Source organism: Oncorhynchus mykiss, chromosome 28 (assembly GCF_013265735.2).
Source record: "Oncorhynchus mykiss isolate Arlee chromosome 28, USDA_OmykA_1.1, whole genome shotgun sequence".
In the NCBI taxonomy this organism is placed as follows: Eukaryota; Metazoa; Chordata; class Actinopteri; order Salmoniformes; family Salmonidae; genus Oncorhynchus; species Oncorhynchus mykiss.
Window position 1 is genome coordinate 20,779,834 of NC_048592.1, and position 71,001 is coordinate 20,850,834.

The 71,001-nt window shown below is 42.4% G+C and overlaps 4 protein-coding genes and 1 pseudogene across 10 annotated transcripts; 2 read left to right on the top strand and 3 right to left on the bottom strand.

The window, feature by feature from the left end:
* Positions 1–12,306: 12,306 nt before the first annotated feature.
* Positions 12,307–19,854, bottom strand: LOC118936610 (elongation of very long chain fatty acids protein 5-like). Of its 2 annotated transcripts, XR_005040123.1 has the most exons (4): positions 18,469–19,854; positions 17,723–17,789; positions 17,501–17,604; positions 12,307–13,542 (listed from the first exon to the last, which is right to left on the bottom strand). XR_005040123.1 is itself a non-coding variant. In XM_036965896.1 (3 exons), the coding sequence occupies exons 1-3, from the start codon at positions 17,669–17,671 to the stop codon at positions 13,111–13,113; spliced, it is 360 nt and encodes a 119-aa protein (XP_036821791.1). In that variant the 5' UTR covers positions 17,672–17,713; the 3' UTR covers positions 12,307–13,110. The 2 variants fall into 2 exon arrangements, 1 of the variants encoding a protein (XP_036821791.1); XM_036965896.1 differs by lacking the exons at positions 17,723–17,789; positions 18,469–19,854 and having other exon boundaries at positions 12,307–13,242; positions 13,486–13,542; positions 17,501–17,713.
* Positions 19,855–23,377: 3,523 nt separating this feature from the next.
* Positions 23,378–28,740, bottom strand: LOC110508719 (selenoprotein Pb). Of its 3 annotated transcripts, none has more exons than XM_021589466.2 (5): positions 28,247–28,731; positions 27,873–28,026; positions 27,488–27,666; positions 27,114–27,261; positions 23,378–25,330 (listed from the first exon to the last, which is right to left on the bottom strand). In XM_021589466.2, the coding sequence occupies exons 1-5, from the start codon at positions 28,394–28,396 to the stop codon at positions 25,311–25,313; spliced, it is 651 nt and encodes a 216-aa protein (XP_021445141.1). In that variant the 5' UTR covers positions 28,397–28,731; the 3' UTR covers positions 23,378–25,310. The 3 variants fall into 3 exon arrangements, with proteins under 3 accessions (XP_021445141.1, XP_036821790.1, XP_021445139.1); XM_036965895.1 differs by lacking the exons at positions 27,873–28,026; positions 28,247–28,731 and having other exon boundaries at positions 23,378–23,778; positions 24,595–24,807; positions 25,088–25,330; XM_021589464.2 differs by lacking the exon at positions 23,378–25,330 and having other exon boundaries at positions 25,919–27,261; positions 28,247–28,740.
* Positions 28,741–28,816: 76 nt separating this feature from the next.
* LOC110508718 (target of EGR1 protein 1) lies at positions 28,817–33,222 on the top strand. The gene is made up of 7 exons (XM_021589463.2): positions 28,817–29,321; positions 29,463–29,503; positions 29,626–29,722; positions 29,803–29,961; positions 30,116–30,375; positions 32,046–32,208; positions 32,377–33,222. Exons 1-7 carry the CDS (start codon positions 29,208–29,210, stop codon positions 33,091–33,093), a joined length of 1,551 nt encoding a protein of 516 aa, XP_021445138.1. The 5' UTR covers positions 28,817–29,207; the 3' UTR covers positions 33,094–33,222.
* Positions 33,223–35,859: 2,637 nt separating this feature from the next.
* On the bottom strand, positions 35,860–60,361 carry LOC110508720 (dual specificity testis-specific protein kinase 2). 4 transcript variants are annotated; one of them, XM_036966509.1, is made up of 12 exons: positions 59,747–60,361; positions 59,477–59,554; positions 57,451–57,697; positions 50,742–50,863; positions 48,615–48,663; positions 45,660–45,806; positions 45,235–45,317; positions 39,321–39,405; positions 39,100–39,183; positions 38,761–38,847; positions 38,469–38,607; positions 35,860–37,231 (listed from the first exon to the last, which is right to left on the bottom strand). In XM_036966509.1, the coding sequence occupies exons 3-12, from the start codon at positions 57,676–57,678 to the stop codon at positions 36,276–36,278; spliced, it is 1,980 nt and encodes a 659-aa protein (XP_036822404.1). In that variant the 5' UTR covers positions 57,679–57,697; positions 59,477–59,554; positions 59,747–60,361; the 3' UTR covers positions 35,860–36,275. The 4 variants fall into 4 exon arrangements, with proteins under 4 accessions (XP_036822404.1, XP_021445142.1, XP_021445144.1 ...); XM_021589467.2 differs by having other exon boundaries at positions 57,451–57,758; positions 59,747–60,360; XM_021589469.2 differs by lacking the exon at positions 59,477–59,554.
* A 313-nt stretch (positions 60,362–60,674) lies between these two features.
* LOC110508722 lies at positions 60,675–62,186 on the top strand (annotated as a pseudogene).
* The last annotated feature ends 8,815 nt before the right edge of the window (positions 62,187–71,001 follow it).

Here is a 71,001-nt window from a genome sequence, read left to right on the forward strand (position 1 = left end):
AGTCCAAATTTGAGATTTTTGGTTCCAACCGCTGTGTCTTTGTGAGACGCAGAGTAGGTGAACGGATGACCTCCGCATGTGTGGTTCCCACCGTGAAGCATGGGAGAGGAGGTGTGGTGCTTTGCTGGTGACACGGTCTGTGATTTATTTAGAATTCATGGCACACTTAAGCAGCATGGCTACCACAGTATTCAGCAGCGATACTACATCCCATCTGGTTTACACTTAGTGGGACTATCATTTGTTTTTCAACAGGACAATGACCCAACATACCTCCAGGCTGTGTAAGGGCTATTTGACCAAGAATGAGAGGGATGGAGTGCTGCATTAGATGACCTGGCCTCCACAATCACCTGACCTCAACCCAATTGAGGTGGTTTGGGATGAGTTGGATCGCAGAGTGAAGGAAAAGCAGCCAACAAGTGCTCAGCATATGTGGGAACTCCTTCAAGACTGTTGGAAAAGCATTCCAGGTTTAGCTGGTTGAGAGAATGCCAAGAGTGTGCCAAGCTGTCATCAGGGCAAAGGGAGGCTATTTTGAATAATCTAAAATATATTTTGATTTGTTCAAACACTTTTTTGATTACTATATGATTCCAAATGTGTTATTTCATAGTTTTGATTTATTCACTATTATTCTACAATGTAGAAAATAGTAAAAAGAACTTGAATGAGGAGGTATGTCCAAACTATAACTGGTACCGTGGTCAAAAGTAGTACACCATATAGGGAACAGGGTGCCATTTGGGACATAGACATGGTTGTATGGGCAGCAATGAGACACAGAGGGAGGCTTGTGCTGCGGCAATGCATTACAGTCTTTTTCCTCTGACTGGAGACTGTTATTAATGGCTCAGGACAGATCGTTTTCCATCGCTCCTCCTCCCCATGAAGAAACCCTGTGCTTCCTGTATCCTGCATCTCTCTGCTGGTGTCTAGTGGGGAAAGGTCAGGCTGTGATGCAGTATTTACGTCCCAAATGGCACCTTATTCTCTATATACTGAACTGCTGTTGACCAATGCCCATAGGGCTACGGTCAAAAGTATGCACTATATAGGGAATAGGGAGCCATTTGGGAAGTAGACAGTAATGGTCAGTTGATAGTGTGTCTGTGATGGTCATGCAGCAGAGCAGTACGTACCCCACAGTGTATGTGAGGACAAATGAGGAGACTGGTCTTGGTTGACCAAAACACCCAGCAGGTTCTGTCTTTCTTCTCCTGTCTTGTCTTGAGTGGGTGGAGGGGATGGAGGTTGGAGCCCTCATCCAATCAGCCTGCTACCCGGCCCGCTTCCCTTTCCCCCTTAAACCGCTACCTGTCCTAAGAAGAATATTTTCTTGTGAAAAAGTAGCTGGAGATGGAAGAAAGATTCTCAAGACAGATTTTATTTTCTTGCGAGCGCATCATAAAAAAGGATTTGCTGGAGAAATTAAAAAGAGCCCTTGATATGCAGATCAGCACCCATTAATCAAAGAAACAAGATTAGGATTCCAAATTGAGATGAAAAAAGGCTCATTATCTTGGTTGAGTGTCATGTTTAATAACGTGGAACGGCTGTGTAATTCACTGGCATGGCAGGCTGAGGAGCGGGCTGAGGAGAACACATTGCGCATAACGGGTCCTTGGCGGAGTTATTTTAAGTGTTAGGTGACCCAGGGAGCAGTGGAACAGGGGGCTAGAGCAAGCAGGGGGCTGGGGGAGAACCACTCAGCAGAGAGTAGAGGGAGAGGGGGAAGAGAATCAAAAGAACGTGCTCCTACGGGAGCCAGGCGACCACGTGTGCTGGCTTTGATGATAAAGTGTCTTGCCGTGTTGTGGGGAGTGGGGTCTCCACAACGCATGAATAATGGTCTGTATAAATGTTGCCACTGCAGTACACTCTGACTGCACTCACGCACCAGCAGACTCTGCTGCCATCTTTCTGTTCTGTTTTGGCCTGGGGATGGAACTGGTAACACAACAGAAACACACACGTAAACAAAGACAAACTTCAACAAAAACACAACAGACTGGAGCATCATATTTTAATAATCCCCCACATATGAGCAAAAGTGCATTTGTGAAATGTAATTCAAAAAATTCTGCTGTTTCTGGGGCGTCTCAGAATTGATTTTGACAATCTCCTTGCCTTTGGGAAAAATACTGAAGTCACTGATGACTACACGGTTGTACTCTCGTGCTCCTTGGGACTCGAGAGCCTGCGAAATTATGCTGGCATTAATATTTAATATTACGAGGGGCTGGGGAGAAACACGTGCCAGATCCTTTGTCTTTGTGTCAATGAAATGTGCTTGGATGCAGGCCGAAAATCATTTGAAATGGAAGACATGGGAAATGAGCTGCACCTTGGTGTTGTGTCTCTGAATAATGCAGAGAGAAGGCCAGCCGGAGCTGGGCGGTGGGGTGAGGAGGTAGACAAAGAGGGCTAGTTTAACAATCTGCCCTACAACCACAAAGGCCAACTGAACACTCACTGTTTATGTATGATGAAATATGCAATAACCTTTGGCATGGATTGACGTGACTACATCAAGGGGTGAATTTGCAAAAGCAAAGTAGGCTATGTTCATGTGTAAGCACAAATAGGAAGTTACAACCCGTTTCTCTGTCCATGAATGAAATCCTTATATCTATTCTTAGTATCACTTGAAACATATTAGCAGGTAATCAACAGATCATTTGATGGTTAAATGGTTACTAGATAGTGGAAATATAAGTGCCTATTTCAGACGTCCAATCACAACGAATGTCAAGTGGTAAGCCTTCTCAGATCTATCACACATAAGAGGGTCAGGGACCTCCACTAACTGACTGTGTGATCCCACTGAAAAGGGACCAGGCACAGAACTTAGTCCTCTGGGTATGTCATGTTAGGCTATCAAGCCTTCAGACTGACCTTAGAATTACCTTGTGATGAAGGACACAGAGATAGTATTCCCCTCAGAGTATGTTGTAAAATAATGATATGATGTACAATCACAATGTTATGGGTGAGTTTATAGGACTAGTTTATAAGCAGGTATAGACCACTAGTGCCATTCAAATGAGCTTGGTATGGGCTGATCTCACTAGAGGGCAGTGACGAGATGCATTTGACGAACATATCTGAACCACATCAAGTGTTTATATCAGATAGGGTCCACTGTGTCTGTGGCGTGAGGCTCTGCATCACGGTGGGTGTGACAATAACACCACAAAGGAGCTGTGCCTATTTGGTGGTGATTTGGTAAGGCTACAGGGTACATAAAGGACCACTTTAAGAACTACGTGTGTGTGTGTGTATGTATGTGGTGTGTGTTATACAGTACATGTGTGCCTGTGTATGTGTGTTCCTGTTTGCTATGTTTGTGTGTGGGTGAGTATGTGAGTGTGTGTGTATGTGGCAGGCAAGCTGTCTGCACATTGGAATTGAACCTGACAGCACAGCTGCTGATGAAAATTTGAACACAGAGGGATGCCAGGCTGTGGACAGCATTAGAGCACAACTGATAAAGGTCAACTCATCTCTAATTGTCCATCAGACCCCCCCCCCCATAAAAGGTACAACCTGACACCTAAATAGTGTACTAACACAAATGTTGATAAGGAAAAAACAAAACCCATAAATCAAGCTTGTTGGTACTTCCTAGGTTTATAATGGGGTGGGGTGGGCGGGGGGTGCTTGAAACAGATGATGCTTCTCTTTTTACAAAGGGTCAACCCCAAACACAATTCAAGTGCATGTCCAGTGAGATATAATGCAAGCAATGAATGAGTGATAAGCTTCCAAATGTCACACCATATCAGCTTGAGCCTGACTTAGCAGAACATTCAATTACCAACCCTTCAATAGCAGGGGGAAAGTTTGTGAGTAAAATGTTCTATCACAGTCACATCAACCCAAGCCAGAGTAGTGAGAATGATCCACACCTGTTTTAAATTCAGTGTTGTGATTACAAACAGGAAAGAGTTAAGATGGAGCGAATGTGCCTCTCCGGTCTGCCAAGTCTGTCTGTGTGTGTGGGACGTTGTGGTGCTCTCCTCTCCCAGACACATGAAACATGCCTTAAACGATGACTGCAGCAGCCCCAGTGTGTGCCTTTCAGCTTTCACATACAGAGAGAATGACTCATCCGCACACACATTAATGAGATGTTAACCAGGCCTAGTGTGTGTGGGCGTGTGTGTGTGTGTGTGTGTGCACGGCCGTATTTGTGTGTGTGTGTGTGCACGGCCGTATTTGTGTGTGTAGGGATATCCATCTTAAGCCACTTCCATTAGGAACCTAAAGCTCTTGTTTCAACAAAACAATTTCCATCCTTTTCTTCCATGGATATATGGATCTCTTCAGCACGCTCATACATACCTTATGCCCTGTACTGACCCCTTTTACGAGTGCTAGCTGGTTGGCTGGCTGAAACAAGAAGCTGAAATGAATGCACTAGCTAAGATTTCTCACCCTCTTGTTAACCCTCTTTGTCTGAAACCAGTCGCTCACCTCAAGCACCATCATCAGCCGCTCGTTCTCCAGCCCCTCTCACTGACTTTGTGATTACTGGCTGGCCCGGCTAAGGAGGGCTCACCCCTACTTTAAGTGATTACTAATTACAGTGTACAGACAAGATGCTACTTGGTGTTACTGGGGAGACTACCAAACTAACTTACAAGTGCCTCTACATCATCACTTTTCCTTGCTGTCAGTGGTTGTTTTTTCCCCCTCTCATCGCCGTAAGTGGTGTACGTTTGTTGATCTGTGAGTAATTTTATTCAAAAGATAATGTCGCTATGTCTAGATGCGAGAGAGACTTGTGAATATGAGTTCTTATCTTGTTTGAGATTTAGGCTTTTAGCTTGCACAACAAATACGACTTTTTCGGTGCATGGTGGAATGCATTTTTAGTAAACAAACTTATTTGAGCAAATATAATCAATGTTGTTTTTGAAATGTGAAGCGTAGTTATGTGTGTTTTACAGTATACCTACAGTGCCTTCAGAAAGTATTCATACCCCTAGACTTATTTCACATTTCACTGTGTTACAGTCTGAATTCAAAATGTATTAAATCAATATTTTGGAGTGTCATAGCAAAGGGGTGTGAATACTTATGTAAATGAGATATTTCTGTATTTCATTTTCAATAAATATGCAAAACAAAATTCTAGAAACATGTTCACTTTGTCATTACGGGGGCATTGTGTGTAGATGGATGAGATTTTTTTTTATTTTTTATTTAATGCATTTTGAACTCAGACTGTAACACAACAAAATGTGGAATATGTCAAGGGGTATGAATACTTTCTGAAGGCACTGTACACGTAGACCAGCATAGTGTAGCTGAGGACAGCACACACATTTTTCAAATGACCCCCTTCTCAATCACAAATCATTTGGCACCAGCCACTGAAGGGAAGATGTCTCCCTTAATATGTCACAACCGTCACATGCTAAACTAAAGAAAGGGACAAACAAAGAGAGGGAGAAACAGAGGAGAGAGTTAGGGGAGAGATTCTCATTCCGTCCAACCTCTCTCCATCACAAAGTAATGTGCTTTCATCCGCTTTCAATTCCCCTTATCAATCGGCGGCAGGAGAGGAAGCCGTCGATACTTAAAGTGACAGTGGCATTAAAGGATGGCCTTCATCTCCCGTCTCACGGGGAAAGTGACATTTAACTGCACACCCAGGAACCTGTCACTTGTTTATTGCACAAGACAGTCAGTGGATGAACGTTAAGGAGGGGTGGCCTCTGCTGTAAATCACTGTGGCTGTAGACCACTGCATTCTCCCAGACGAGTCACATTAAAAGACAAGTTCCAAGAGGACATCTTGTCAGATAATATGTAACGGGCTTAGGGAGCCAAGTAGGAGTGTCGGCTGTGTCAAACTGATTAAAATGAGAGTGGTGGAAAGCACTAGCTATCATGTATCTACCATTTGCGTCAACACAATGCACAGACAGACAATGTGTTGTAAGGAGACTCAAGGGTTTGTTTTCAGACTGTAAACTCAGTGGCACCAGCACAGCCATGGGCATGTGGTGTTGGATGGCTGGGATTGAAGACCGACAGCAGTATATTGCTCCTCTCAAATATCTCTGGGAGAGGACACATGCCCCCAGAGCAATACTACAGAGCTGCTTCCAGTGACAAAACATGTCCTAATGTGCTTCTGGCAATCAGCTGTGGGGTACGAGATGTGACACTCATACTTGCGGGGAAAACAATGGTCATCTCACCAGCAGCATATGGTCTGTAAATCTACACAGCTGTATCTATGAGAGACATTTACAACTGGCTGCTTTACATGGGGCCACAAAGCCCCTCTGTCCTTGGTCGTGACACGTGTCACAAAGACGTCACAGTGCCTGTGCGATTGTCCTCGCAGTGAATGCTGTTCGAGCTGCTTTTTAAGACATCTGGCATGCAATTCAACACAACAGACTGAGCACTGAGCTACGTCGTTTTCCAGCACCCATGAATGGTGATAGAATGAGAGTTACACACCCAGGTTCAGGGACGGCCTGGGAGTTTTTTGGTGGGTGGGGGTTCAGTCTCAGCTTACTGTTGAGAGTTAGAATAGTAGAACACAAGGTGCAGTTTTGATATGTGGTTGTGCATTAGCAGTTTTCCTCTTGTTGTGTCAGTCACTGACAGTCAATTAGCCCACTTCAGCTAACATTTTTTTGATTATAGTCTAGTGTTTCCCAACTCCGGTCCTCCAGTACCCATAACAGCACTCATTTTTGTTGTAGCCCTGGACAAAAACACCTGATTTGACTTGTCTAGGGCTTGATTTTAATTATATATTTTTTATTTATTTAATTAGGCAAGTCAGTTAAGAACAAATTCTAACAAAAGGCCACCTGCGGGGACAGGGGATGGGATTAAAAATATAGGACAAAACACACTTCACAACAAGAGAGACACCACAACACTACGTAAAGAGAGAACTAAGACAACAAGATGGTGAAGCCAATTGATGAGGATGTCACGCCCTGATCTGTTTCACCTGTCCTTGTGATTGTCTCCACCCCCTCCAAGTGTCGCTTATTTCCCCCAGTGTATTTATTCCTGGGTTTCCTGTCTCACTGTGACAGTTCGTCTTGTATGTTTGTCAAGTCAACCAGCGTGTTTTTCTCATTCTCCTTTGCTATTCTCTTTTTGATAGTCTTCCTGGTTTTGAACCCTGCCTGACTCTGGAATACTTTCCCGCCTGCCTGATCATCCTGCCTGCCCTGACCTTGATTCTGCCTGCCCTTTGGTACCTGTTGAACTCTGAACTTTTGCCTGTCCAAGACCATTCTCTTGCCTTATCCTATTGGATTATAAAATATTGTAAGACTATCTGCCTCTTGTATCTGCATCTGGGTCTCGCCTTGTGTCATGATAGAGCATCTAATATTGTGTCCCTGGTGTACTGACGTGAATGTTGGGGGAACAGGAGGACTGATGGGACAGGGGGTGACGGGTGAGGAGGGGGGGTTACTGGGAATCTTAACAGAACAGAGACCGGGAGGGAGTGGCTCAGGGTGGCAGTTTCAAGCTGCCTGCTGACTGGCGATTGGCTAACCTCCCAGCCAATGACTCCTAAAACAAATTAAGTGGCACAGGAGGCCTGCTCGGGTTTATTTCAATTTGGCAGAGTCACCAGTGAGATTTCATCCCTAATGACCAAAAGGGGGCTGGGAGGGAACGGGAGAGGGCTTGCTCTGGGTGTCTGTGTGTGTTTGTTATCCCACAGGTGGGAGGGAAGGTTGGAACAGAAACATAGGCCAGCAGATAGAGACCTGCTTTACTTGAACATGATTGGTCAATAAATACATCAATATTTTTACAAAATACAATATTAATGACATAAAATGTGTAACATTTGCCTCTGCATTCCTCCCATGTCTGTTTGCTGTTCTTGGTGAGCTAGCTCTGGTAGAGGTTTCGCAGTCAGTGAACAGGTTGGTGCTGGTGTAGATGGTCACTATGAGGAAGTGGAGCTGGGGTCATAGAGGGTCAACATAACTAGTGTCAATAAGAAGAAAGCTTAGTTGTGGGCTTCAGTGTGACAACATTGAAACTGTACAGTTGTAGAGCCCATAGAAAGAGTACAATAAACCACATGGGGACCAAATCAGGAAACTAACAAGCAAAGTATGAGTTGGCACTAACGCTCAATACATATTATCCTATTGTCTTGGCACACCAATAATACACACTGGCCTTGAGATTTCAGCCTGTTTTGGTGGGAAGGAGTTTTGGCCTTCCATTGTGACATCAACATGCTGTAAAATTAGTTAACAGACCAATAAGAAAGAGTTTAAAACCTTATGTTCAGTGTTCCCCACCCAACTCAAACCACTGACAGTCCAAGCAAAACTCTTGCTTGAGAAATTGCTCTTTGCTAAGAAGCAATTTTTTTCTTTTTTACCATTTAATTGAAATCACAGGTAGATACTTAATTGTTGCCCACAAATGATTTGATATTGAGATAAAAATTGGACCTTTAACAAGGCTTCTTCCAATGACCAGATCATCCACAGGCTAATTATCCTAGCATCCTGGCAACACTGAAGGATAATGCACTTAAAGGCGCGGGGAGAGGGTTGGGAAACCCTGCTTTTACATGATATACAATAAATGTAAATTAGTATTATCTAGACCACATATGTCAGAGTCAAGGCCCGCGGGCCACATCCGGCCCGCAAGAAGGTTTTTTATGGCCCCTGGGATGATCTTGATTTATTATTAGAACCGGCCCGCAGCAAGCCGGCAGCCCGCAGATCTTTTACACGCACCAATACTACATTTCCCACAATGCAAAGGTGACGCACCGAGCAGTAGGCTGCTTCATTTCAATATTTATTGGCACAGCAGTCGTCAGCATCACAGTAAAATTAACTTTCAGATACCCATCAAAAATGGCAAAACGGAAGGTGGATACTGAGAACCGGGGGTTTCAAACAAGGTGGGAGTCGGAGTATATGTTCACGAAGGTAGCTGGAAAACCTGTGTGTCTTCTGTGTGGAGAAAGTGTGGCGGTACTGAAAGAGTATAATCTGAGACGACATTATGAAACGAAACACGCGGACAAAAACAAGAATATGGACATGGAACAAAGGCTACAAAAGGCAGAGGAATTAAAACGAGGCCTCAAATCTCGACAGGCTCTGTTCAAAAAAGCCAAATCACAAGGCCAGGCTGCTGTCAAGGCCAGTTTTATTTTGGCAGAAGAGATCGCTAAATCAGCCCGGCCATTTACGGAGGGGGATTTCATCAAAAACTGCATGATTAAAGTTTGTGACGAAGTTTGCCCAGAAAAAAGGCAACTCTTTTTAAATGTGAGTCTGAGCAGAAACACCATTGCCGAGAGAGTAGACCAGTTGTCCATCAATCTAAAAGAGCAGCTTGTGAAAAAGGGAAAAGATTTTATTGCATATTCCTTGGCTGTGGATGAGAGCACCGACATTTCTGACATTGCCCAGTTGTCAATTTTCATCCGCGGAGTGGACTCCAGCCTAAGCGTGACAGAGGAGTTTTTGGCTTTACGTCCTATGCATGGCACAACTACGGGGCATGATTTGTATGAAGAGGTGTCAAGATGTGTAAATGAGATGGAGCTGCCTTGGGAAAAACTCGTGGGTTTGACAACCGACGGAGCACCTGCGATGTGTGGACACAGGAGCGGACTGGTGGCGAAGATACGGGAAAAGATGCAAGAGGAAAACGCGACAGGTGAGCTGACAGCTTATCATTGTATCATACACCAGGAAGCGTTGTGCGGTAAAGCCTTGAAAATGGAGCATGTAATGAGCATCATCACGCGCACAGTTAACTTTATCAGAGCCAAAGGTTTGAATCACCGCCAGTTCAAGGCATTTCTGACGGAGTTAGAAACGGAGCATGGTGATTTGCCTTATCACACAGAGGTGCGATGGCTAAGCCAGGGAAAGGTGCTTCAAAGATGTTTCGAGCTTCGTGAGGAGATTTGTCTATTCTTGGACAGCAAAGGGAAAGACACAACACAACTCCGAGACGAAATGTTTCTGTGTGAAATGGCTTTTCTGTGTGACATTACGAGTCATCTGAATGCAATAAACTTGCAGCTGCAGGGTCGGGATCGTGTCATCTCTGATATGTACAGTACAGTGAAGGCATTTAAAACCAAACTGACTCTGTGGGAGACGCAGATGCGGAAAGAAAATTTGAGCCACTTTCCCAGCTGCCAGACCATGAAAGAGAAGCTCTCTACCAGTGCGTTCCCGAGCACACAGTTGGCTGATAAAATAGGTATGCTTACCACTGACTTTCGACGCCGATTTGCTGACTTTGAAGCACAAAAAAGCAGGTTGGAACTGCTCGGTAACCCATTTGCTGTTGACGTGGAAAGCTCACCACCAAACCTCCAAATGGAGTTGATTGACCTCCAATGCAATGATGCACTGAGGGAAAAATATGCGGCAGTGGGTGCTGCGGAGTTTGCCCGTTTCCTCCCCGGCACAATGCCCCAGCTGCGCATCCAGGCTGCTCAAACGTTGTCTATGTTTGGCAGCACATACCTGTGTGAACAACTGTTTTCTTTGATGAACCTGAACAAAACATCACACAGAAGTCGACTTACTGCTGAACACCTCCACTCAATTCTGAGGATTTCTTCAGCTCAGAGCCTTACCCCGAACATTGATGAACTTGTGGAAAAGATGGGACACCACCAAGTATCACCCTCAACCTCAAACAAGTGAACATTACTGTGCAATCACATATTTAGAGTTTTTACTCAGTTCAAGTTTAAAAGTTAAAATTTAATATTTGTTTTCACTGCATGTTACTTCTCCTTAAACAAAGTGTTGTTTTTGATTAATAGATTTTTGCACTTTATTTTTTTGTATTTCAATCCAATTATATTTTAAAAATATTTCAGTTGAGTGGATGATAGAAAATTGCTATTATTGTTTTTTCTTTGAAGTAAATTTAGCCCACTTTTGCTAAAATAGAAAATATAGTCTACTGATGGTGCCTTGAATACCGGTTTCTTTCATTTAATGTTCATGTTATGGGGATATTTATATAAAGGAAATTTGTCTTTTGTGTCTGTTGAAAATTAAAGATTACTGACAGAGCCATAAGAAAATATTGCTTTATTTATCTGATCATATTGTAATATATTTGTTAGGTTTTCAGTAGGTTCAATTAGGTTCACTAGACTATATGCGTCATTTAAAAAATTTTCAATGAACATTCGAACAGTCCGGCCCTCGTCTTGTAGCTGATTTTTTTATTTGGCCCTCCGTCCATTTGACTTTGACACCCCTGATCTAGACTGTAGGATGTACTGTATGGGTGCTTCCCAAATAGTACATTATTCCACTAGGGCAAAATGTGTGCTCTTAAATAGGTTACAGGGTGCCATTTGGGAGGCAGACATACTGTAGCAGAGGCTCTGCATCAAGGCCACTCTACTCACCAGCTGCAGGAAGGTGAGGTAGCGCTTCCACCAAAGATATCTCTGCATATGAGGCCCTAGAGCTGCTAGCCAGTAGTACAGATACTTTTGGCCATGTAGTGTATGTGGACATCCCTTCAAATTAGTGGATTCAGCTATTTCAGCCACACCCGTTGCTAACAGGTGTATAAAATTGAGCACACCGCCATGCAATCTCCATAGACAAACATTGGCAGTAGAATGGCATGTACTGAAGAGCTCAGTGACTTTTAATGTGGCACCTTCATAGGATTTCAACTTTCCAACAAGTCAGTTCGTCACATTTCTGCCCTGCTAGAGCTGCCATGGAAACTGTAAGTGCTGTTATTGTGAAGTGGAAACGTCTACGAGCAACAACGGCTCAGCTGCGAAGTGGTAGGCCACACAAGCTCACAAAACAGGACCGCCCGAGTGCTGAAGCGCGTAGCGAGTAAAAATCGCCTGTCCTCGGTTGCAACACTCACTACCGAGCAGCCGCACACAAGCCTAAGATCACCATGCGCAATGCCAAACGTTGGCTGGAGTGGTGTAAAGCTCACTGTCATTGGACTCTTGAACAGTAGATACGCGTTCTGGAGCGATGAATCATGCTTCACTATCTGGCAGTCCGACAGACAAATCTGGGTTTGGCGGATTCCAGGAGAACTCTACCTGTCAACAGTAAAGTTTGGTGGAGTAGGAATAATGGTCTGAGGCCCCTTAGTTCCATTGAAGGGAAATCTTAATGCTACAGCATACAATGACATTCTAGACGATTATGTGTGCCAGGCCCAACATCAGTGCCCAATCTCACTAATGCTCTTGTGGCTGAATGGAAGCAAGTCCCCGCAGCAGCCTTCCCAGAAGAGTGGAGGCTGTTATAGCAGCAAATGGCGGACCAACTCCATATTAATGCCCATGATTTTGGAATGAGATGTTCGACGAACAGGTGTCCAAATACTTTTGGCCATGTAGTCTATATCACCACATGCACCAATGAGTTGATAAGGCCTATAAGGAAGCCTGGAGGGAGGAAGACACAAAATACCCAGAGAATTTGCTATTCCTTCCGTGGTATGTTTATAGTTATTCACTGGTCAGTTGTGTTTAACTTGTTTCTAAAGCTGGGATTTAATATTGAATAGCAACGTCTTGATTTAATCTCAAAGTGTGACTAACCGCCCATCTGTCTGTCTTAGGACACGCGATGTGAAATAAAATAGCCAGGCTGTGTTTACTATCTTTAAACCAAAAAGAGGGCAAATGCTGCACCAAGAATGCACTGCCAGCTGTTTTCTGCAAACTCACCGCCATTTTAAACAAATTATAGAGCATCTCAGTGCCAAAAGCTTGTCTTAATCTTTGCCATTCTGTTCCAATCCTTGCTAGTCTAGTTTGATCACCGCTGCTTTCACCGTGGCAAATGTCTTTTTCAAATAGCAGGGACAGGAAACAGTTCCAAGGACAATGTGGGTATGGTTGCATGTGTTCCAGACTCATTGAAATGTCAGGTGCATTTCAGTGCGTGGGTGTGTGCACTGTATATCTCCAGAAGAACAAGTATGAAAAGCTTAATCATTCTTCCAACCAAAACCGAGCAAGAAGCAGATACAAGAAATAGATTGTGCAGTGTCATACTGTTACAGACAGGAGATTATTGTCTGTGTCTATCACCGGTTAAATTAAACACTGCCCCTGCTGTAGTGATGTGAATGGGACGTACTCCTGCCACGTACTTGACCCCAGCCCACCAGTTGAAGATCATGGTGCCGTGGCGGTAGACATGTAGGAAGGTCAAGTGACTGTTCTTCTTCCTCTGGATGAAGAACACCAGGAAGAGACATGTCATATTTGAGTAAATAACATGACAGTTACACAAGAGTATGACAAGAAATACCGAAAACAAATCCTCAGGAGTTAGCTACATTTACAGACATTAGTCACATAGACAGCACATAAAATGTCTTGATAGAAGAGATGTAAATATAGTCCAAGTGGTGCGGCTTACACCGTTTTTGCTTCAACCCGGGATAGTAGCATCCCCAACGTGTACTTACAATATCACTGTGCTCGATGACTTTGGAGGAGTAAAACCACCAGCAGACCTTGGCCATCTGTTCAGAACACAGAGAGAAGGCATTTCAGCAGTAGTTTTAGGTTCGAAATCATTTAGATATGTCTATCAAGGCAATTGCAATGCATTGCAGTGGATGATATGAGACAGACTTTGTTGCCCGCATGACATTTTTTATTATTTTATTTCACCTTTATTTAACCAGGTAGGCTAGTCGAGAACACCTTTATTTAACCAGGTAGGCTAGTCGAGAACACCTTTATTTAACCAGGTAGGCTAGTCGAGAACACCTTTATTTAACCAGGTAGGCTAGTCGAGAACACCTTTATTTAACCAGGTAGGCTAGTCGAGAACACCTTTATTTAACCAGGTAGGCTAGTCGAGAACACCTTTATTTAACCAGGTAGGCTAGTCGAGAACACCTTTATTTAACCAGGTAGGCTAGTCGAGAACACCTTTATTTAACCAGGTAGGCTAGTCGAGAACACCTTTATTTAACCAGGTAGGCTAGTCGAGAACACCTTTATTTAACCAGGTAGGCTAGTCGAGAACACCTTTATTTAACCAGGTAGGCTAGTCGAGAACACCTTTATTTAACCAGGTAGGCTAGTCGAGAACACCTTTATTTAACCAGGTAGGCTAGTCGAGAACACCTTTATTTAACCAGGTAGGCTAGTCGAGAACACCTTTATTTAACCAGGTAGGCTAGTCGAGAACACCTTTATTTAACCAGGTAGGCTAGTCGAGAACACCTTTATTTAACCAGGTAGGCTAGTCGAGAACACCTTTATTTAACCAGGTAGGCTAGTCGAGAACACCTTTATTTAACCAGGTAGGCTAGTCGAGAACACCTTTATTTAACCAGGTAGGCTAGTCGAGAACACCTTTATTTAACCAGGTAGGCTAGTCGAGAACACCTTTATTTAACCAGGTAGGCTAGTCGAGAACACCTTTATTTAACCAGGTAGGCTAGTCGAGAACACCTTTATTTAACCAGGTAGGCTAGTCGAGAACACCTTTATTTAACCAGGTAGGCTAGTCGAGAACACCTTTATTTAACCAGGTAGGCTAGTCGAGAACACCTTTATTTAACCAGGTAGGCTAGTCGAGAACACCTTTATTTAACCAGGTAGGCTAGTCGAGAACACCTTTATTTAACCAGGTAGGCTAGTCGAGAACACCTTTATTTAACCAGGTAGGCTAGTCGAGAACACCTTTATTTAACCAGGTAGGCTAGTCGAGAACACCTTTATTTAACCAGGTAGGCTAGTCGAGAACTGAGCTGGTGCTGTAGTCCACAGGCTGACATGATAAACTATAGTTTGCCAACCAGGATGACGCTGTGAACTGAGGAAGAAAGAAAATATGTTTTCCTTTTGAGTTAAAGCCTACGGGTACATGTTTTATAAACATATCATTTTAATTGGATAATGTACCTGTACCCCCCCCCCCCCCCCCCAAACCAAATAATTACTGAACAAATACATATTTTCTCAACAACAACACAAATAAAGAAGACTTTTATGTCCTGAGCATCCAGATAAGACTGTTCCCTGGGAAGAGGGTGAGAAATGAACGATCCATAGCACAGGTATGATTTCAATTACGCGATTCACTGGCGAAGGGCACAGTACAAAGCTAATTATAGGCTACTTTTCTGAGCAGTTTCGTGGAAAACATTGCCAAAACATTTAAACACCATGCCGTAGGCAGCAATATTAAGTAACCTTGTTGCAACTGTTGAACAAGAACCTATAATATGACTGTTAAACAGCCATCACTAACACAGAGAGGCTGCTGCCTACATAGACTTGAAATCATTGGCCACTTTAATAAATGGATCACTAGTCACTTTAATAATGTTTACATACAGTGCCTTGCGAAAGTATTCGGCCCCCTTGAACTTTGCGACCTTATGCCACATTTCAGGCTTCAAACATAAAGATAGAAAACTGTATTTTTTTGTGAAGAATCAACAACAAGTGGGACACAATCATGAAGTGGAACGACATTTATTGGATATTTCAAACTTTTTTAACAAATCAAAAACTGAAAAATTGGGCGTGCAAAATTATTCAGCCCCCTTAAGTTAATACTTTGTAGCGCCACCTTTTGCTGCGATTACAGCTGTAAGTCGCTTGGGGTATGTCTCTATCAGTTTTGCACATCGAGAGACTGACATTTTTTCCCATTCCTCATTGCAAAACAGCTCGAGCTCAGTGAGGTTGGATGGAGAGCATTTGTGAACAGCAGTTTTCAGTTCTTTCCACAGATTCTCGATTGGATTCAGGTCTGGACTTTGACTTGGCCATTCTAACACCTGGATATGTTTATTTTTGAACCATTCCATTGTAGATTTTGCTTTAAGTTTTGCATCATTGTCTTGTTGGAAGACAAATCTCCGTCCCAGTCTCAGGTCTTTTGCAGACTCCATCAGGTTTTCTTCCAGAATGGTCCTGTATTTGGCTCCATCCATCTTCCCATCAATTTTAACCATCTTCCCTGTCCCTGCTGAAGAAAAGCAGGCCCAAACCATGATGCTGCCACCACCATGTTTGACAGTGGGGATGGTGTGTTCAGCTGTGTTGCTTTTACGCCAAACATAACATTTTGCATTGTTGCCAAAAAGTTCAATTTTGGTTTCATCTGACCAGAGCACCTTCTTCCACATGTTTGGTGTGTCTCCCAGGTGGCTTGTGGCAAACTTTAAACAACACTTTTTATGGATATCTTTAAGAAATGGCTTTCTTCTTGCCACTCTTCCATAAAGGCCAGATTTGTGCAATATACGACTGATTGTTGTCCTATGGACAGAGTCTCCCACCTCAGCTGTAGATCTCTGCAGTTCATCCAGAGTGATCATGGGCCTCTTGGCTGCATCTCTGATCAGTCTTCTCCTTGTATGAGCTGAAAGTTTAGAGGGACGGCCAGGTCTTGGTAGATTTGCAGTGGTCTGATACTCCTTCCATTTCAATATTATCGCTTGCACAGTGCTCCTTGGGATGTTTAAAGCTTGGGAAATCTTTTTGTATCCAAATCCGGCTTTAAACTTCTTCACAACAGTATCTCGGACCTGCCTGGTGTGTTCCTTGTTCTTCATGATGCTCTCTGCGCTTTTAACGGACCTCTGAGACTATCACAGTGCAGGTGCATTTATACAGAGACTTGATTACACACAGGTGGATTGTATTTATCATCATTAGTCATTTAGGTCAACATTGGATCATTCAGAGATCCTCACTGAACTTCTGGAGAGAGTTTGCTGCACTGAAAGTAAAGGGGCTGAATAATTTTGCACGCCCAATTTTTCAGTTTTTGATTTGTTAAAAAAGTTTGAAATATCCAATAAATGTCGTTCCACTTCATGATTGTGTCCCACTTGTTGTTGATTCTTCACAAAAAAATACAGTTTTATATCTTTATGTTTGAAGCCTGAAATGTGGCAAAAGGTCGCAAAGTTCAAGGGGGCCGAATACTTTCGCAAGGCACTGTATCTTGCATTACTCATCTCATATGTATATACTGTATTTTATACCATCTACTGCATCTTGCCTATGCCGCTCGGCCATCGCTCATCCATATGTTTATATGTCTATATTCTTATTCCATCCCTTTCCTTAGATGTGTGTGTATTAGGTCGTTGTTGTGGAATTGTTAGATTACTTGTTAGATATTACTGCACCGTCGGAACTAGAAGCACAAGCATTTCACTACACTCGCAAAAACATCTGCTAACCATGTGTATGTGACCATTAAAATGAGATTTGATTTATAATATTATTTGTGAACCTGTGAATAAATAAACTATCCAATTATAAAATAAAAAAAGGAAGAAAAATTGTTAAAATACTATACGTTTACAGGTAGAGAAATAGCTAATCATCGTCACATATTTACACATAACAAGGATATAGATAGGTACTGTGTACAATAGATCTAAAGCATCCAAGATGGGTAAAATAGCTACAAGCTGTCCATGCGTTCCCCTGTTTTCATACCTCATAGAACATGCAGGCAGACATGCAGACCATGGCAAAGTTGTAAACGATGAGCACAGGCTGAGGTTGACTGGCTGTCTGAGCCATCAGCTTGGGGCCCACCCCTATGAGGAGCAGGTAGCACATGAAGATGCAGGTGATTGGCACAGGTGAAGGACATAGAGACAGCATTACTATGGTCTAAGAAATTGGTTTTAGAAGCACAGAAGAAGACTTAGTTACTTCTATTGTCTAGCACTCATTGGTAGAACAGTTGGATTTTCTGCCATGTTGTGGCCATAACTAAACGCTGCAAAAATGCATTATGTGATTAGTTATATTCAGTTACCAATTTACATTATATAAAGTCAACCCTGATTAATGAAACTACAATAAATAACTCCTAGAAGTTTAACCCATTTCACCACTCATATACCATTCCTCATATGGAAATGTCTATGTACAGGACAGTACTGCCATCTAACGTCAGATTGGTAAATTATGGAATGGGACACAATTGTAAAACCTGCACAGAAATACCCGACAGCTACTTATACCAGATCCACTGAAGCATGGCAGCCGTTTTGTTGATAGTCAACTCAAGTCAGTTGGCCGGCTGGATAAGCTAAAGTAGGTTTAGCTTCTTGCTTCAGGAGGATTTAGAAAATCCCTTACACAACCACACTTATTCAACCTCCAGCCATTTGTTTTCATTCCCTGTCTCCTACAAAAGATTTAACATACTCTTCTGTGAAAGAAATCTTCAAAGAAAGTGTAACACAGCCCTATATCAAATAACAAGGTGTTGTTGGCATAAATAGTGGTGATGATGAAGGCATTTCCCTTGGCTATACCACTAGTCTAGACTAGAGGGGCATTCATGCTAAAATGAACACAACTTTAGAAATGACAAACGATTTTGTCATACGACAGTTATTTATAATAGGCTCTAATAGTCTATATTCCGGTGCAAACTGAATAGAACGTACTTCGTAGCCTGCACTCATCGACCGGTTTGCACAAATTGCTGATCTGAAGGTCGCAGACCACCGAACCATGGCATGGAGTTTGTTGAATTTGTCTGCCGTCCAGCGCGCCATTCTCCCAGTGTTGACGATGATATCTGACCTGAGTTATCGCGTACCATCACCCCGCACCGCAATAAAGTAATCCATCTGCTGCGCAGTGTTTTAGCCTATCTATTTAATGCCATGCCCACTTGTGAGCGGTTATTTAAAGTGAAAAAAAAAATACGGGTTTTAAAGAATGGTGAATAGATTAGATATAGCCCCAGGCAGTAATATTGTCCTATTATTTGGGAAATTCATTAGTTGACATAAAGGTGAAACACTACTGACAGTGAGATGTAGCCCTGCTGCTAATTTATAATCTATGGCTCACAGATCAGTAGGAGCAAGGTAAGACTCATTCAACCGGGAATGCAGGTCACCAACCTCTCTTCTCTGGCACATCAGTAATCGAGCAGCTGAGTTGTTCCTCAGACTAAACCCATTTTCTCAAACAGCATTTGGAATTCCCTACTTCTGGCTGCCCCCTCCCCACTGTCTGTACTTGGTGCCTGTTTTATGTCACTTTATGCTGGTGATGTGGTCATATTCGGTTTCCTCACTGTATCCACTAACAGTAACTGAAGACAAGCAAAATAAGTTCACCCTTTATGAACATGGGAACATAACACATATTGAACTTATTTTGATTACATTCATACATCATCATAATCATACTTTTAATTGTGAATTTAGATGAGTTATATAGAACATAGTAGGTTTAGGCTACGTGCTTGTGAATAACCAGTATCTGACCATGGAACAACCAGGAACCTACATGTTGGATGCCTAAATCTAACCTGAAGTCCAGCACCCTGCCCTGCATTACAGGCCTCTCTCATATTTTTAAGTGGGAGAACTTGCACAATTGGTGGCTGACTAAATACTTTTTTTGCCCCACTGTAGATGCAGCTGTCAGAGCCACTTACCACAAGGGTATCTATGGCAACTGCACCATGAGTGAAAGCACACTTCTAAAGGGAATCACAGACATTTCATTTCTGTTTGGTTCGTCATTAGAAAACGCTACTGTCTGCTGTAGTGCCCCCATTGGAATAGAATGTCTAGAACAGGAACACCCCTTCCTATAATGGGAACCGATTCTGATTGTGAATAATAATTGTGCATTTAGATGAGTTATACAGAACATAGTAGGTTTAGGCTACGTGCTTGTGAATAACCAGAATAACCACTCCACACTCCAAGACTGCTTCCATCACGTGGACTGGGACATGTTTCGTATTGCGTCAGACAACAACATTGACGAATACGCTGATTCGGTGTGCGAGTTCATTAGAACGTGCGTTGAAGATGTCGTTCCCATAGCAACAATTAAAACATTCCCTAACCAGAAACCGTGGATTGATGGCAGCATTCGCGTGAAACTGAAAGCGCGAACCACTGCTTTTAATCAGGGCAAGGTGTCTGGTAACATGACCGAATACAAACAGTGCAGCTATTCCCTCCGCAAGGCTATCAAACAAGCTAAGCGTCAGTACAGCGACAAAGTAGAATCTCAATTCAACGGCTCAGACACAAGAGGCATGTGACAGGGTCTACAGTCAATCACGGATTACAGGAAGAAATCCAGCCCAGTCACGGACCAGGATGTCTTGCTCCCAGGCAGACTAAATAACTTTTTTGCCCGCTTTGAGGACAATACAGTGCCACTGACACGGCCTGCAACGAAAACATGCGGTCTCTCCTTCACTGCAGCCGAGGTAAGTAAGACATTTAAACGTGTTAACCCTCGCAAGGCTGCAGGCCCAGATGGCATCCCCAGCCGCGCTCTCAGAGCATGCGCAGACCAGCTGGCCGGTGTGTTTACGGACATATTCAATCAATCCCTATACCAGTCTGCTGTTCCCACATGCTTCAAGAGGGCCACCATTGTTCCTGTTCCCAAGAAAGCTAAGGTAATTGAGCTAAACGACTACCGCCACGTAGCACTCACTTCCGTCATCATGAAGTGCTTTGAGAGACTAGTCAAGGACCACATCACCTCCACCCTGTGTCAGGGGAGAAGCTCCAGGTGGTATCTGATTTTAAGTACCTTGGCATCATACTTGATTCCAACCTCTCTTTTAAAAAGCATGTGAAAAAGGTCATTCAAATAACCAAATTCAACCTAGCTAATTTCCGATTTATACGAAATTGTTTGACTACAGAGGTAGCAAAACTGTACTTCAAATCTATGATACTCCCCCACTTAACATACTGCTTGACTAGTTAGGCCCAAGCTTGCTGTACAACATTAAAACCTATTCAGTCTGTCTACAAACAGGCTCTCAAAGTGCTTGATAGGAAGCCCAATAGCCATCATCATTGTCACATTCTTAGAAAGCATGAGCTCTTGAGTTGGGAAAATCTTGTGCAATACACCGACGCATGTCTTGTATTCAAGATCCTTAATGGCCTGGCTCCCCCTCCACTCAATATTTTTGTTAAACAGAAAACCCAGACATATGGCAGCAGATCCACAAGGTCTGCCATGAGAGGTGACTGTATAGTTCCCCTAAGGAAAAGCACCTTTAGTAAATCTGCATTCTCTGTGAGAGCTTCCCATGTCTGGAATACACTGCCATCAGACACACATAACTGCACCACATATCACACTTTCACAAAATGCTTGAAGACATGGCTAAAGGTCAATCAGATTTGTGAACATGGTCCCTAGCTGTGTGTTGCCGCTTTCCATGTTGTCTGTTGTCTGTAGCTTGTGAGGTGTGGAAACACTTTGTTGCTTTTATGAATTTTGTCTTGCTGCTTTTTGTTTTATGTTACTCTGTCTGTATGCTATGTCTTGCTTGTCCTATGTTGCTATGTCTTGCTTGTTCTATGCTGCTATTGTCTATATTGTAATTGTTTTTAATAACCTGCCCAGGGACTGCGGTTGAAAATTAGCCGGCTGGCTAAAACCGGCACTTTTACTGAAACGTTGATTAATGTGCACTGTCCCTGTAAAAATAAAAAATAAACTCAAACTCAAACCCTACCTGACACCCTAGACCCACTCCAATTTGCTTACCGCCCAAATAGGTCCACAGACGATGCAATCTCAACCACACTGCACACTGCCCTAACCCATCTGGACAAGAGGAATACCTATGTGAGAATGCTGTTCATTGACTACAGCTCGGCATTCAACACCATAGTACCCTCCAAGCTCGTCATCAAGCTCGAGACCCTGGGTCTCGACCCCGCCCTGTACAACTGGGTACTGGACTTCCTGACAGGCCGCCCCCAGGTGGTGAGGGTAGGCAACAACATCTCCTCCCCGCTGATCCTCAACACTGAGGCCCCACAAGGGTGCGTTCTGAGCCCTCTCCTGTACTCCCTGTTCACCCACGACTGCGTGGCCACGCACGCCTCCAACTCAATCATCAAGTTTGCGGACGACACAACAGTGGCAGGCTTGATTACCAACAACGACGAGACGGCCTACAGGGAGGAGGTGAGGGCCCTCGGAGTGTGGTGTCAGGAAAATAACCTCACACTCAACGTCAACAAAACTAAGGAGATGATTGTGGACTTCAGGAAACAGCAGAGGGAACACCCCCCTATCCACATCGATGGAACAGTAGTGGAGAGGGTAGCAAGTTTTAAGTTCCTCGGCATACACATCACAGACAAACTGAATTGGTCCACTCACACAGACAGCATTGTGAAGAAGGCGCAGCAGCGCCTCTTCAACCTCAGGAGGCTGAAGAAATTCGGCTTGTCACCAAAAGCACTCACAAACTTCTACAGATGCACAATCGAGAGCATCCTGGCGGGCTGTATCACCGCCTGGTACGGCAACTGCTCCGCCCTCAACCGTAAGGCTCTCCAGAGGGTAGTGAGGTCTGCACAACGCATCACCGGGGGCAAACTACCTGCCCTCCAGGACACCTACACCACCCGATGTCACAGGAAGGCCATAAAGATCATCAAGGACATCAACCACCCGAGCCACTGCCTGTTCACCCCGCTATCATCCAGAAGGCGAGGTCAGTACAGGTGCATCAAAGCTGGGACCGAGAGACTGAAAAACAGCTTCTATCTCAAGGCCATCAGACTGTTAAACAGCCACCACTAACATTGAGTGGCTGCTGCCAACACACTGACACTGACTCAACTCCAGCCACTTTAATAATGGGAATTGATGGGAAATTATGTAAATATATCACTAGCCACTTTAAACAATGCTACCTTATATAATGTTACTTACCCTACATTATTCATCTCATATGCATACGTATATACTGTACTCTATATCATCGACTGTATCCTTATGTAATACATGTATCACTAGCCACTTTAACTATGCCACTTTGTTTACATACTCATCTCATATGTATATACTGTACTCGATACCATCTACTGTATCTTGCCTATGCTGCTCTGTACCATCACTCATTCATATATCCTTATGTACATATTCTTTATCCCCTTACACTGTGTACAAGACAGTAGTTTTGGAATTGTTAGTTAGATCACTTGTTGGTTATTACTGCATTGTCGGAACTAGAAGCACAAGCATTTCGCTACACTCGCATTAACATCTGCTAACCATGTGTATGTGACAAATAAAATTTGATTTGATTTATCTGACCATGGAACAACCAGGAACCTGGAACCTACATTTTGGATGCCTAAGTCTACCCTGACATCCAGCACCCTGCCCTGCATGGGTTCAGTGACTGTCAGTCCCGTTTTCCTCAGCACAGCATATGTCTACAGACACCTCAGTAAGGTTTGCCCTGCAGACTTCATAGCAGAGAGTAGAACATGTCACCCGACATGTCACATGTAGGGAAGACATACTGTATTCCAAGGGCCAAATTACTCCAGTTTACTGTACAAGTTTACTTTATCAGATACAATTGACAGGCACAGACAAAATCAAACTGAATTCATACAAAACTATTTATCAGACAGTCAAGTCACTGACACAAGCCCCCACCACCATGCTAACTAACTGTTACTCGTCTCCGCAACGACACAGATTATGTTAATCGGAGTCCTGTTTATCTGTGTCTGACCCAGGGTTGTGGTGCTGATGATGCTGCTGGTGATGTATGTTTGGCATGTTACCGCCCCCCTCAGACAACATCTGGAACTGGGTTGCTGACAGTAGCGACTTCAATCTGACACTGTAGTGTCTGTCTTGTTAACAGCCATTCCTGCGCTGCTCAGAGACTCGTTTCGCTGTCTGCTGTTCCACCCAGCTGAGTAACTCCATTTGGATTCCTGCATAACAATAGAACACACTAAAGTTAACAAAATAGGTACGAGCTAAAAAGACATCACCTGGGAGAGCCACAGAGCGATCTCATTATTATTCAGAATCAGTTCCCATTATAGGAAGGGGTGTTCCAGACATTCTATTCCAATGGGGGCACTACAGCAGACAGTAGCGTTCTCTAATGACGAACCAAACAGAAATGAAATGTCTGCGATTCCCTTTAATAGTGTGCTTTCACTCATGGTGCAGTTGCCATAGATGCGCTTGTGGTAAGTGGCTCTGACAGCTGCATCTATATAGGGGTAGTGGAGGAAGCTGTAGGGCAAGACTATGTGGCATGTCAGTCTCCCACATCTGTCAGCGAGAGGAGAGAGATCCATGGCTACATGAATGAGGTGTCACATCAATTACAAAGATCTCTGTAGATAGAAAATATCTAATTTAAACCTGACAGATACTTCATGCCATTGAAGTCAAAGAGCAGTGGTAAGCTTTAGATTAGTGCTGACATGTTGCCTTCAATCAATACAAGCCCATTCCTTATTCATGGAACATTTATAATTCTGAGAAATAACATGACAGTACTTGGACTTGGGCTGTCCCACAGAAGGACCCCTCTGTGATGGCTCTTACCTGTCGTATTGAAGTGAAGAGGTTATTCAGCAACTCTTGGAGGACAGTGGAAGTTGATAAATGTGCTTCTTTATTGTTTGAAGTAAAAACCAAGGCATTTCGGCCCTAAGCCATCAGGATTTTTGCTCCTCAATCCCGGCACCTTGGTTGGAGAGCGATATAGTGGCCGTGTTTCATTCCCTTCTTACCTGTCATATACCAGGAAGTCGTCCTTGTTTCCATATAGGGCCTCCCAGACATCATCCTGTAGCTGGGCCTGTTGGTAGACAGGGATGTCCGGGGTGGCCCTCCTCTTCAGTTCCCAGTACATGGCTCAGGACTGGACCTCCCGTTCATTCACAATGAGGAAAGACATGTCTGTCAGGTTGCTGCGCAGCAGCTTGTCATGCAGGCCTTCTAGTCTACTCAGCGGGACAAAGATAGGGCAAACGTGATACAGATGCCGATATTTACTCCTCCCCATTCTATCATCATTTGGATATTGGATATTTGGGTAGGCAGCTCTTAACAACTTTCTGAAATGGATCACCAGCAGCATTTCATAAACATCAATTTGTTTGAAAATACATTACCGCATCCTTATGATTTCCCCCCAAATCTTTCCACAGTGGTATAATAACAGTATGTTACATTAGGTCCACAGTAATTATGCCAGGCAGATTCTGAAGACTTCTCTCTTACTTGGAGGCCTGTGTGAGGCAGAAGTGTCAGCAGGCTTTCAGTAGAGCCAGAACAACTAAATTTCCAAGCAGCCCCTTCATGGGGGCCCCATGGCCCTTGATCTCACAGCGCGGTGCCGGCTTACAGATCTTGGAGGCATCATTGTCCCCTTCTACTAACAGAGGCGATGCCCATAGGAGCCCTGGCAGAGCAGCACACAGCCTCAGAGTAAAGAGACCCTGCATCATCTTCTCCCAACCTCACCTAAAAAGAGTTCCAGGAGAGAGAGGGCAATGTCAGAAGCTCATTTTCAGATTTGATTCTCATTGCAAATCTTCAAATGCATCTCTAGCAAGGAAAATAGCTATAGTCTCTGCTAAGTACAGTATGCAATTAAAATAAACGACTGAATGACATAACTGGACTGACCTAGTTGAGGCTCTCTTCTGCTCGACACAACTAACCGATAGTGTTACACTGCTGTTTTTAAGCTTTCAAGTCTCATAGCAAAGGGTCTGAATACTTGTAAATAAGGTATTTTGATTCTTTTTTTATAGATTAGCAAACATTTCTAAAAACCTGTTTTTACTTTGTCATTATGGGGTATTGATGAGGAAAATGTTATATTTTATCCATTTTAGAACAAGGCTGTAACGTAACAAAATGTGTAAAGTTAAGGAGTCTGAATACTTTCCAAATGCACTGTAGTTCCTGTAACATGAATCAGTTTCATAGAATCTAGTCACCACAGTACTAAGAGTAAGGTATTGTCTCCTGTCCAAAATGATGTTTCACCCTTTATTGGAGTGATAAATGTGAATACACCCCAAAAAATTAAAGCCACAAGCAGCCTACTTAAAATATTTATTTATTCTTCTTCTACAGTACCGTTGTTTTGATCAATCAGAGTGTGCTCAGGTGCCCCTTTAGTATGTTGTCTACAAACCTCCTCCCACCAAGAGGTTCTGCTTTCTAGCAAATATCCCATTAGTGATTGTAACAAAATAAGCCTCAGGTTATTCAGCCTGAGTTCAGGGGACGCAGCCAGTATACAATGCAGGCACCACAGTTCTCCAAAGGCTGTACACTGCACTGCAGTTTCCAAATGCAGCTAAACTGATTCCCATGACAAAATACAACCTACTCCTCCAATTTGTCCACTTAACATAAGTGACAATGGGGGGGGCAAATAAAAACTCTGCAAACAGTGGTTAGAATTCTGCTCTTCCTTAGTATTTGTCAAAACATTCTCAGCAATAAAATTAAAGGCCATCTGCAGTACAGCAAATTATTAGCTTCTGAATTATGCCCTTTATCTACTTCCCCAGAGTCAGATATACAAATGGTATCCATAAGTTCGTCTGTGTCCTGAAGTATCCCTTCAAAATGTGTTCTTGGTTTTGGACTTGGTTTCTCATTTTGTCCTGGGAGCCACATCCGGTCTTCATCATGGCCTGGTGGGCCGCACAGAAAATTTGATATAGCGTCAAAATTTGCTAAAATTGTCCTCAATCCATCATTTTTGGAATTTTCAATGCTCCCTAACTATCTAGCTTTAATTTGTTTGTTTTTTATTAGCGAGCTAGACAGTCATAAAACTGTATGAATGTAAAGGTCCTTTATAATAATTAAAAATTGGTTTTAGTCATTTTAAAGTATATGGAGTTTGTTCCCCCCAACTATTTAAAAAATATATACTTATTTTTCCTCAAAGAGTCAGTCTTTGCTCTATTGTCCTGTAATTTTGCATTGCATTGCATTCTTCCAAAATGAAACACATTGAAATAAATAAATAAATAAATAAATGTAAAATCTCTCTTTCATGAGATCACTCCAATGAAAGCCTCATCGTCCCCATCTCCCTCTGGACTATCACATGTGGATATGATTCCTAGACCTAGCTCTGCCAGCTCATCACACCCCATGGCTGTCGTCACCATGATTTTGTTATCCAGGCGGTTGCATAAAGTTCTATAAGATGGCAGGGGGTAGCCTAACTCCCGGAGGAATTCATAACCCTTGCCACCAACCGCACATCGGATCTTACGGGCCTTCAGCACTGTCTCGTGGGACCACACAGCTCTCCGGGAACGCTTGGTCAGTGTCAGGGCACGGATCTGGTCTTCATACAGAAATGTCTGGAGGCCCCTCTCTATTCTATCCAGTCTGAACATCCGCTTTTTCATTTCCTCTACCTACACAAAAGAAGAGAACATACATGTTGAAGTGTTGTCTTTTCAAAGATTTTCACAAAACGGTGTTGTTCTTACCTGTAAAATCATTCTAATAACTAAAAGACTAAAGGGTCCATTGCATAATTGCGCATAACAATAACTTCCAATGAAAAAGTTTGAATGGAAAGTTGTTTTATATATGAGGCAATAGTTTTAAATTGTTGAGAAAAAGGAGCTACCACCACACCTCTTTCTGTAATCTGGCTGTGTGTTGCATTTCTTGTTCCAGCAGTGTTCTGTAATGTTGACAATGGATGCAGGGACGTTCCTCTGCCTTGTGTAGTTCATCAGCATCATCTTCCTCCATGCCCAGAGTTGTTTGCCGTCGTGCGTAGCCATGATCCCCCACATTGAGATCCCTCTCCACTAGATAGACAGAGCATTAGCAACACATTTGACTCAGTCATTTGATCCACTGTTACGATCAGGAATGAACAGTTGTGTGTTAGATCAACAGGACCAACATTTGCATTAGGCTTCTATCTGACAAATTGTGTGCTATCTGGTAATCTATCAATATTTAATTTCACATATGTTAATGTGATTTAGAAATAAATAAAAAGTTCAGTTACCTGGCTCTGGCTTGAGTGGTAGCACTATCTGTGGGGTTACGGGATAAGGTGGATCTCGCACATTGAAAAGAGTGGGGACGGCATTTGGTTTCAGCTTCTTTCCCCCTGCTGGCGACCTGGCGATTTCTTCAAACTGATTCAGCTCAAAATGGTCCTGCGAGAAGACATAGCTGTATGATTAACGTTAGCTGGCTACATACATATCGATGTATTTTCTCTTGGTGCATTATATTGCACTAAAATAAACTAATAACGTTATGATATTAAATGTGTTGGCAAACTTGTCAACATGTTTTGTCCTAATTTGGAGTTAGGGAACTGTTCACTGATGGACCTAGCTAGCCAGTAATGTTAGCCACCCATAAAAAACTTGCCTGACACAGTCTGGAATGTGGAGTTGGTAAAAAATTACGCCGGCAGTTTACAAGCCATTTCTTCTTACGTATAGGCTCTTTTGGAAAACGAAACAGTTGCTTCCCAATTGTTGTTGAGTTTGAGCAATTTGGAGCGGAGCACCCACCCATATCTAGCGAGCTAACAAGTCAAAACAGCTAAATATAGCTAGCAAGCTAACCATCAGCCAGTGTTGTTGGCAATGCAATCGAACGACACAGCTAACTAGCATGTAGCTTGGTGAGGCTAATGCTACCAGAACGTTACACTTGTCTCATTGGAAACAAAACACCAAATACAGAATGTGGTGAAACATGATCTCATCCCAACCATTAACAAAAAGATTAAGCGATGTTCGCAGCATGCCCAAAAAATATTACATTGCAAAGAAAGTAAATTCCGACTGTTAGAGCCAAAATGGCGCATTTGCCCCAACGGTTGTTTGCTGGCGTCACCGGTATCCAAGTAACTGCCTGCTTCAAATATTTTTTCAAAAGAAGTAAATACAACATCTCACGCATTAAAATTCGAATTATGGTGACTAAGAAAAAACACCATATATGTTTAGTCGAAATTGTCCCCATGTTGAAAATTAAGTGATTACAGAAAGCGTACTGGGGTCCTTTGTGTGTTGACGGAAAATCTGAGAGGGCCTATTCAGACCACGTTAGAATATTTGCAGTTTAAGCTACGCTTCATTTTCCCCATGAATTTGGATCTTTCCAACTGGAATAACGTGAAGAATATCGCATACTAGTGAACAGAACGCTTTCATCGGACAACCGAAAACACCATGCAATGAGCTCCCCGGCCATTCAATAAGTTTAGTCACTCGATCCCACTGTCTTCAGCTAGCTAGCTAACATTAGCTTAGCTATCTAGCTAACGTTAGAATACAGACGTCGAACATTTTGGTTGTGCTCAAATATTTACCTGGTAGCTATGACATCCTCCATGGTAGTCCCTGTTATTGATGTGCAGAATGATAATTTCAAAGAACTGTGGCCTGCTATGGTCCTTGCAATCAAGACGGCCTCCTTCATTGCACTGGATACGGTAAGTGTCGCATCAAGTTAAGTCGAAAAAATTGCTAGCTACGTACATGGTCTTCTATATGTAATTATATGGGCCCAACAACCTTTATGTAGGTCTGTTGACACTAATAATGTAATTCTGTCTGTGCATGTTTTGTTTCAGGAATTGAGTGGCCTTGGAAATAGAAAAGCTTTGCTGGCAGAGTGAGTATGGCTGTTTTATTAATTTAAGTTTAATCTGGATTTTTCTCATTATGTATTGTACTTTCACGATGGTATCTCAATCTCAAGTGTTGCATTGGATCTATCTCTGTTTTAATTTTAAGATGCATAGAGGACCGTTACAAAGCCATATGCAATGCAGCTCGCACACGCTCCATTCTCTCCCTTGGGTTTGCTTGTTATAAGAAACTTGAAAACAAGGTAAAGGTCTCCTTTGCACATTGACATTCAGAAAGATAAATGTACAGTTTGACATTAATTGACGTCTTATCTCTCTCCAGGATGATGATACGTACCTTGTGCAGGTGTACAACCTGACATTGCTCTGCAGTGAGGAGTACGTAATTGAACCACAGTCCGTGCAGTTTCTGGTGCAACATGGATTTGACTTCAACAAACAATATGCTGAAGGTGTCCCTTATCTCAGGGGCAATGACAGGGTGAGATCAAGATGTTGTTAATCGCTCAGATCCACAGAGACAAATGCACACGTTTAAACGATACTAGGCCACAGCATTTATTTTGTGGACTATTCCTAATTGTTACCTTTAAGTGGTGAAGTGATCCAGTGTTCTATTCCTTTCTTGTATCCAGAGAGTGGATGCCCATGGAATGAACATGAGGATGCTGTTTGTGGAACTCCTACGGGCTCGCAAGCCTTTGGTGCTGCACAATGGCTTGATTGACATGGTGTTCCTTTATCAGTGCTTCTATGCCCAACTGCCAGATAAACTAGGCACGTTCACTGCTGACTTGTCCCAGATGTTCCCTGCTGGGATCTATGACACCAAGTACGCTACAGAGTATGAGCTGCGCTTTGCTGCCTCTTACCTGGAGTATGCCTACAAGAAGTGGTTAGTATAGTAAATACTAATATATTCAGGGCTCAATTCAATCACATCCGCATAGCGATTTTTTTGACATGTCGGAAGTGAAAATGCGTTGGAGCGCACAAATCCACAAGTGGCTCCCGGCATAATACCTAAAGTGGACACTGCCATTGGCTGCACGTAGTCGCATTAACAAAAATCCCCATGCAGCCTTGTTTACAAGTTTGAACTTGATATGTAATATACACCTAGATTAGACTGATAGAAATCTGTATTATTTACTGATTTTTCAATTAGATTGTAATTATTTCTATATAGCCTATACTTTCCCGTGCTGAACTTCTAACAGGAGTAGGGCGGGTGTGGCTTTGAGACAATGACTGCAAGAGCAGCTGCTCACTGATTTTGACTGAGCCAATGCAGTTCCACCTCTGACAACGTCAAAACATCCGCTATGCAGGTGTCTGCTATTGCCAGTTAACGCTTGATCTGATAGACTAAGGCCTAAATTCAATCTGACCGTAAATCTGTGGTAGTATATCAGTGCTGTTTGCCACAACATTTTGATAAGTACAGTGCATTCTGAAAGTATTCCCGACCCCTTGACTTCTTCCACATTTGTTACGTTACAGCCTTATTCTAGAATGGATTAAATTAAATGTTTTCCTGATCAATCTACACACAATATCCCATAATGACAAAGTGAAAACAGGTTTTTAGAAATGTTTGCAAATGTATTAAGAACATAACTTATTTCCATAAACATTCAGATCCTTTGCTATGAGACTCGAAATTGAGCTCATGTGTGTTTCCATTGATTATTCTTGACACGTTTCTACAACTTGGAGTCTACCTTTTGGTAAATTCAGTTGATTGGACATGATATGGAAAGGTACACACCCAACTATATAAGGTCCCACGGTAAGGTCTACACTGCTTGTATTTGGTACGTGACAAAATTTGATTTGACAGTGCATGTCAGAGCAAAACCAAGCCATGATGTCAAAGGAATTGTCCATAGAGCTCAGAGACAGGATTGTGTCGAGGCACAGATCTGAGGAAGGGTACCAAAACATTTCTGCAGCATTGAAGGTCCCCAAGAACACAGTGGCCTCCATCATTCTTAAATGGAATGAGTTTGGAAACTCCCAAGACTCTTCCTAGAGCTGGCCGCCCAGCCAAACTGAGCAGAGAAGGGCCTTGTTCTGAGGGGTCGACCATAAACCCGATTGCCACTCTGACGGAGCTCCAGAGTTCCTCTGTGGAGATGGGAAAACCTTCCAGAAGGACAACCATTTCTACAGCACTCCACCAATCAGGCCTTTAAGGTTGACTGGCCAGACGGAAGCCACTCCTCCTTAAAAGGCACATGACAGCCCGCTTAGTTTGCAAAAAGGCACCTGACCATGAGAAACAAGATTCTCTGGTCTGATGAAACCAAGATTGAACTCTGGCCTGAATGACAAGCGTCACGTCTGGAGGAACCAGGCACCATCCCTATGGTGAAGCATGGTGGTGGCAGCGTTTTTCAGTGGCAGGGACTGGGAGACTAGTCAGGATCATGGGTAAAATGAAGAGTAACCTAACAAAATGTGGAAAAAGTCAAGGGGTCTGAATACTTTCCCAATGCACTATATATGCGCCACATTTCAAGAGGTAGTTTAAGTTATTTGTGGTGGTCATTTTTTTCACAGCAAACTGGACAACAGCAAGTCGATTGAGGCTGGTGGTGGGGGACGCCATCTGTTCCTGGAGTTCTGCAAATACTCAGCGCCCCTGAGCAACTATGTGGACTATAGGCCCTGTCTAGCTGGGTTTAGCCCGGATGGACTTCTCAATGTCTGCCAGCGCTTCTCTGTAAGTAGTAGTATATCACTTCTCATAAACCAGGTTGTTTTAAAGGATCACTAAAATGTCTGTGCTAGGATAATCAGCACTGGGGTATTTCATATACTATTTTTATAATGGTAATGCAGTAATCAGTACCATGTTTACCACTTAGCTTGTATTTTCTGTATTTGCCAGGCTTATGGTTGGTGCCCCAATGGGTCACAGTGTCCCTTGTCACACGACACTGACCTCATCATCCAGCACGATGAAAAGGAAAAGAAAAAGAAACGGAAGAGGAAAAGAAAGAACTCTTCTCAGGGGAAAGTTGAAGGTGCCCCCAAGAGCAAGCAGCCCCATATGGAGCTAAAGCAGGACCAGGTGATCCCTGACAAAGACACCAAACCTCCCCCTCTCACAGAGCTGGTAGATGGGGCTCAGGCACAGATACCAGAGAGCGATGAGAAGATGGAGACTAAGGTGGAGACTAAGGTGGAGGAAGGCAACGGAGTCAGAGAGCCACAGGCTGTGTCTGCAGATGAGGAAATGAAGACAGACAAAGAGGTGGAAAGAAATGGAGTGTCAGAGCCACAGCCTCTGGCCACACCGGATGCAGAGAAGAAAGAAGAGTCCAAGAGGAAGAAGCTGGAGGGAGGTACCCACCGGGCAGGGTTTGACGCATTCATGACGGGCTACATTTTCTCCTATGCTGCCACTTTGACAGAGAGAGTAGGTAAGCCACCGAGCGCCGAGTCCTGGCTCCCAGAGTGTCTGAACAAGGTTTACCTCAGTGGCAAGTCTGTCCCGATGCAGATCGTCAAGAGCACATTCTCCAAGTCCTTCAAGGCTCACTTGCACAAGATGGATGTCGTGTGGGGGAAGGGTGTGGTTAGCAAAGTAGAGGGAACGGTATAAAGATTAAATGGAACCAAACCTATTCCTGGTTTATAATAAAGCCTTTTTAGTTAAAGTACTTCGCTGTACATTTTAGTTTAATTTCATGCAGTATTGTTTCAATAAAGGCTTTTCCTTGGTTATGACAGACATGGTGATTTGTGTCCTGAAAACTACTTGATGTGAGGCAGGCAAGCCCTTATTTCTAACGATGAGTAAAGTGTATGACTACCTTTATAGGGTCACCAAAAGAAGCAAAATAAACATTTATTTAAGCGATTGGGAACATGTTCCTTAAACAAAGTACAACTCAAACCAGATTTGGATTAAAACAAGTGTTCTGCTAATACATGTTCATAAATCAGCCAAGACTGGAGGGGAATAACAACAAAATAAAGAATTTGAACAATCAATATCACAACATTGCATCCAGACAAACTGCATACAAAGTAGTAAGATGTGAAATTGATCTTTTTATAAATATCAAAATAGATCCTCTATGCAAAACAATCCTGACACAGTTTACATTTATTGCATAGAAATGTAGTGATAAACGAGATTAACATTGTTCTTTTCAAGTGCAATTTCCTATTAAAGTAGTTACTGACTGGAGTATTTCAGTATATCAAAACAGGTGCCAAGGGAGTCATGAACCAAAGCACAAGTGAGTGAGCCATCCACACCAACTAGTGCTGTTTGCACAGCTTATACCCAACGGAGCCGCTGACCAAAAATAGGACCCACTGACAAAAGTGTGGTGGATCACACATTCAAGCCACACTCGACACATTCCTCTATACATAGAGCTATAAAGTGATCCTTTGGTAGATTCTGAACCAGTTTCTCTCTAAGCAGTCATCTGAAAAACAATCCTTAAAAATGTGCACACCAACATATAGGCCTGCCAAACATTTCAAAATGTTAAAGGTATGTACAAACGATCACATTTCCAGTGCTCGTGGGGGTGTACATTTAAACAAACTTGTTTTACTGGTAAGTTTACTGTTTAAATGCTCTGTAATGTACATTTTTATTAGTCTCCACAAGAGACCTCAGTAGTCTGGTAAACCACTCATTAACTAGCCCTTTAATAAAAATGGTAAGGATCTATTCCCTACACCTTAGCTTGGACTCGTTCATCTGAAACGCACAATCGTCCAGAACAAAAATACTACCAGTCACTATGAATCTTAAGGCAGGGATCTCAATGTTGGGAAGGCAGTGAGTATGCCGTTTTTCATTCAGACCACAACCCTTTCTCCATGTTAAGAGTGTTAGATTTGTTACTTTCATATGTATAGTTGAAGTCAGAAGTTTACATACACTTTAGTTGGAGTCATTAAAACTTGTTTTTCAACCACTCCACAAATTTCTTGTCAACAAACTATAGTTTTGGCAAGTCGGTTAGGACATCTACTTTGTGCATGACAAGTAATATTTCCAACAATTGTTTACAGACAGATTATTTCACTGTATCACAATTCCAGTGGGTCAGAAGTTTACATACACTAAGTTGACTGTGCCTTTAAACAGCTTGGAAAATTCCAGAAAATGATCATGAAAATGGTCATGGCTTTAGAAGCTTCTGATAGGCTAATTGACAACATTTGAGTTAATTGGAGGTGTATCTGTGGATGCATTTCAAGGACTACCTTCAAACTCAGTGCCTCTTTGCTTGACATCATTGGAAAATCAAAAGAAAACAGCCAAGACCTCAGAAAATAAATTGTAGACCTCCACAAGTCTTGTTCATCCTTGGAGCAATTTCCAAACCCCTGAAGGTACCACGTTCATCTGTACAAACAATAGTACGCAAGTATAAACACCATGGGACCACGCAGCTGTCATACCGTTCAGGAAGGAGACGCGTTCTGTCTCCTAGAGATTAATGCGAAAAGTGCAAATCCATCCCAGAACAACAGCAAAGGACCTTGTGAAGATGCTGGAGGAAACAGGTACAAAAGTATATATATATCCACAGTAAAACAAGTCCTGAAAGGCCGCTCAGCAAGGAAGAAGCCACTGCTACCAAACCGCCATAAAAAAGCCAGACTATGGTTTGCAACTGCACATGGGGACAAAGATCATACTATTTGGAGAAATGTCCTCTGGTCTGATGAAACAAAAATAGAACTGTTGGGCCATAATGACCATTGTAATGTTTGGAGGAAAAAGGGGGATGCTTGCAAGCCGAAGAACACCATCCCAACCGTAGAGCACGGGGTAGCAGCATCATGTTGTGGGGGGGCTTTGCTACAGGAGGGCCTGGTGCACTCACAAAATAGATGGCATCATGAGGACAGAAAATTATGTGGATATATTGAAGCAACATCTCAAGACATCAGTCAGGAAGTTAAAGCTTGGTCGCAAATGGGTCTTCCAAATGGACAATGACCCCAAGCATACTTCCAAAGTTGTGGCAAAATAGCTTAAGGACAACAAAGTCAAGGTATTGACGTGGCCATCAAAGCCCTGACCTAAATCCTATAGAAAATTTGTGGGCAGAACTGAAAAGGCGTGTGTGAGCAAGGAGGCCTACAAACCTGACTCAGTTACACCAGCTCTGTCAGGAGGAATGGGCCAAAATTCACCCAACGTATTGTGGGAAGCTTGTGGAAGGCTATCCAAAACATTTGACCCAAGTTAAACAATTTAAAGGCCATGCTGCCAAATACTAATTGAGTGTATGTAAACTTCTGACCAACTGGGAATGTGATGAAAGAAATAAAAGCTGAAATAAATAATTATCTGCTTTTAATCTGACATTTCACATTCTTAAAATAAAGTGGTGATCCTAACTCACCTAAAACAGGGAATTCTTACAAGGATTAAATGTCAGGAATTGTGAAAGACTGCGTTTAAATGTATTTGGCTAAGGAGTATGTAAACTTCCAACTTCAACTGTACATGTACTTCCATGCATTTCCCTATGGGGCAGAATATAATCACAATAAAACATCAAGGAGTAGGCAGTGATTTAAAACCAGCATACACACAAATAACATCAAGGAATTAGAATAACCCTGGTTTAGGGACACCTTTAAGAAAAAAAATAAGCACTTTTCAGTATATTAAATAAAAACAATCTTGAAAAAATAATCTATCTGCAAAGCATCGATAAAGATGATCTGAGGGTCTCTCTGAGGAGTGTCTCTCTCAAAGCGCCTTTTCTCCATGACCTGTTTTAGTTCTAGATGTCACACTTAAGATGGCAGTTCTGTGGAGGCGTGTATGGCCGTACATGGCACCAGTACGATGGGACTCAGATGGCCTCCGTTTGTGGCTGGGCTGAGGGTGACAGTGGAACAGGAGGTCTGTTGCTGCTGCTGCATGCCCTCCTGGTCCTCAGCCTCCATCTCCTCACACATAGACACCACGCCTCTACTGTCCTCCACTGGTCCTCCATTCTGGGCCTGCATGGGGTAGAAGTGTTTGTCCTTGTCCTCCACTGGGCTCCCTTGGCTGCTAGAGCAGTCCATAGCCTCTGCACTGTCACTGGGCATGGGAGAAGGAAGCCAGCTCTCATCTATTCTGTTCTCCTCCTCTTTCTTTACCTTTTCTTGACCTCCATGGTACGGTGGGATCTCTATCACAGCATATTTCCTGGCCCAGGCGCTGAGCACCTTCTGCCTGACCTCTTGGCCCAGTTGGGCCGAGTCACACTTGTAGACAGTGGCAGAGATGGGACAGGAGGTCGGGGGGCAGGAGCCATCTGAGAGGGCCAGCTGGGGGGAGGCGGGCAGAGAACGGCACTGCCTGCCGGTGAACCAGGTCTCCTGCCACATGCCCGGGTGGACGGGGGCTCCAGAGTGGGTCTGGGTCCCAGAGGAAAACACGCTGTCCTGGAGAGAGTGCAAGTCGAACATCAGGGAGAACACGGACTTGCTTGGCACGTCAAAGAACTTGATCTTGCCTCCGCACAGGTCCTCACGGGCATTGAAGGGGTTGATCTTGCGGGCCCCTGGCACAGCCCTGGGGCCTGGGTTGTAGTAAGGGTCATGGACATTGACCTTCCTGCCTGGCTTGCGGGAGAAGATGTCTGACTGGCTGCGGGAGAGCCAGATATTGCGACGAGGACGTGGTGATTTGGGAGGGATCTTGTCGTCCTGCAGACCCAACGAGTTTAACCTCTTAATCCCCTGGACCTTTTCACCTGGACCTGGAGAGAGAGGGAGAGAGAAGCAACAGTCAAACATCTCTTCCTCACAACACATGGGATTGTTATGAAGTGTAAGTTCCCAATGTAACCACCAGGGGGCAATATAAGCCAAGAACGACAGTACAGGCAAGAGAAACAAACAAGGCACAGTCAAATTTTTACATTTAAGTAAATTGCATTGGTGGGAACATATGCAAATTGTTTATAAGATATAATGTAGAAATACTAAATTGGACTGGGAAGCCGAAGGTAGACAAACAGTGAAGCGGGAGTGACTGGCCGAGGAAGGAAAACTAGCTAAAAGTCCAGAACCGGTACTCCCATGAACCAAATTAGAAATGAAATAGAATCTGAGAAAAGACGAATGATTTCCAACATACTCTCTGTGTACATGGTGGTTCCCACTTAGCAACATTACTGTAGCTTATTCTTTGTTTCACAAAATCGGGGGTTTGAGAAACACCTAAGAGCTTAGAAATGTACGTCATGTTAAATTGTAGTAAGGCAACTTGAACCTGCAAACAAACACTATCATAACAGTAGAGGAAAGGACTGGGGAAAGTAAATTACTCTTTGGGACAGAGCTGGGAGGGAAAGGACAGCATTGGCTTGCCACTGGACCTATTTAGAGTAGACCTGAGGTACATCCAAAATGGCAGCCTATTCCCTATATAGTGTGAGCCCTGGTCAAAAGTAGTACACTATAAAGGGAAAGGGTGTAATTTGGGAGGCAACCCTAGGGGATACGCAACAGGCAGATTACAATGTGGAGCAGCTACTGGCAGCCTCACTGCTGCTTGGTTTACAGCTTCTTCCAGGTTCCAAGAAACTATTTGTCTGCACTGTGTAGTCCTGACACTGTGCAAGAAACTGGGTGTCAAGTGGTGCAGGACTGTAGGCGAACACATGGCAGTCAGGGGGAGTTGCCACTATGAAAACCAATAATGTCAGGCGAAGTTTTAATGTCTGTACAAGTGCATCTGCAACACTAGATCACAGACTTGGAGATTCAAAATCATGTGTAGTGGACATTGAAGGGAAAGTGGTAACTGAGGGGCATCTTTACACTGTTGTAACTGTTTTAGGGAGTTCATCTTGTGGTGATGTTTGTGGTTTTGATAATGCTAATGTTATGCTATCCTCATAAAATTCAACTCGAGAATGAATAAAACAGTCCCACTGCCTTGGCAGTCAGTCTTCTGAAGGGGCTTTAGATATGAGGTGATTGAGACATCACCTTTGGGGATGGTCTTCTTGTCATTTTCCCCACTGAGGGGGATCCTCTCTCGTCCAGACTCCTCTGCCTTCAACCGACACAGGATCTCCTCCAGCCTCTTGACGAGCTCAGGGAACGAGGGCCGCAGCTTGGGGTCCATCTGGAGAGAGGGGATAGAGTAGCCAGGTCAAACAAGATAAGAGGGTACTACTAATTCAGATTATGTTACTAGTTTCTTTTCCATACAATCAAATACACATTTTGGAAGCAGTCGTGTGTTTTGGAATAATTAAGAGATCGAGGGCAGACTCACGTTGCAGCAGTTGAAGGCCAGCTGTAGGAAGTCATGAGGACAGTCTCCTACCATGTGCTGGAAGGCATGATAATCCAGGCCAAAGTTCTATCAGGGAGGGAGAGGAGAGAGGGAGTAGGGGGAGAGATCAGACAGGAAATCCATACTTTGGGATGTTATCCATGTTCATCTATTTTTGGCATCTAACCCAACATATTGAAAGAGCTGTGCTCTTCTAAACCACCCCCGGTGCCAACATCATGTCAACTAGACCAGACATGAGTGTAATGAGTGTTTGTCTTATGTAATGTCAGGATGTATCAAGGCGATAGAGGACAGAGGAAACGGAACAATCCTCACTTCAGTGCGAGGAAGGTAATCGGGGTCGGCCTGTATTCGGGCAATGATCTCACAGAGGACAATACCGTAGGAGAACACATCCGCCTGGAAACGGAAGAAAACAGAGAGACAGACATTCAAGATGAGTTCTTAGCTTGGGTTGGGGGGGGTTGTAGGAGACAAGTGGTCCAGTTTAGTTCAGGGTGAGGTCAAGGTTTAGAGTTCAGAAGTCAGGGACCTACCTTCTCATTGTAGGGTTCATCTCTCAGCACCTCAGGAGCCATCCAGAAGGGAGAGCCCACCACCGCCAGCTTCTCCCCCTCACCACTGCAGGCACAACACAAGTACAGCAAGAAAGACGTTAGACTGGAGGTTATGTCTTTTGGGTGAGATGCAATTATAATGCAATTAATTACTTCATTCAATTTGACCATTTTTATCACAACAATTAGCAGACAAACCAAACATTTGATGTTCCTTCTCCATGACTGTTTTGAGGAACAAGTCTATTCATGATCAGGTACAGTGCCTTGCAAAAAATTATCCAGACCCCTTTGGATTTCTTCACATTTAATTGTCAAAAAAAATACAATTAAATCAATTGTAACACAACAATCCAGACAAAATATGTCAAAGTGGAAGAAAAAAAATGTTTTTTTAAAAACTAATAAAAATGTAATAACTAAAATATAGTAGTTGTTGCATAAGTATTCAGCTCCCTGAGTCCATACATGTTAGAAACACCTTTGGCAGCCATTACAGCGAAGAGTCTTCTTGGGTAAGTCTCCAAGAGATTTGCACACCTTGATTGCGCAATATTTGTCTATTATTCTTTTCAGAATTCTTCAAGCTCTGTCATGATGTTGGGAATCATGCTTCGCCAGCAATTTTCAAGTCTTGGCTTGCCATAGTATTTCAAGCTGATTTAAATCAATACCGTTACTTGGTCACTTAGGAACCGTCACTGTCTTCAACTCCAGTGTAGATTTGGTCTTTGGTCGTAAGTTATTGTCCTGCTGAAAGGTGAATTCTTCTCCCAGTCTCTGGAGTAAAGCAGACTGAAGCAGGTTTTCCTCTAGGATGTTGCCAGTGCTTAGCCCTATCCAGTTTATTTTAATCCTGAAAAACTCCCCAGTAATTTCCGATGTCAAGAATACCCATACCATGATGCAGCCACCACCATGCTTGAAAATAAGGAAGCAGTTACTCAGTGATGTGTTGATTTGCCCCAAACATAGGGCTTTGCGTTTAAGCCAGAAAGTGTATTCCTTTGCCATGTGTTTTTGCATTATTACTTTAGTGCCTAGTTGCATACAAGATGCAGGTTTTGGAATATTTGTATTCTTCTTTTCACTATGTCATTATTGTGGAGTCACTACAATGTTGTTGATCCATTAGTTCTCTCTCATCACAGCCAATGAACTCTAGCCATTTTAAAATCATCAAATGGCCTCACATGCCGAGTAGACCGGGCATGCACGTGCGTCCACGTGCATATTGATTTTGTCCAGCCACACCAGACGCGATCAGGACGCGCAGGTTGAAATATCAAAGTGAGCTCTGAACCACCTATATTCAATTGGGGACAGGTCAAAACATTCATGGCCATTTAGCCCGCTAGCTTGCTGTTGCTAGCTAATTTGTCCTAGGAAAAACATTGGGTTGTTATTTTACCTGAAATGCACAAGGTCCTCTACTCTGACAATTAATCCACAGATAAAAGGGTCAACCTAGTTAGTTTCTAGTAATCTTTCCTCCTTCCTTCCTTCCTCCTCTTTGGATTTTATATGGAGGTTGGCAACCAACTTTAAGGTGCATTGCCACCTTAATGCAGACGAGTAGTTTGGATGAAATGATTGAATAACATGTATGTGTAAATATATTTTGCAATGCTCGTGCAAGTAACGGGAGCTGTGTGGTCAGCATGTCATGGTAACATCCCTAAGCAGTTTCATTCCTGTACTGCAGCTCAGAATGATGACTATCTTTGAGCTGTCTAGGTGGTTTAATACATAATGCACAGCATAATTAGTAACTAGACCATTCTTAAAGAGAGTCAATGTCTGATTTGTTATTGTTAACCATCTACCAATCACTGCCCTTCTTGATAAAGATCTTGAAATAATCTGTGTTTGAAATTCAATACTTGACTGAGGGACCTTACAGATGTATGCGTGGGGAACAGAGGAAGAGGTAGTCATAATTATTTTTTATGTTAACCCCTATTATTTCACAGAGGGAGTCCAGGATTTATTTTTGGGTGATTTGTTAAGCAACATTTTTCTCCTAAACTAATTTAGGCTTGCCTAAACTAAGGGGCTGAATACTTGTAGAAAGGCTATATTGTAGTCGTTCAATTTTGTATTAATAAAATAAAATCCTCCACTTTGACAGAGAATTGTGTATATTGTTGAGTAACAATTGACATAAACACATTTGAATCATCCTGCTTTGTAACACAAAATGTGAAGAAATCCAAGGGGTCTGAATACTTTTGCAAGGCATATGTAATAAGTCCTAGCCAGGAGAGAGCGGGGCCTTCTTAACCTGCTCTGGTATTATTAGCCGAGCGCTCCAGTTTATTCCTGACCTGAACAGTACTTCATGTTCCTTCCTAATCAAATGTCCCCCTCCTACTGGCACTTGTCCATCCCTTTACCTCCCAGTCCCACATTCATTTCGTACAGAGAGATTTAACTGGACTGACTCAAAGGAGCAAATCTGAAATAACACACACACACACACACACACACACACACACACACACACACACACACACACACACACACACGTTGAAGTCGGATGTTTACATACACTTAGGTTGGAGTCATTAAAACTCGTTTTTCAACCACTCCACAAATTTCTTGTTAACAAACTAGAGTTTTGGCAAGTCGGTTAGGACATCTACTTTGTGCATGACAAGTACTTTTTCCAACAATTGTTTACAGACAGATTATTTCACTGTATCACAATTCCAGTGGGTGAGAAGTTTACATACACTAAGTTGACTGTGCCTTTAAACAGCTTGGAAAATTCCAGAAAATGATCATGAAAATGGTCATGGCTTTAGAAGCTTCTGATAGGCTAATTGACAACATTTGAGTTAATTGGAGGTGTATCTGTGGATGCATTTCAAGGACTACCTTCAAACTCAGTGCCTCTTTGCTTGACATCATGGGAAAATGAAAAGAAATCAGCCAAGACCTCAGATTTTTTTTTTAGACGTAAACAAGTCTGGTTCATCCTTGGAGCAATTTCCAAACCCCTGAAGGTACCACGTTCATCTGTACAAACAATAGTACGCAAGTATAAACACCATGGGACCACGCAGCCGTCATACCGCTCAGGAAGGAGACGCGTTCTGTCTCCTAGAGATGAACGTACTTTGGTGCGAAAAGTGCAAATCAATCCCAGAACACCAGCAAAGGACCTTGTGAAGATGCTGGAGGAAACAGGTACAATATATATCCAGAGTTAAACGAGTCCTATATCGACATAACCTGAAAGGCCGCTCAGCAAGGAAGAAGCCACTGCTCCAAAACCGCCATAAAAAAGCCAGACTACGGTTTGCAACTGCACATGGGGACAAAGATCGCACTTTTCGGAGAAATATCCTCTGGTCTGATGAAACAAAAATAGAACGGTTTGCCCATAATGACCGTTGTTACGTTTGGAGGAAAAGGGGGACGCTTGCAAGCCGAAGAACACCATCCCAACCGTGAAGCACATGGGTGGCAGCATCATGTTGTGGGGGTGCTTTGCTGCAGGAGGGACTGGTACACTTCACAAATTAGATGGCATCATGAGGACAGAAAATTATATGGATATATTGAAGCAACATCTCAAGACATCAGTCAGGAAGTTAAAGCTTGGTTGCAAATGGGGCTTCCAAATGGACAATAACCCCAAGCATGCTTCCAAAGTTGTGGCAAAATGGCTAAGGGACAATAAAGGCAAGGTATTGACGTGGCCATCACAAAGCCCTGACTTCAATCCTATAGAAAATTTGTGGGCAAAATTTGTGAGCAAGGAGGCCTACAAACCTGACTCAGTTGCACCAGCTCTGTCAGGAGGAATGGGCCAAAAATCACCCAACTTATTGTGGGAAGCTTGTGGAAGGCTACCCGAAACGTTTGACCCAAGTTAAACAATTTAAAGGCAATGCTACCAAATACTAATTGAGTGTATGTAAACTTCTGACCCACTGGGAATGTGATGAAAGAAATAAAAGCTGAAATAAATTATTCATTCTCTCTACTATTAGTTTGACATTTAACATTCTTAAAATAAAGTGGTGATCCTAACTAACCTAGGACAGGGAGTTCTTACTAGAATTAAAATGTCAGGAATTGTGAAAAACTGAGTTTAAATGTATTTGGCTAAGGTGTATGTAAACTCCTGACTTCAACTGTGTGTGTGATTACATATACACATATATATATACACAGTGCCTTGCGAAAGTATTCGGCCCCCTAGAACTTTGCGACCTTTTGCCACATTTCAGGCTTCAAACATAAAGATATAAAACTGTATTTTTTTGTGAGGAATCAACAACAAGTGGGACACAATCATGAAGTGGAACGACATTTTTTGGATATTTCAAACTTTTTTAACAAATCAAAAACTGAAAAATTGGGCGTGCAAAATTATTCAGCCCCCTTAAGTTAATACTTTGTAGCGCCACCTTTTGCTGCGATTACAGCTGTTAGTCGCTTGGGGTATGTCTCTATCAGTTTTGCACATCGAGAGACTGAAATTGTTTCCCATTCCTCCTTGCAAAACAGCTCGAGCTCAGTGAGGTTGGATGGAGAGCATTTGTGAACAGCAGTTTTCAGTTCTTTCCACAGATTCTCGATTGGATTCAGGTCTGGACTTTGACTTGGCCATTCTAACACCTGGATATGTTTATTTTTGAACCATTCCATTGTAGATTTTGCTTTATGTTTTGGATCATTGTCTTGTTGGAAGACAAATCTCCGTCCCAGTCTCAGGTCTTTTGCAGACTCCTTCAGGTTCTTCCAGAATGGTCCTGTATTTGGCTTCATCCATCTTCCCATCAATTTTAACCATCTTCCCTGTCCCTGCTGAAGAAAGGCAGGCCCAAATCATGATGCTGCCACCACCATGTTTGACAGTGGGGATGGTGTGTTCAGCTGTGTTGCTTTTACGCCAAACATAACGTTTTGCATTGTTGCCAAAAAGTTCAATTTTGGTTTCATCTGACCAGAGCACCTTCTTCCACATGTTTGGTGTGTCTCCCAGGTGGCTTGTGGCAAACTTTAAACAACACTTTTTATGGATATCTTTAAGAAATGGCTTTCTTCTTGCCACTCTTCCATAAAGGCCAGATTTGTGCAATATACAACTGATTGTTGTCCTATGGACAGAGTCTCCCACCTCAGCTGTAGATCTCTGCAGTTCATCCAGAGTGATCATGGGCCTATTGGCTGCATCTCTGATCAGTCTTCTCCTTGTATGAGCTGAAAGTTTAGAGGGACGGCCAGGTCTTGGTAGATTTGCAGTGGTCTGATACTCCTTCCATTTCAATATTATCGCTTGCACAGTGCTCCTTGGGATGTTTAAAGCTTGGGAAATATTTTTGTATCCAAATCCGGCTTTAAACTTCTTCACAACAGTAGCTCGGACCTGCCTGGTGTGTTCCTTGTTCTTCATGATGCTCTCTGCGCTTTTGACGGACCTCTGAGACTATCACAGTGCAGGTGCATTTATACGGAGACTTGATTACACACAGGTGGATTGTATTTATCATCATTAGTCATTTAGGTCAACATTGGATCATTCAGAGATCCTCACTGAACTTCTGGAGAGAGTTTGCTGCACTGAAAGTAAAGGGGCTGAATAATTTTGCACGCCCAATTTTTCAGTTTTTGATTTGTTAAAAAAGTTTGAAATATCCAATAAATGTCGTTCCACTTCATGATTGTGTCCCACTTGTTGTTGATTCTTCACAAAAAATACAGTTTTATATCTTTATGTTTGAAGCCTGAAATGTGGCAAAAGGTCACAAAGTTCAAGGGGGCCGAATACTTTCGCAAGGCACTGTATATATATATTTTTTACTTTGGGATTCAATTTGAGTCTTGATCATGTCATGACCATGTTTGATAAATAAGCGTTTCCGTGGAAATGACTTACTCTTGGTTGGGAATCTTCTCAGCAAGACCAAAGTCCCCTACCACTGCCGTGTAGACATTCTCCTCAGACTTGATCAGGCAGTTCTGAGGATAAACAGTGTGCATACATTCCATCATCAGCTTCCATCAAAGCCCCCATGCACAAGCCGCCGATTTAGCCAGATAAACACATCTTACAATAACATTATGTACTCTGCAGAAAACCAGTTTCCAACTCCCAAGGTTTGAAGAACAGAAACTGAAGCGCGTGTTGCTGTATATGAAGGCTGACTAGATCGATGATTCTTATCTCGGTTGTAGAAAGGAGACACAGGTGCATCTGAAATTGCAACCTATTCCCTATATAGTGCACCAGAAAAGTAGTGCACTATGTAGGGAATAGGTTGCCATTCTGGACGCATCCATCCACAGTTAACAGCCACCCACTTTGGAGGTTAGGTCCCGGTGGAAAATGCCTTTGGAGTGCAGGTAGCCCAGGCCATTGGCGATCTCACAGGCCAGCTTGAGCCTGGCAGCCCAGCTCAGAGGCTTGTTGCTGTCCAACAGCTGCTCCAGGTTCCCACCGTTGATGTACTGCAGAAAGGTCGAGAGAGAAAACACAATGCTCCCATTATTAAAATTAGGCTTCCGTACAAAAGTACACATTACTAGTATGGCTTAAATGCACATAATCTTGAATTCAATTTCCATATATAGGCCTACTGTGTGTACCCTATATAATAAAGGTACTGCACTATAAGTCAAGTCATTGTTACAGCATCCTGTCAGTCATTTGGGGCTACTCTACACACCCCTCCATTCCGAAAGACAGGTCAAAGAACTCAATTGAGTTACTCTGAGCGCTCTAAACATAGCATCAATCTAATGTCAGGCACATTTGGGGACAATGACAGTGACAGACACAGACGGGACTGTGTGCAGGGAAAGCAAAGTGAAGTGGGAATGTGCTAGAAAGTAGCTCTCTCTTTTACGTTGTGCATGTCAGCTTTAATCGCGACAGGCTTGGCTGTCCCATATACAGAACTACTATGGTGACAATTAATTACAGAGAGAAATGAAAGTGGACAAGAGTAACGAAGAGAGTAAGACAGACTGACTGACCTCATTTCTCTGGGCCTCCCCAGTGGTTCTAGACTGTTGTGTTTTAGTTTTCTTGGCAAACTGTCACAATGACTTCATTGATGGCTTAGGAAAGTTAACATAACTCAAAAGTGTCTGTGTTCACACAGCTGGAACTTGTAAATATCACAATATATGAACACAGCCTATACCGTTTAATGGGATTAGTGAGCAGAATTGGGTCTGCCCAAAGTGAAGAGGTTACAACGTCACTCACTTTTGACTTGTGCTTCAGTCTACCTTTGTTCAGGTAGAATGTTTGAAGTCGGCCTGATAGTAAGTCAACCTAGACAATATACTGTCCAGGTAGGCCTATAGTTTACCACAGGATATGCATGCGATACCAGTGAAACAAATTCACTTCAAGTGTGTTGGATATTCATGTCCATGGGTCTAAGCTTAGGCACTAAAAGCCCCCCATGCTGTAAGGCCCTCTACACTACCTCCTCTGTCTTCCCTCCCCCTGCCCTGCAGACCATTCCCAAACCAATCCCAGACGCAGGAGAGGATTACGTCGGCTTTACCTTACAAATTCCTCTGTAGCCCCCCTGCATCTGTCGTCTGCATGCCTAATGCTCCACTAGGAGCCTCCCCTAAATGGGTGAAGCCCAGACAAATCTTGCTGCCAGTCGGTCAGTGTGGATATGATCCACTCCATGCATCCAGTAGGTTTATAGACGAGACTCTCCAGATCAGAGGAGTGAGCGAAGCAGCGTAGGCCAACGCTAGGCACACAGGGAGGCCTGTTTTAGGTTATAAGGCCACATCACCCCACCTCCACCCCAAACCCTGTCACCCAGAGAAGGGAGTGTGAGGCCATTGACACGTGATCACAGATCAGAGACAGCAGGAGCAGTGGACAATAGGAGAAGAGGGGCAAAACCCAGGAAGTTGAAATGTCTTAACATGGAGTAACAAATCTACACAGATGCTATTCTTAGAATTTCTCAACTGATATTATTGACCAGCTGAGGAAACTTTCCTCAAACTAAATAAAAGCCGGGGTACTATGGGGGAAAAAAGCTAAGAAAGATGGAAATAAAATGGGAATTTCATTGTCTCGTGACCACTGCAAGCATCTTCAAATAATGTTGTAATCCCCAAGTGGGTCATGGATTACCCAGATTATAATGCTCCTAATCGGTATTTGCCTAATGTGTAGCCTAGATCTATCAAGCAGTGGGAAAGCAGTGCGGAGGTTACTGTGCCAACCCAACGGGCCCAAGGAGCTTTATACGGAGGAGTGATTGTATCTAAGCCTGTGGCTGCACAGTAACTTGACTCTTCATTTCCTACTATGGAGGTCCGTCTGGCCCATCGCTAAATTCAGGATCCAGTCAGAGTAAACAGTACTGGTAGCTAGCAGCTAGTTCTTATAACACAGCAGTAGCTACAAAACATAACCACACGATGCAGTGTTTTCAGTATTCACAGCCTGTGGCTTTAGGCTGCTGACATCAAAGCCCAAGAGACTGGGGGTGGGGTGAGCAGAACCGATAAACTGCGAGAGCGGCATCACAGACGTTTCCCTCTCTCCCTCCCTCTTCATCTCCATGGATCCACATATTGGATAACTTCCTGCTATCGCTCACTTGACACGAGTGCTTGGGTGAATGTGATGTGGCAGACAGTCGTAAAGCTTTTTCCCTAACTAGTCAACGCTAATCATTAGCAACAAGAGAGCATGGACACACACACACACAGGTTAAAAATAAGATGAGCTTGAAAACAAACCTTAGCCCTAATGGAACCCATCCCCTGGCTGCTCATTGAGAATATCAACACACACAGCTTTATTTGTGCACATGTAAACTGTTCTTTCAGGCGAACACAAGGTTCTTTCAATTACAGGTCCATGTACTGGGTGATGTGTCAATGTTCACCTGAGAAAAACCCCTGGGCACACAGTCAAACACCTTTTCATTATATTCACACCGCTACCTTTTAGAGGGTTCTACTTGTCTGAGACTTACTCATGTAATATAACATCAAACTGACTGTCCTGCAACATGACTCAGAGGGGAATATGACAGTATTAGCTACATTAAAAGTAAAACACATCTCGGCCTATACTGATGCTAGAGGACCCATCACGTTTCTAGAATCACATTCCATTATCGAGTGGACAGAAAACTGAATAAGAAAACAGAGTGTCTCAACGTTCCAACCTGAAACTTGACAGCCAGCAACAGTCAGCCTACATCGGAGATACCCATCTATAGGAGGCTCTAAGACACAAAGAAGAACAGTGGTTCCTCTTACCTCAGTCAGAGCATGGAGCTGGCCTTCCTGAACACACACACCCATGAACCTAGAGGAAGACAAAACAAAGAAAAAAAAGACTGGTCATGTTTCCATGTAACTACCACAGTGATACATGTGGTGGAGACATATTTCCTGTTGTGCTTCTCTCACGTTGCCAATTTATTTTAGAATCTTGATCTATATTGACATGACTAAGCTATGGGGGTCCAGAAAAAAACATTTGAGTGGGCTGTGTATAGATGTCTGTGTTTGCACAGGCAGCCCATTCCGAACTAATTGGTCTTTGGACCAATCAGGTCAGGTGTGATTGGGCAAAAGACCAATTAGTGGAAAAAATATCTGACTTGGGCTGCCTGTGTAAATGCAGCCTCGGTTGTACAAAATGTCAATCTGGCCGAAGGACAACAGTCCTTTTTTTATTTTTTTACGCCCTTTTCTCCCCAATTTCGTGGTATCCAATTATTAGTAGTTACTATCTTGTCTCATCGCTACAACTCCCGTACGGGCTTGGGAGAGACGAAGGTTGAAAGCCATGCGTCCTCCGAAACACAACCCAACCAAGCCGCACTGCTTCTTAACACAGCGCGCATCCAAACCGTAAGTCAGCCGCACCAATGTGTCGGAGGAAACACTGTGCACCTGGCGACCTGGTTAGCGTGCACTGTGCCCGGCCCGCCACAGGAGTCGCTAGTGCGCGATGAGACAAGGATATCCCTACCGGCCAAACCCTCCCTAACCCGGACGACACTAGGCCAATTGTGCGTCGCCCCACGGACCTCCCGGTTGCGGCCGGCTGCGACAGAGCGCGAACCCAGAGTCTCTGGTGGCACAGCTACCAGAGACCACTACGCCACCCGGGAGGCCACAACATAGTCCTTTTGAGATAAAAATTACAATGCTCTTGGTGTGGAAATGGTTAAATATTTCTGCACTGGTGGGCTGCAAGACAAGACAAGAGGTGCAAACAAGAATGTCATTTTCAGGGGGAAAACAGGTTCACTCTCTTGAGCTGCATTCAATCTCTTTTTCCTCTCTTTTCTTGAGATACTGCTTACAAATCTTAAGTCACAGTCACAGGAGTCACAGTCAAGTCTTTTTTCTCTAAATTACACAAATTGCCTGTATCAATATCCTAACACACGGGCCAGGCCGTATGCACAGCGAGTGTTGGAGCCGCTAGAGTTATGACCCAATAAACGTGAGACTTTGTGGGTCCTCGAAGGGCTCCTCAGACAAAGACCCCCTCATGCTCATCTGCCCACCCCCACAGAACTGGCTGCAACAAAGCTGTGATTGTAGCACAGCACTTACAGACACTCTCTCTTTCCCACCCACCACCTACAGCAGAATGTGAGCTCTGTAGAATATCATCCAGTACAGAGACACATTGCGTGTTCAGAATGGCAGGAGTCACAGAGAAACTTGAACAACCTCCAGGATCATGCAAAGCCTCAGTCAGCCTAATCCATGAGGTTATTAAATTCACAGATTAGAAATAGCTGGTCATACAATTATGTATCCTAAACATTATGTCCCATCATGATGGGTTTGGTCAAATATTTATGCCCATTTTACAGGCTCACAACACTATACGAAAATAAAACATCCTTGGTGAGAAGAAAGTGAAAAAGGAAAGGGCGTACATGTCAATGAAATCCAAACTCAGGATGTCGTTCCAGAAAACCATTGTTAATAGATTTCTGACCTGCTTTCTGCGGAATCGGAGATCAAGGTCACCCAACTGATTCCATTAGAAAGGCGAATGTCATTTTGACAAATACCTACAGATCCAAATCTAAAAAATGACTGATATTTAGTCACATTCTAAAAAAATACATTTAAAAATGACAGATTAGGCTAGAAGTCCATAAGAAAATAAGCCTACTTATGAATATGGCACCATAACTCAACTTTACTATCCCTGTATTTTACACAATTTTTTATATCCCCTTGAGATATAATTAATTCAACACCATTGCATAATATTGCAGAAGGAATTTTATGTTTCTTCAATGGACAGATCGATATACAAACTATACAAAATATTGATGATGGTGGTGTGCCGAAGAAAAATTATGCTGAATATAGTTAGTGGTAGACATCATTTTGTTTCCTGGAACTCACCGGAGGATATTGGGATGAGACAGTCTGTTCATCAGTTGGACCTCTCTCAGCATGTTGGCTCGATTACTGCTCAGTTTGTTCATCTTCAGAGCCATCACCTGGCCCGACACTCTGTGGCGCACCTGCAACAAACACAACAATCCGGTCATTTAGGCGATATCTAGGAGGTTACACTGAAAATATACACTTCTCTCTATAACCATATCCTTATCAATATTCCCTTCTAATGAGGACACTACTCTCAAAACATGATCAATATTCCAAGATCATGGAGCATGACTTGCTCTACCCTTGCTCTAACCTTTCATTCCAAATCCAGAAACCATAGCAATAGGCCTGCTGACTCCCTATTTCTACTGTGAACGAGGTCAGTTACTGACCTTCCTTGCAGCATTATCTCTGATGTGATCAAAGATAAGTGGCTGACTGTCATCCACAGTTGTGCACTAGAAGGAACAGTGAGCCGAGGCTAAGAAAATGTAGTCTATGCTTTGGTAGAGAATACATAGCCGAACACCTACAACAATACAGAACTCTCTCTGTATATCGCTAAGCTTAAGTCGGATTGATATGCTTTCTCAGAGGGCCATAACCACAGGAAGTTATGCATTAGGGTGAGAAAATGGTGAGCTTGATCTGCTACTGCTCACTTCCTCCAGCTGAAATATTAAGACATTGAAACCAACAGTCACTAAGAATATACTAAAATCGCTCCACTCAGGTCAAAGTCTGCAGGTACAAAATAAATACAATGCATATAAATGGTTATATACTGTGCATGTTATATTTTTCATAATCACTATGATCACTTTCCTACAGATATGAGTTGTATATCAGCACTGTTGGAGAGAGGAGATAAAAGGAAGTTTGAGGTACAGAAAAAGGAAGCAGACCGATCTAGGCCTTATTTATGTAGCATTTGGATGAGTCTCTCCAGTGATAAATGCTTCTTTAGCACTCTTGAAGTTCAAGTACAAAGAAGGAGCTAGCCTTCCTCTTCCCTGGAGTAGAGAAGCAGGCAGCAGATGGCCTCCTCTAGACCCTCCCCACTCACACTCTTTCCCCACCAGGAGAGAAAATAGAAGAGTCTGGCTCAAACAAAGACCCATAGGCTGCTCCAGCAAGGCTCTGCACTTCCAATCTGTCTCTCCAGCTAGTCAATACCTAGTCATGTTAACACGACACAGTCTAAGAAACAGATCATTCCATTGATTTCATGCATTTTCAAAGCAATGTAGATCTATTGTCCGTTTGCTTAGACAGATATGGAAACCTCATTACACAGTAAATATTTGGGTCCATTAAGTGAGACGACAAATCAAACTGACAAGCAACGAGGGTAAATATCATTGCACTCATAAAGCCCAAGTCATCACATGAGCCAGAACCATAGTATCTCGAGTGGAAAAGACTGGAAACAGCTAGGGATGCACAATATATCGGAATCTGACGATTTTAGCTAAAAATGCCAACATCGGTATCGGCCCAATGTCTAGTTTAATGCCGATGTGCAAAACCAATGTCAAAGCTGACGTGCATACCTATATAACGTAGGTACATGATGTAATGACTAGAGGTCGACCGATTAATTAGGGACGATTTCAAGTTTTCATAACAAATCGGAAATCGGTATTTTTGGACACCGATTATTTAAAAAACTATTTTTTTTACACCTTTATTTAACTAAGCAAGTCAGTTAACAACACATTCCTATTTTCAATGACGGCCTAGGAACGGTTTTTACCTTGTCAGCACAGGGATTCAATCTTGCAACTTTACGGTTAACTAGTCCAACGCTCTAACCACCTCATTACATTGCACTCCACGAAGAGCCTGCCTGTTATGCAAATGCAGTAAGAAGCCAAGGTAAGTTGCTAGCTAGCATTAAACTTCTTATAAAAAAAACAATCAATCATAATCACTAGTTAACTACACATGGTTGATGATATTACTAGTTTATCTAGCGTGTCCTGCGTTGCATATAATCGATGCTGTGCGTATTCGTGAAAAAGGACTGTCGTTGCTCCAATGTGTACCTAACCATAAACATCAATACCTTTCTTAAAATCAATACACAGAAGTATATATTTTTAAACCTGCATATTTAGCTAAAAGAAATCCAGGTTAGCAGGCAATATTAACCAGGTGAAATTGTGTCACTTCTCTTGCGTTCATTGCACGCAGAGTCAGGGTATATGCAACAGTTTGGGCTGCCTAATTTGCCAGAATTTTACGTAATTAGGACATAACATTGAAGGTTGTGCAATGTAACAGGAATATTTAGACTTATGGATGCCACCCGGAACGGTTCCGTATTTCACTGAAAGAATAAACGTCTTGTTTTTGAGATGATGGTCGAATCCGGAAACTATATTAATGACCACTGAGTTGCAGTGCCTTAAACCGCTATGTGTTATTATGTTATAATTAAGTCTACGATTTGATAGAGCAGTCTGACTGAGCGATGGTAGGTAGCAGCAGGCTCGTATGCATTCATTCAAACAGCACTTTTGTGCGTTTGACAGCAGCACTTCGCAATACTTGAAGCATTGCGCTGTTTATGACTTCAAGCCTATCAACTCCCGAGATTAGGCTGGTGTAACCGATGTGAAATGGCTAGCGAGTTAGCGGGGTGCGCGCTAATAGCATTTCAAACGTCACTCGCTCTGAGACTTGGAGTGGTTGTTCCCCTTGCTCTGCATGGGTAATGCTGCTTCGAGGGTGGCTGTTGTCGATGTGTTCCTGGAAGCTATACTGTTACACTGGCAATACTAAAGTGCCTATAAGAACATCCAATAGTCAAAGGTATATGAAATACAAATGGTATAGAGAGAAATAGTCCTATAATTCCTATAATAACAACCTAAAACTTCTTACCTGGGAATATTGACGACTCGTGTTAAAAGGAACCACCAGCTTTCATATGTTCTCATGTTCTGAGCAAGGAACTTAAACGTTAGCTTTTTTTACATGGCACATATTGCACTTTTACTTTCTTCTCCAACACTTTGTTTTTGCATTATTTAAACCAAATTGAACATGTTTCATTATTTATTTGAGGCTAAATTGATTTTATTGATGCATTATATTAAGTTAAAATAAGTGTTCATTCAGTGTTGTTGTAATTGTCATTATTACAAATATATATATATATTTTATTTATTTAATTTTTATAAAATCGGCCGATTAATCGGTATCGGCTTTTTTTTGGGGGTACTCCAATAATCGGTATCGGTGTTGAAAAATCATAAATCGGTCGACCTCTAGTAATGACACCATGTAAAATTTTGCGCTATATGTGCAACACAGCAGTCCTAACCTAGCCCACAATGTCCATTGTGTGGATCGAGCAGTCAACAATTCAAACAGTCATTGAAAGAGTAAGAACATTTCAGCAAGACAACTCAAAGGCGAAATCCATTGACGCCAAGATAATGGATTCATTGCCCTTGACAATCAACCGTTCTCTGTCGTGGTCGAGCACCGGTACACAATACCAAGTGTGCTATTTTTCAGATGTTGCCCTACCGGAGTTACACAGTAATAGCGTCACTGCTATTAGCTTCACGACTGACATTTGGACCAGCGATATCAGCCCCATGAGCATGCAGAGTCTAACAGCAGTGGATCGTCGAGGATTTCGTGCTGGGGAAAGTCGTATTGTATGCTCATGAATGTGCTGGTTGTCATACCGCTGCTGCCATTTCAATGCCATTTGAGAACATGTTTGACACTTGGAAACATGAACACACTAGCTAGCTCCATTCAAACAACTGACTCGAGAAATAAGCTCATCAACTGTGCCTGCAGCAGACGTGATACCCTCGGTCATGGCACTGAAACGCCTGCTCAACAAAACTGCCGACACCGGCTGTGAACAAGCGATTCGGTGGCATTCTCTCTTTACTGGGTCGACACCTTGCTCGATGCTATGTAAAAGGACCGCTACGTCGATACAGACAAGAAACAGGGTTTACATGAAATGTTACATACACAGCTGCACAAGATGGAAACGGACACAGTGACAGTGCGCACAGAGGAAGAGAGCTGAAACTTCACTGCTTTAAATGTATGATGAAATCCTGGTTGAGAATGAAACGACTGAACAACGAAACAGCACAGCAAGTAAGTGACAGAAATAGGTTTTGATTATGTTTTACTGGTAATGGGGACATACGTAAATGCCAACGAAATAACATTTGGTCAGTGTGGTGTGTGTGTGTGTGTGTATTGTGTAACCTTTAACTAGGCAAGTCAGTTAAGAACAAATTCTTATTTATAATGACGGCCTACCCTGGCCAACGCTGGGCCAATTGTTCATCGCCCTATGTGACTCCCAATCACGGCCGGATGTGATACAGCCTGGATTAGAACCAGGGACTGTAGTGACACCTCTTGCACTGAGTTGCAGTGCCTTAAACCGCTATGTCCATGTGTGTGTGTGTGTTAACTATACTAGAATGCTTAAAAGGCCGGTAAATCGGTATCATTTTTTTGGGCAAGGAAAATATCAGATATTGGTATCGGACAAAAAAAGTTAATCGGTGCATCACTGGAAACAGATGATGCTATAACATTATAATGGCCCCAAGGATCAAAAAGCTTTTATAACATGGCTGAGCGTTCAGGTTAATAGAGGAAGAAATGTATTTAGCATTTGTTCAACAAGAGGAATACATGTAGGGCAGCAGGCCCCAATCATGTTGAAGTTGGATGGGCATTCCCTCCCTAAAATACATGGTGTAATTACTTCCCCTCAGACAGCCTGGGGCAGGAGCCTACACGCTGCCCTTCCCCCCACCAAGTCAGTGATCGGTACTGTGTGAGTGGTGTGCATTAACCCTTTGAATTCAATGAGCAGTGAATGAGCGGTCCCAAGGCAGACTGCTGTGACCATGCTCGGAGGCAGGCAATAGCATACACTGTGCCGCATGGCTCCAGACCTAGCAACACCTTCACCTCTTTCAATTAAACGGAGGTTATCATGTACTATTAGATATGTAAACTGCTCAGCATTCTATTTCTGTTCCATCTGTATGTATGACTAAGATGCAAGACATGGGACATGGGTGGGTGCTGACATTATTGTGGTACTTGTGCAATCAAAAACAGAATACTCTGATTTCAGTAGGTAGGGCTGAATTCTAAAGTCTACAACTAATTGCATTGAAAATAAAAATGCAAATAGGCTTAACTTCCAAGAGCGCTGAGGGTGGAGGAAATGAAAACGGGAGTTACAACAAAATTGAATGTAGGCAGTTTACTGATGTTTTGAGGTCAGGTTAAGGACTTGACCTATCAGATGTCAACAGCCATTTCTGTGCGAGTACCAACTCTGTCAGGTTGGGTTAGTGTAATTTACGATACAGCACTTACCCGAGAGCCATTGTAGCCTAACTACCAGTCCCATCACTAAACCTCTTCAGAGGGAGCTCTCCGAGGTGTAACCACATCGACATGGAAATATAGAAGGGCTTTTCGCTCGTCCCAAATCAGTCCATTGTGAGAGAACCGATCAATGAAATAGGGAGAGGCCACATGAGTATCTGCATGCTCTAAGGGCCTGTCTGACCTCAATAGGGGCTGGTCCATAACCTAACATCTCTGGGTGGTTTGGAGGGAGGTGCAGGGTTTTCCTACTCTGCACAGAAGTCAATGTATTAGCTAACTGTATTGCGGACCACTGACATGTTTAATTATAGAATGAGGGCTGAACTCGGTGTATGAGATCATAGGTTTCTAAGTAATCCGGTGTGTGTCCTTATTGTCACACACCGGATAGGTGGAGTGAAATGACACACCATTGCTTTACAGTAGGGATAAGCAACATTGCAGGGAGTGGGGCCACAAAAAAATCGTAACTTATCATGAGGAGCTACAATGGCTCACGGGACTGAGTACCCACATCCATACCCACACACGCAGTCAGAGCCAGCCCTAGCCTTTTGGGTGTCCTAAGGGAAATGTTGTTGCAAGGTTTTAGAGTTGATTTCCTGCAATTCTACAACATTTTACAATGGGGCAGAGAGAAATGTTTGCAGTTAATATGATATCTGAGAGAGAGTGACTAACAAAATCAATTTGCCCCCCCGGGCAATAATTCGACCGTGATTATGACCATGACTACAAGTTTAGATGGCTGGCTAGACTAATTAACCAATCGATTTTTTGTTGTTGTTGCTGCTGACATGGGCTAAGTGACTGACAAAAACTGCTGATGTACAACCAAAACTCAAAATGTCAGCCCAATTATTTTTGACCAAACTTTTGACCAAACACATCAGATCTTCTAACCAATCATGGTCAAAAGGCCAATAAGTGAAAAAATAAATATAAAAATGTGTCTGCCTGTAGAAACGCAGCCTATGTACTGTTTGACATTTTTTAGGTACATGATGCAATTTAGGACATGTTGCATTTTTGCAACTGTAGGTCTCACAGGGTTAAGCTTAGATTAATTTAAAGTAGGGATGCCAATAATCTGAGATTTGTTTTGGTACAAAATCTCTTTCTCTGAGCAATCGTATTCATATAAAATAATTTCCCATTTTTTTATCCGATATTTTACCAGTTATTTTTTTTATAGTCTGATTTATCATCTTTATCAAGGGTACCAATAACTTGAGGTGACTGTGTGTTGATATGAATTAATTACAACACCTACCAGGCATAAACCTCTTGCATTTCAGGTCAAGCATAACAAACTCACCCTGTAGACCTCTGAGAAGAAGCCAGAGCCGATCCACTCGCAAATGAAGTCATCAAGGCGCGTCAGGCAGGAGAAGGCACTGATGAGGGCACGGTAGGATGAGGGGCACACTCTTCCCACCTGAGATGGGGCCCATTCCCCTCCTCCTCCACCATCCAGGTCATCGAGCCGGTCAGGCCTCATGGAGGGGAATCCGGCGATGGAGTTGCGCTTGTTCCGATCCATCATTGCCTCTTCACTGTGAACTCTGTGGAGGACTCAATGAAAGTTTCACATTTTCGACAACTCCTTTGCAACTCTTTACAGCCCTAAGGGGAAAGAAACACAAAAATCCTATCTCAGCAGGCAGACTGAGGAAATGGCGTGTTTGGGTCGTTTACAGGCTGCAGAAGACCAGCCAGAAAACACAAAAATATGACAATTTTCAGCTGTTATCCGTAGCATCTGTTTATCTGTAGCATCTGTATGGAAAAAAATGGTGATGCATGTACCCCTGAAGTATTGTAACTCATAAGACTGTGTGGTGTGATCTTATACGCATGTCGTTCATTTAAGATGGAACACGTCGTGTTGCCATGAGGGGCATAATGAGCCTAATCTATTTAACACATTCCTCGAACATTTCCTAAATTTTTTCCCTCAAGACAAAAAATAAAGACAAAAGCATTACTTTAGATAAGGTCAATCTTCTTAGACACACACGGCAGGGCTCCAACCCCACCGCTCTCAACAAGTTCACAAATAATGGCTCTAATAGGGATTGGTTGTCCAATTATATGAGATTAAGCCAAGATAAAGCTAAAGTACAAGACTGGGATCCAAAACAAACCAGGGAGCCATGGACAGGAATAAAAGGAGACATAAGAACCCCATAGTAATGATCATAGGAAGCAGCCCTTTGATTTATATTATTCAGGACCCCTGATTTTCCCAGCATGCACAGGTCTACTGAGTTTACTCAAAGGGCTGGTTGTCCTCCCCTTTTCTTGAGTTAGTGACTTCCCTAGAGAGGATCTATTAAACTCTGGGAAAATATATAATAATATTAATTATATAATTATATTTAATTCAGCCTCTTGTGAGATTCCCATCCCCCATCCAATCCCAAACTAAAACAACTGAAATCAAATTGTCCAGTTCAGGGATCTTTTTGCTGCTTGAGCCGTATCCTTAAAAATGATGTTATCCTCCTCTACTACTAAAAGCATCTTTGCCAATTAGCATTTGTATGATAATGATCAAACACCCACTGCCAAGAATGAGTAAAATAGCCACTTGAAACAAATCAGCTTTTCAGAAGCAGAATGAATGTAGAACATGTGAGTTAGTTCTTCCATTTCAATTGCTGCTAGGCCTTGTCTGGGTAAAAAAAAGAAGATACATTTCCCTTCATTCAAAGCAGAAACAACATAAATAACGGATGTCATTTCAAACCTTCCACAGCCACATTGTGGCTACTGTATACAGGCAAAGAGGGATTTCTCCAGTCTAAACACTAACTTCCCTCCCTAGCATCTCAGCAGTAGCTACACGTCATAACTGGTGAAAAACAACAAGGCCAGTGTGGACATAATGCATGCTTCCAAAGTGATACATCGCAGACTCAACTATAAAGGGACTCCGCAAGGAAAAGTGGAGGAATTTTAACAGAGGGCTGGGCCACTAATAAAAAAAACAAAAACAGACGGGACATCCCTGTGATCCCCTGAGGCAATGTTTTTTTAAAACCTATACAGCTGTGTAAATGGGCTACAATAAAATGTGTATATTGTAAATCATCCTAACAGGGGGTCAGCTGGTTATGCGGAAGTGCAAGATTGATAATCCCCATTAAAAAAGGGATGAGTGGATGAGGGTAGAAAACAGAAAGCATTATGTATAGGCCTATAAATGATAATATTGTTAGGTTTCTGTTGTGAAATAGCTAGTCAACGAATTGCATTCACCACATATGAGTTATTCTTAGTTTCACTATCTGAGCCTTATATGTTGTAAATGGTGCGTATCAGGGATGGCAACAGCATACCTGACATTCCTGAGATTTTAAATAATGACTGTCTTGTTCATAGGAGGGCCCAATTTCTCCTGATCTGGAATCATCAACCTATAACCAAGCAACGAATATATCTTGAGCTTGGATACAATATGCTGACCAAATGATTGTCTAGTTAGTTACTAAATGGTCACATTACTGTTAGTTAATTTGAATGGCTGGCTTCGTTAACTAACGAGCTTGCTAAACTAAATAGCAACCTCGCATGCTGGCAGAAGTGGCAGAGTTATCAAGAGTTCTTACCTTGTCGTGTGTCATTAAAACGATGAGATGATGGACTCTTCAACAACTTGATGAAACAGGCCAAACTTAGTTCCATCTCACTGCAATAATAACTTGCAGGCTATTTGATATACTCCCCATGAACGAGCTGGTAGAGTAACGTTATCTAGCCGGCTAACTTTATTGTGGTTAGTTGGCTAGCTCGCTGGTGTAGCTAGATACCGTTAGCTAGTTTAGTTTGTCAACAGTCCAAGACGAGATGCTAGCTAACGTTAGCCACTCCAGTTCGCTAACAAACTAGAAGTTATGCAGCCAACGCCGAAGTAACTCTAGCTAACTACACGAAGTATAGCTGACCTCAAACCGTAAACTCACAGTCCCCCTTATGTGGCATTTTGTTTTCTCATTAGTAAGACACAATTGCCGTCTGCCGTGGTTAGATATTTCAACCGTTTGACAGCTCTGCTGCGCAGTGTTGTCTGGCTCCTTCAACACTCCCACTGACCTGCCCTCCTCCGCCTTTTCACGTCCAGATTGACAGCTGAAGCTTCCATTCACGGACGAGCCAGCGACACCGTTTTACTTTATGATGGGGTGTAATGTACAGTGTTTTATTATCTACTGTGTTAGCTCGAATATTGATAGTATTGTGAAAGTATATCAGCATTTTACCAGCTGTGAATACTAACTTACCTCTACTACGCATCGACTCTAGTCTACAGTTATTTCACATGTCACTCTACTACCAATCACATAATTTGGTACATCGATTTTGTTCCAATTAAATAAAGCAATAACATAATCAATTGTTATTCCACAGATTGCGTAATGTTGTCAAATAATTCCCATGTTATTCTGAGTGAAATATTAGACTCGTTTTTCTACAGAAGCTTGACAACTCTAATATGGACATTGTCCGCCATCTCACGGAGGAACATGGAACTGAATGTTTCGGGAAGGAAACACGAACCAATGAACGGACTGCAACCCGTTGACTTACGTAGCGATTGGCGGCGAGTAAACCTGTCAACACGTTAAATTCCAGCTAACACTTGTGCCAAATGAATCGTATAGCAAAACTGAAAGAGAGGTTGTAACCGGCTATAAAATGGCAAATGATGGCGTGGACTACACCATTGTGTTTCCAGATGCATTGGTCTCGGGTGAGCAATTTGTTATCGATAGCCTTGCTAGGCTAGCTAGCTAACGACACGCAAAGTTATCTGTCACCTGAGTGTCACCCAGAGCCATGGCATGAGCTATTTAGTCAACGTTGGCTCTGGCAGGTTTGTCCATAATTCAGTGACAGCTGGATTGGACAAACTCAAAGGCTGCTTGCTAACGTTAGCTAGCTAAATTAGTTGTCCTGGTTAGGTCGCTAGCTAACTTACTAATCAGATAACTGTTTTTTTCTCTCCTTTCAGATGGACACTGGCATGGAACAAAATAACCAGTTGTCATACTGCTGGGATGGGCTGGATGCAGAGACGAACATCTTGCCAAGTACAGGTAAATTTATAATGAACATGTTGGACTTAAACTATTGTGGTGGTTAATGATTCCTGTCATTTCAATAAATTATTAATCTACTTCATTATTAATGTGTGACTTACCTTTTCCCCCTTTTTGTTCCAGGGTTGTGTCACTATTTGCTACACACTGAAGACAGTATTCTTCTCTGAATCTTTTGGCTACAAGGAGCTGAGTAACACTGCCCTCAAACTGCTTGAGATACTCTATGATTACGAGGTGGAAAACAGTCCCATATTTTTCCATGTGTTCGGCACCGGGGGATTCATGCTTTACCGCTACATTGTTGAGCTCTTGCACAGTCATAAACAGTTCAGCACCCTCTGTATAGTTGGAGCTGTGGTGGACAGTGCCCCAGGCACTTGAAATGTGAGGGGGGCATTACAGGCTTTTACAGCCACTCTGTGACCCAAACTCAATGTGATGTTGATGTATGTTCTCTTGGCACTGTTTTCTGTAACAGTTTTCCTGCCTAGGGTGGTTCTATACCCTGTGACCAAGTACATCCACAAGAACCACTACGATGCCACCCGGGAGAGCCCTCCTACCTGGCCACAGCTGTACCTGTACTCCAGAGCTGATCGAGTGATTCGGTACAGTGACGTTGACCTCATGGTCAAAACCCCTGCCCATGTGAGCCACTTCCGTGACTTTCCAGAGGAGTACTCCAAGCGATGCCTGGCTTTCCTGACCAACTGCATGAAGGATTCAGAAGGGACCCACCAAAAAAGTGATACTTGATCCAGCATTGAAAGCACACTACTGTAACATTTCTCATAAGTCTATGGCACTTCTGTTTTTGTGATTATACTGTAATGTTACACATGTACACTACTGTTCAAAAGTTTGGGGTCACGTAGAAATGTCCTTGTTTTTGAAAGAAAATACATTTTTGGGGGGGCCATTAAAATAACATAAAATTGATCTGAAACACAATGTAGACATTGTTACTGTTGTAAATGACTATTGTAGCTGGAAACTGCAAATATTTTATGGAAAATATACAGTTGAAGTTGGAAGTTTACATACACTTAGGTTGGAGTCATTAAAACTTGTTTTTCAACCACTCCACACATTTCTTGTCAACAAACTATAGTTTTGGCAAGTCGGTTAGGACATCTACTTTGTGCATGACACAAGTCATTTTTTCCAACAATTGTTTACATACAGATTATTTAACTTATAATTCACTGTATCCCAATTCCAGTGGGTCAGAAGTTTACATACACTAAGTTGACTGCCTTGAAACAGCTTGGAGAATTCCAGAAAATGATGGCATGGCATTAGAAGCTTTGAATAGGCTAATTGACATCATTTGAGTCAATTGTAGGTGTACCTGTGGATGTATTTCAAGGCCTACCTTCAAACTCAGTGCCTCTTTGCTTGACATCATTGGAAAATCAAAAGAAATCAGCCAAGGCCTCAGAAAAACAATTGTAGACCTCCACAAGTCTTGTTCATCCTTGGGAACAATTTCCAAATGCCTGAAGATACCATGTGCATCTGTACAAACAATAGTTCGCAAGTATAAACACCATGGGACCACGCAGCTGTCATATCGCTCAGGAAGGAGATGCGTTCTTTGGTGCAAAAGGTGCAAATCAATCCCAGAACAACATCAAAGGACCTTGTGAAGATGCTGGAGGAAACAGGAACAAAAGTATATATATCCACAGTAAAACAAGTCCTACATTGACAACCTGAAAGGCCGCTCAGCAAGGAAGAAGTCACTGCTCCAAAACTGCCATAAAAAAAGCCAGACTACGGTTTCCAACTGCGCATGGGGACAAAGGTTGTACTTTTTGGAGAATTGTCCTCTGGTCTGATGAAACAAAAATAGAACTGTTGGGCCATAATGACCATTGTAATGTTTGGAGGAAAATGGGGAGGCTTGCAAGCAGAAGAACACCATCCCAACCATGAAACACGGGGGTGGTAGCATCATGTTGTTGGGGTGCTTTGCTGCAGGAGGGACTGGTGCACTTCACAAAATAGATGGCATCATGAGGACAGAACATTATGTGGATATATTGAAGCAACATCTCAAGACATCAGTCAGGAAGTTAAAGCTTGGTTGCGAATGGGTCTTCCAAATGGACAATGACCCCAAGCATACTTCCAAAGTTGTGGCAAAATGGCTTAAGGACAACAAAGTGAAGGTATTGGAGTGGCCGTCACAAAGTCCTGACCTCAATCCTATAGAAGATTTATGGGCAGATAAAATAAAACTGAGTTTCTGGAGCATCAGCATTTCTGGGTTCGATTACAGGCTCAAAATGGCCAGAAACAAATAACTTTGATCTGAAACTCTCTTTGATCAGTCTATTCTTGTTCTGAGAAATGAAGGCTATTCCATTTGAGAAATAAGCCGTTTCAAGCAACAATAGTCATTCCGAACATTAACGATGTCTACACTATATTTCGGATCTATTTTATATTTGAATTGACAAAAAATGTGCTTTTCTTTAAAAAACCTGGACATTTCTAAGTGACCCCAAACGTTTGAACGTAGTGTATAAATCTGTACTAGGAAATCTGCAACTCCACTGGACACCTTATTTCAAATGCTTACGTTTTTGGAGTTGAAGACAACCAATCAAAATTATACAGGTGATAACCATATTGCGACGGTGGGGAAATTTGATTGGTACTATTTGTGAATCTTTAATCCACTTGTTGATGTTTTCAAGAGAATGTGATTGACTACGAATGACTGTGCTTATTAAACATGTGTTTTTCAATTGTGCCTTCTATAAATAAAATAAAAACATTATGTCATTTGCATTTCATTTGGTCTACTTGATTAGAAATGTGGAACAGTAGATTACTTTGGAAAATTGACATTTAAAGTTTGCCCTGGCCCTTACATGATTTTTTTTTTTTTAATGATAGGTTTAAAGGGGCAATCAGTAGTTGCTACATCTGTTTTTCAAATTATAAAAGAATGATATGCACCTATTGATTCTTGAAGAATAGAACTTATAAATGCCTCATGAGCTTGTGAACTCAAGAGCTGTCATACCCCATCAGAACCCAAAATGTAAGCTTGTTTTACTCCAATGTGTGTAAACAAAGTAAATGCAACAAAAACTCTGTATAGCCTCAAAACATGGTTGAAACTATGTTCATCATGATTGGTCAGTCCTTGCATCCTTAGCTCTGTCTATGAATTTGATAGTGGTTACATTTCTCCAGCCTCATCCCTCTGCTTTTTATCTACAGTGCCTTGCGAAAGTATTCGGCCCCCTTGAACTTTGCAACCTTTTGCCACATTTCAGGCTTCAAACATAAAGATATAAAACTGTATTTTTTTGTGAAGAATCAACAACAAGTGGGACACAATCATGAAGTGGAACGACATTTATTGGATATTTCAAACTTTTTTAACAAATCAAAAACTGAAAAATTGGGCGTGCAAAATTATTCAGCCCCCTTAAGTTAATACTTTGTAGCGCCACCTTTTGCTGCGATTACAGCTGTTAGTCGCTTGGGGTATGTCTCTATCAGTTTTGCACATCGAGAGACTGACATTTTTTCCCCTTCCTCCTTGCAAAACAGCTCGAGCTCAGTGAGGTTGGATGGAGAGCATTTGTGAACAGCAGTTTTCAGTTCTTTCCACAGATTCTCGATTGGATTCAGGTCTGGACTTTGACTTGGCCATTCTAACACCTGGATATGTTTATTTTTGAACCATTCCATTGTAGATGTTGCTTTATGTTTTGGATCATTGTCTTGTTGGAAGACAAATCTCCGTCCCAGTCTCAGGTCTTTTGCAGACTCCATCAGGTTTTCTTCCAGAATGGTCCTATATTTGGCTCCATCCATCTTCCCATCAATTTTAACCATCTTCCCTGTCCCTGCTGAAGAAAAGCAGGCCCAAACCATGATGCTGCCACCACCATGTTTGACAGTGGGGATGGTGTGTTCAGGGTGATGAGCTGTGTTGCTTTTACGCCAAACATAACGTTTTGCATTGTTGCCAAAAAGTTCAATTTTGGTTTCATCTGACCAGAGCACCTTCTTCCACATGTTTGGTGTGTCTCCCAGGTGGCTTGTGGCAAACTTTAAACAACACTTTTTTATGGATATCTTTAAGAAATGGCTTTCTTCTTGCCACTCTTCCATAAAGGCCAGATTTGTGCAATATACGACTGATTGTTGTCCTATGGACAGAGTCTACCACCTCAGCTGTAGATCTCTGCAGTTCATCCAGAGTGATCATGGGCCTCTTGGCTGCATCTCTGATCAGTCTTCTCCTTGTATGAGCTGAAAGTTTAGAGGGACGGCCAGGTCTTGGTAGATTTGCAGTGGTCTGATACTCCTTCCATTTCAATATTATCGCTTGCACAGTGCTCCTTGGGATGTTTAAAGCTTGGGAAATCTTTTTGTATCCAAATCCGGCTTTAAACTTCTTCACAACAGTATCTCGGACCTGCCTGGTGTGTTCCTTGTTCTTCATGATGCTCTCTGCGCTTTTGACGGACCTCTGAGACTATCACAGTGCAGGTGCATTTATACGGAGACTTGATTACACACGTGGATTGTATTTATCATCATTAGTCATTTAGGTCAACATTGGATCATTCAGAGATCCTCACTGAACTTCTGGAGAGAGTTTGCTGCACTGAAAGTAAAGGGGCTGAATAATTTTGCACGCCCAATTTTTCAGTTTTTGATTTGTTAAAAAAGTTTGAAATATCCAATAAATGTCGTTCCACTTCATGATTGTGTCCCACTTGTTGTTGATTCTTCACAAAAAAATACAGTTTTATATCTTTATGTTCGAAGTTCAAGGGGGCCGAATACTTTCGCAAGGCACTGTAAATGGTGGAAAGGCGCTTTGTTATTGTTTCAACTGCTGATTGCCGCTTTAAACACTTGATTACAATTAAATAACATGTCTCAGTTGTTGTAATGCAGTGTTGCATTCATATTTACTTAATGCTGAAATAGTAAATATTGCATCACACAAAAGGTCATTTGTAGGTATTATTTAGGACTTTAATTTTTATACTTCCACTCAACCTAGCACTGCAGATTGTGCGTGGCTACCTTTGGCCTTGTCTAAAGAGAGATATGTTACCTCAAGGCAGACAAACTCAGTCTTTGCCTCACCAGACATCAGCAATAGTTTGAAGAGCAGGGCTCTGAGTTGGTCAGGCAGATATGATTATTGAATGTCTCTGACTGTCATGTTTGACATTTTGGAGCGAGTCATTGGCATTTGTCTCTCCGGAAGGCTCACCCTGGCACTTCATACATCATTTAGAGCCACTCGAAGGAAAATGAGAAGGGAAAAGTTTATATATCTGCAGAGACAGATGAACATCGCTTATTGGAGTGCATACTCAATCCTTTTTGTTCCCTTGGCTTGGGTTGGGTGGCTGCATGGCTCATGTTGCCAAATGGTTGTTTGACAGCGATGCAGACACTTCCTGCTGACCTGATTTAAACCTAACTGACTCTCTGGGTTTAAGGTTTGAACTTTTCTTTCAACAGAAAGAAATATGTAAATGTACTGTTAGAATGCTGGAGGTGGTTAACAACGCAAGGAGACAACATGTCTGGACAAAAATAATGAGATGAAGAGCAAGCATGAATAACCATTTGGATTGTGTTCCCAATCAATGAAAGTCTGAATTGCAATATTACAAAAGACATTAAATAATTCCTGAGGGGATTTGTGGATAAACTATGGCCAAGCCTGTGACAGTACAGACACACACAGCGGCTCCTAGTTGGAATGGTTTGCCAAATATACAAACCTTAAAGGTGTGTGTGTGTGTGTGTGTGTGTGTGTGTGTGTGTGTGTGTGTGTGTGTGTGTGTGTGTGTGTGTGTGTGTGTGTGCGTGTGTGTACGTGTGTGTACGTGTGTGTACGTGTGTGTACGTGTGTACGTGTGTGTGTGTGTGTGTGTACGTGTGTGTGTGTGTGTGTGTGTGTGTGTGTGTGTGTGTGTGTGTGTGTGTGTGTTCTTTGTCTTTGTATACATTTATTTTCTTTAACTTGGACAACCTTTATATTCCCGCCTTATTTTCTCAAAATGTTGAAATGGGGCATAAATGGGGGGATTTGTTCTAATTACACAAAAAACAAATGTTGATGACATGCTTTGTTTAAATGGTTTTGCATATAGCCTCAATCAGCTGACCCGAATGAGGTAAAGTAGACACAAGTTGAAATAGAGATACAGTGTAGGATTGGTTGAAATTGGAGCAAAAAATGTCAGGTGACAATTGAAATGTCAGCTGAAGTCGTCACAAATACACTAGTCATCTGTAATTGAAACCCTCCTCATCTGGTGTTGTGTTTCTAGTTTATTCATTATTTTGTTAACTTAAAAAAGAGTAATCAATAACCAAAGACATTTTTCTGTGATTTTAGCAGTACATGAAAGGGACTATTCAGAGATTCTCTGTTGGTCAATACTCTATTTGGGTGATTCGCCAACATTTGTCTACGAGCAAAAATAAATGGGCTAATATCTTACAAAAACCTGTCACCAACCTCCCAAAAACTGTCAAACAATTATTCATATACTCATCCAAGTATAAATCTATTCAATCTGTTCACTAGCAGGCAAGATCTATAGGCACTATAATATCGGCATTGTTGTGAGTCAAAATCTGGAAAACTAGGCAGGGCAAATCAATGTGGTCACATAGGCCTACAGTAGTTGTTGAGCTATATTGTGGCCACACTGAACCACAGTAACATTCCTATGCCTGTGGAGGGCAGCATTTAACCATTATTTTCAACAACAGTATTTATTCAGCGTCTCACCACAATACATACAAAGACTACACAACATATTATTTTTTATTTAAGTGTGTATAATTACTGTAATCTTTCTCATTGCTATTGAAATATAGAAAAGGTAATTGTTCACATTTAGTTATGTATTTTTCAGTATATTATTTTACACAATTTTACCATCCAATGGCCTTCAAAACATAATGCCTTTATGATAGACTTTCATTGAGGTAACAGTCAGGCTGTTACTGACAGTCGAAGCTCTAAGGAGGTTCCTCTGATCTGAAAATGCACTGAAATTGACCCAGAAGTTAAAGAAGTCTCTCGTCACAATGAGGGAACATTGTGGTGAAGAGGGGTCAATGGACCTCTTTAGCCTCCTCTTCCATGGAAAATGGCTACTGTCAAGCTCCTTAAATTAGCAGATGCTCAGCGTTCATACAGCAAACAAGGCAAGCACCAAGATGAATGGTGCTAGGTGGTAGAATTTGGCAATAAAGCAACATTTTATCAGTTTAGTCTCATATACAGTACCAGTCAAAAATTTGGACCCACCAACTTATTCAAGTTAATTTGTGTAATTTCTGTCGTTCTTAATGCGTTTGAACCAACCAGTTGTGTTGTGACAAGTTAAGGGTGGTATACAGGAGATAGCCCTATTTGGTGAAAGACCAAGTCCATATTATGGAAAGAACAGCTCAAATAAGTAAAGAAAAATGATTGTCCATCATTACCGTTAGACATGAAGGTCAGTCAATACGGAAAATTTCAAGAACTTTCAAAGTTTCTTTAAGTGCAGTCGCAAAAACCATGAAGCGCTGTGATGAAACTGGTTCTCATGAGGACCGCCACAGGAAAGGAAGACCCAGACTTACCTCTGGTGCAGAGGATAAGTTAGAGTTACCAGCCTCAGATTGGAGACCAAATACATGCTTCACAGAGTTCAAGTAACAGACACATCTCAACATGCACTCTTCAGAGGAGACTGCGTGAGTCAGGCCTTCATGGTCAAATTGTTGCAAAGAAATCACTACTAAAGGACACCAATAAGGAGAAGAGACTTGCTTGTGCCAAGAAACACGAGCAATGGACATTAGAGAGGTGGAAATCTGTCCTTAAGTCTGATGAGTTAAAATTTGAGATTTTTGGTTCCAACCGCCGTGTCTTTGTGAGATGCCCGTGATTTATTTAGAATTCAAGCCACACTTAACCACCATTGGCTACCACTGCATTCTGCAGCGATATGCCATGCCATCTGGTTTGCGATTTGCGCTTGTTTTTCAACAGGACAATGACCCAACACACCTCCAGGCGGTGTAAGGGCTATTTGATCAAGAAGAAGAGTGATGGCGCTGCATCTGATGACCTGGCCTCCACAATCCCCTAACCTCAACCCAAATGAGATGGTTTGGGATGAGTTGGATTGCAGAGTGAAGGAAAAGCAGGCAATAAGTGCTCAGCATATGTGGGAAGTCTTTCAAGACTGTTGGAAAAGCATTCCTCATGAAGCTGGTTGAGAGAATGCCAATGGTGTGTACAACTGTCATTAAGGCAAAGGATGTTTACTTTGAAGAATCTCAAATATAAAATATATTTTGATTTGTTGAGCACTTTTTTGGTTACCACATGATTCCATATGTGTTATTTGATAGTTTTGATGTCTTCACTATTATTCTACAATTTAGAAAATAGTCAAAATAAAGAAAAACCCTTGAATGAGTAGGTGTGTCCAAACTTATGACTGGTACTGTATGTCTCGACCATCAACCATGTACAGTAGCACTAAACCTAAAATGAGTTCCCGTTGTGCCTTTTGAACTATAATATAACAATGACTTAACCAAAGTCAATGAAACGTTTGGAAGGCAAGTACACACTCAGCCAAATACTCAGGTGTAGCTAAACAGCAGCCAAGTCCACATATTCTTGTACCATTGCAGTGGAGGCTTTTGAGGGGAGCTCATCATAATGTGTTTGATGTATTTGATACCTTTCCATTGACTCCGCTCCAGTCATTACCATGAACCTGTTCTCCCCAGTGAAGATGCCACCAACCTCCTGTGGTACAATGATAATATCAAACAATCACATCTTATGTAATACCCTGTTGAAACCATATATTAGAAAACTAAGTTTTACTACAGCCATTGCCTTTGAGCCTATGTTGGTTTGCATTGCATCAAACATTTCCTTTAATGTGCAAACGTCAAAGAAACCACATGTCAATCTTTTAAAGAGTCACTGTTTAGTTGAATTCTTTAATGTGCTGTCCATTGAATTATTTTGTGCGTCATTTTTCTTTCAGGTCACTCGGACTCTTGATGTTGCTCGAGATGTGAGGAGGAGAAGAGAGATGGACACTATCTGTTGAGCTGGAACTTCTAAATCTGTGAAGATACAAATTGCATTTAGCAAATAAAACTCTTGCTTATCTTACTTACCTTCCTAGAAAGTCGAGTTAAACATCTATATATCAAAGTTGCTGTGGAGAATATAGCCATCGTCGCTTCATCAAGAGCTTGTCTAGGTTTTGTTGGATCAGGAGTTGGGAAGGACGGCCTGTTCCAAGCAAGCTGAAGACCTCTTTTGTGACCGTGAACATGCTTCTGTTGCATGCCGGGAATTTTCCGCAATGGATTAAAAATAGGCATCAGCCTTGGAATTATTGTTTCAGGGGTCTCGAGCATTTCTATATGTCTCAAGCATTTATTGTCTTGCTCTTCAGGGTGCAGTGCCTGCTCAACAACATGAGATTGGATGATGTGAATCAATGCTAGACACAGGAGCGAATGGGTTTTCCAACATTTGTTGGAGGACAAAGTACAATGGCCGTCTTAAATACAGATGGATGTGTGACCTGTACACTGCCTGCTGTGTAGACCATCCACCGTGTACAGTAGCACTAAACCTACAAGAGAGAATGGTCTCTCTTTCACCAGAGTTCTGTCTCTCAGAGGCTGCTTTTGCTCTGAGTTTGTCAGGCTATATGTCT

Bases quoted from the DNA above. Each gene is read 5' to 3' on its own strand.
- LOC118936610 (XM_036965896.1), bottom strand. From the start codon at position 17,671: ATGCTGTCTCTATGTCCTTCACCTGTGCCAATCACCTGCATCTTCATG. The intron at 13,543-17,500 runs GTATGAAAACAG...TGTTCTGAACAG, and splicing joins CTGCCTGCATGTTCTATGAG to ATGGCCAAGGTCTGCTGGTG. The intron at 13,243-13,485 runs GTAAGTACACGT...CTTCATCCAGAG, and splicing joins TCATCGAGCACAGTGATATT to GAAGAAGAACAGTCACTTGA.
- LOC110508720 (XM_021589469.2), bottom strand. From the start codon at position 57,678: ATGATGGATCGGAACAAGCGCAACTCCATCGCCGGATTCCCCTCCATG. The intron at 39,184-39,320 runs GTAGGTCCCTGA...TTCCGTTTCCAG, and splicing joins ATGAACCCTACAATGAGAAG to GCGGATGTGTTCTCCTACGG. The intron at 37,232-38,468 runs GTGATGTCTCAA...CTCTCTCTCCAG, and splicing joins CAAGAAGACCATCCCCAAAG to GTCCAGGTGAAAAGGTCCAG.
- LOC110508718 (XM_021589463.2), top strand. From the start codon at position 29,208: ATGACATCCTCCATGGTAGTCCCTGTTATTGATGTGCAGAATGATAAT. The intron at 29,723-29,802 runs GTAAAGGTCTCC...ATCTCTCTCCAG, and splicing joins ATAAGAAACTTGAAAACAAG to GATGATGATACGTACCTTGT. The intron at 30,376-32,045 runs GTTAGTATAGTA...TTTTTTTCACAG, and splicing joins GAGTATGCCTACAAGAAGTG to CAAACTGGACAACAGCAAGT.
- LOC110508719 (XM_021589464.2), bottom strand. From the start codon at position 28,396: ATGGGTGGGTGCTCCGCTCCAAATTGCTCAAACTCAACAACAATTGGG. The intron at 28,027-28,246 runs GCAAGTTTTTTA...GTCTTCTCGCAG, and splicing joins CACATTCCAGACTGTGTCAG to GACCATTTTGAGCTGAATCA. The intron at 27,262-27,487 runs GTGTGGTGGTAG...TCTTTTGTGTAG, and splicing joins CAGCCAGATTACAGAAAGAG to GTAGAGGAAATGAAAAAGCG.